Here is a 72,089-nt window from a genome sequence, read left to right as displayed (position 1 = left end):
GGGAAAAGGAGTATTTCAGAGGGAAAGCTGGCTCATTCAGATGCTGCCAAACAGAAGGCACTTTCACCAGTGGCCAGTCTTACCTTGATATATTTAAGTATTTGGTAATTTAATTGGCTTTAAATATCTGATTGCTTGGATATCAAGCAGTCTTTTGCTTATACTTTGACTTCCCATTTATGTCATCCCACATTTCAATTTCTCTAATCCATGTTACTGTTATTTCTCATGGTAAATGAATACATTAGGGTTTTGATTTTATTCTGATTGAAACTATGTTTTAAAGGAGTACATTAGCATTCTGATTTTATATATCTCTCTCGGTTGAACGTGAGCTCTCCCATGAGAGAAGGGTACTTATCTCTACAGGGACAAAGCGGGGTTAAGGTACACTCAAGGTACAGGACCAGACCTGGGACCCAGACAATCCTCACCAGTCTAAGAGTCTTCTGTGGAAACAGCCCAGCTTCAAGGTATGTCTCCTGCTGAGGATTCCTAATGACATTCTGGATCCATTGTAAGGGTTTTAACCAATTCTTCTGGTTAGCAAAACTCCAATGTTGTATGATAACATATATCAATAATAAATATAGTGAAGTTATATAACTATCACATTAGGCTCATGCATTTTAAATTTTATATTTTAACTTTTAAAAATTTGAACTACTTTACCTTATATGGTTATTACATTTAAAATATACATAATCTTTATTCCATACCCCATAATTTCCTACATATTGTGTTGGAGTTTTAGTAGTTGTTAGAAATACAAACATATTATACATGCTACTTTGCCACAAGTATTTATTTTCCTGTTAATTATACAAATACAAGTTTTAAGAGCACTTTTTAAGTACTATTTCATAGTATGCTTGTACCATTAATGTATTTTTGATTCTGTCTAGATAAATATTCAGATGGCTTTCTGGTTTTGCCACCGTTAGTAAAGGTATAATAAGTATCCTTAAATGTAGATGCTTTCACACCATTATTTTTATATTTGTAGGATAGTTTCCCAAAGATGGTGTTACTGTGTTAAAATTTGCATTTTTTAAAAATGTGAAAGCTATATTGGATTATTTTCTAAAATGAAGTTAGTGTTTCACATTTCTGCATGTATAAAAGAGTCCAATCCCCAGATTCCTCACCAACTCTCCATGTTAACTCTTTGTAAACTTTGCTTATATGATGGGCAAAAATGGTATTTTTTTGCCATCTTAATTAGCATTTTACTAAATATTAAAGAGATTACACATCTATTAATATGTTTTTTTGAGATGTGCATTCTCTTCTATAAATTATCTTTTCATATGCTTTTCCGATTAGAATGTCTTTTTCTTATTAATTTGTAGGTGCCCTTTATTTATTAACACTGTAGTTCCTTTTTGGTTCATATATGTTGTAAATCTCTCCCCCCATTCTGTGGTTTCTCTTCTGACTTCATTTTTGGTGTCTTTGGTTATCTATAAATACACACATTTTACTCATACATAGTCAGATATGCTTATCTCTTCCTTTTGGCTTCAGGTTTTCTGCCTTACAGACCTCTCCCAACAGATAACAGAAAATTTTATAAATTTCCTGTAATACTTTATCCTCTTATTTATACGTGTAAATCATTAGCCCACCTCAATTTAAATTATATACTTTGACTTAGGATTCTAAGTTTGTTTTCTTCAAGTAGGTATATTATAGGTAAAAAAACTCAGAACATTACTAATGATATTAAGATTTACATTCTTTGCTGCCTGTCGGTATAGTTTTGAGAGCATAAATATAGCATCTAATCAAGAAATAAACTTATTATGTAAGTAAGTCTATTTAGACTACTGGTCTTCAAATTTGAAGACATGTTGTAAATATTTTATATGATGCACAATGCATTAGGTAAGATGACAAACACCTTAGGTGGTCAAAAGGTGAAGGTGGGTTATATTATTGTCCCTATAGTGATATGTTCCTAGGTTGCTACTTTCCAGAAATCTCAGGATGTTGCCAGGCTTTTTGGCTTTTCTAGGGTGAATCCCAAGAGACTGGGTGGTTATGCTACTCTGAATTTTTGATTATTACCAGTATCAGAAGGTAGAATTAATAGGTTAAAAGGGAATTTTTTCCCAGTGACTTAAGAATGGACCTTAAGCACATATCTCTTTATAAACATAAACAAAACTTATAAACAGCTGCCTAGTTGAATTAATTATACCATTTATAACTAGTCCATTAAACTAGGTAGGGGTGACAGTTACTAATACCTAGTTGAAATCAATGTGATTTTAGTTCTTTTAATTGTGACAAGGTGGGGTGGAAACTAGAGTGGAGAGGAAATCAGGAGGGTAGAATGTGGAAACCTTGAAGTCCCCAAAGCTGCTTCCCCTGAGTGAATACTATGTGCATTAGTCTTACCTGGCACTTCCTTTGTTTTCATGTGAAATATGTCTGTAGACCGGTGATGAATTTTCACCAGCTCTTAGCAAAATGAATATTTACATAGGGCAGTATTAATCTGCAGCGGTCCAGTATTCTGAGATGGTGTCATTTCCCTTACTGTTTTTTGTTAAAATACCACTTATTTTATGAATCTATAGTGATCACTTTTGTTGCTTGATTAGTGCAATTTTGTTTAACTATCCTCACATGACAAAAAGTCTGCTCTGTTTTACTATCTTATTAAATTTGTTTAGGGGTGTGTCTGTGTGTGTGTGTGTGTGTGTGTGTGTGTGTGTGTGTGGTGGTCTATGAAATTCAAAAATTTAGAAACCACTGTTCAGAAAGCATTATAGTCTGAGGTATATTCATCCCAACCATGTTTTGAAGAAGATATTGACTGTAAGGTAGGTGCTTAGCAGTTGTAGCTAGTTTTAAATTTTTACTTTTGTACATATCAGGCTTACAGTTGGCTTTAGTGATCCTAAGAGTATAAATCGAGGCAAGAGTAGCTTTAGGTGCAGGATTCCAGCTTGTAGTTATTCTGCCAAAGGTGGCCTAGACCAGGAACAGGCATAACGTCTTAGTCCCTAGTGTACACTGGAATAGGATCCTGACTGGCAAAGAGCATCTAAGTTGAAATAGAAATCAGAAATCCTGGAATGAAGTACCTGGAAAGTCTCTGGGGCTAGTGAATGAGTTCTCTGTGTGGGTGCGCGCTCTGACTTTGATTGGCTCCATTGCTTTGGTCCAGCTTTGCCAGGGCTGAGGCACAGACTGAGAGGCACTGCAGCAGTGCTGGGCTTCGTGGGAAAGGCTGCAATACTTTGTTAGTAATGTCTCCTCTGGCTCAGCCGGGATGAATTGTGGAGAACTAGCCAGGTATTTGTCATGCCTGTTTCAGTTCTTTCTTCTAAAACAGCTGATGCAACATAAGGAAATATTTTGCAGCATGGTAAATATGAAATAAATGAGAACATGTATAATAAGAGAGTAATTATATGTGGGAAATTGAACGAAACATAAACGTAATGAGTGTAGAAAAAAATCAAAATTTCTTTTTGTTAGCTGAAAGTTTAATAATATAGTTATATATTTCAATTTTTAGAAATTAATAAAAATTTATTTATAGGGTTGTGTGTGTTCAGAAGCAATAGAACTTCTAAACTAAAATATATTTTAAATCTTAATTTTCAAAAATTAGTTCAGTTTTGGTAATGTGTATCAGCTTTTAACCATGCTAGTATAATAAAAACATTAAGAAAATAAATTTTAATTGGCCGTTTGAAAACAGAGAAAAATCCGTTGCTCCTGTGTCACTATTTTTTAAAGAATATACTCAAAGTTCTATTACTGACAAAACTTTGAAATAAATTAACTTCCAAGATAAGTGCTAAAAATATATTTAAGTAATTTAATGAGCTTGTTCTTTAAAATGCTGACTCTCTCTGTCTCTCTCTCTCTCTCTCTCTATATATATATATATGTATTTTTACATATTCAAGTCACACACAGTGACTTGCAAATATATGTATTTTTGGACTCATATCTGCTAATTTGCATTGCTGGCTTACTCTGTCTACCGTTGTTTCCATTATAGTTACACTATAAAATTGGGTGACTCCACTTTCTTCTAACACGTAAAATCTATATAAGCCAATGTACAACAGTGAACAATACTAAAAAATCATTTTATAAATAAAATATACATTGTTACGTATATGTGTGTTAATGTATATATATTTTTCTAAGAGTGGGTGGGTTATAGAGATGAATTTCCAATGGTTCAAGTATTTTCAAATCAAATATTTCTTTAGCTGACTTTGCAAAATGAAAATATCTACTAAGCTCATAAATTGTGACCTTCCCCTATATTACTAGTAAAATGTATTATTTTACTTATCCCTTCATTATGAAATTTTAAATATCTGGTTTTATTCTCTGTAACATTTTTGATACTTCAATATATATTTTTATTTACTACAATCTCATTTATGAGATGATTTATGGATGTTATATGACATTTAAAAATAAAACTGGCAAAACATTTACTTGATGAAAAGTGCCAATTTTTAGAAAAAGGATTTGTAAAATAAATTATGCTAAGCAAATACACAAAATACTGGCTATATTCCCCGTGTTGTACAATACATTCTCATAGCCTATCTTATACCCAGTGGTTTGTACCTCTTACTCCCTTACCTCTGTGTTGCCCTTCCACCCCCTCTTCCCATTGGTAGCCACTAGTTTTTTCTCTATATCTGTGAGTCTGCTTCTTTTTGGTTATACTCACTGTTTGTTGTACTTTTTAGATTCCACGTATAAGTAATATCATACAGTGTTTGTCTTTCTCTGAGTTATTTCACTTTTTCAATCCATGTTACTGTAGATGGGAAGATTTTGTTCTTTTTTATGGCTGAGTAGTATCCTATGGTATGTATATACCATGTCTTCTTTATCCATTCATCTGCTGATGGACACTTAGGTTGCTTCCATGTCTGGGCAATTGTAAATAGTGCTGCTGTGAACATTGGGATGCATGTATCTTTTCAACTTAGTGGTTTTTTAAAAATATACATCCAGGAGTGGAATTGCTGGGTAACATGGCTGTTCTATTTTTTTTTTTTTTTTTTTTTTTTTTTGCGGTATGCGGGCCTCTCACTGTTGTGGCCTCTCCCATCGCGGAGCACATGCTCCGGATGCACAGGCTCAGTGGCCACGGCTAACGGGCCCAGCCGCTCCACGGCATGTGGGATCCTCCCAGACCGGGGCACGAACCCGTGTCCCTTGCATCGGCAGGCGGACTCTCAACCACTGCACCACCAGGGAAGCCCGGCCGTTCTATTTTTAATAAGACATTAATATTATTGTCTAAAAACAAATCAGTCTATTTTAAACATGATAATTTCTTTTTACACCTTTCATGTTTCTATATGATTTTCATTATAATTTTCTTTAGTTAAAATATAATGTTTGGCAATTATCACCGTTTTGCTTTTATAAAATTGTCCTTTTTTTTTTCCCTCCTTTTGTCTTCCTCTTTAAAAGCTACTTTTTCTGGATAAACAATTCTAGGTTGATTTTTTTTTTTTTTACAGTGACATTATTACTTAATGACTTTAGGCTTTTGCTGTTCATATTTAAGAGACACCTCTCAGTCTAGCTCTTATTCCTTTGTAGATAACTTGTGGTATTTCCTGGGATGCATTTGGACATTTTCCTTGTCTTTTTAGTTTCACTTTGCTACTTCTAGGTATGATATTTCTTCACACCTCTTGAATTTGAAGATTTACATCTTTCATAACTTTTAAAAATTCTCCTTTAACATTATTTCTTAACATACTGTTTCTGCCTCATCCTGTCTTTATTTTACTTCTAGAAATGTAGGAAGTTCTTAATCTATCTTTATGTGTCTTAACCTCTTTTTCATATTTCTCTATTCTTTAACTCTGAGATGCAGCCTGGGTACTTACTTCTGCTCTCTCTTCCGATTTGTGAATTCTTTCTTCATCTATGGATAAATTGCTGTTTCAACTGTCTAATTATTACCTTAAATTACTTTACTTTTTTAATTACTAGAAGTTCCCTTTGGTTCTTTTTAAAATAATCTTGGTCATTTTATAGTCTCTTATTCCTTATTCACATATTCAGTCCTGACACAAATGTGTATCTTTATATTTGTTTATTATATACAGTAAGTCCCCTACATAGGAACCTTCAAGTTGTGAACTTTCAAAGATGCAAACGTGCATTCGCATGTCCAATCATGTAAGTTAATTCACGTGGCTGGCATACATTGTCATGTATGTGCATCCTCTACAAGTGGTTGTGCTTTTGTGTACTTTACTGTACAATACTGTATAGAGTACAGTAGCAGAGTATCTTTATTTCAAGCCCAGGATGTCATCTATGACGAGAAAAAAAGAACTACCGCCCAGACATCACTGGATCGTTTTTTCAATAGGGTAGATAGAATTGAATCCATCAAGGAACCAGGGCGTGTGCTATCAACGTCAGGCGTGAGTGAAATTGCAGCTCGCCCTCTGTCTCCTGTTGTTGACTATCCCTCAGCTCTACCATCTCCCACCTCCTTTCCTTCCTCCAGTCAGTAACCCTTCTTTCAGATGCCAGCCCTGGTATGCCAGCTGTTGTACTGTAGTACTGTACTTTTCAAGGTACTCTACTGTAAGATTAAAAATGTTTTCTTTATTTTTTGTGTTTGTTTTTATGTATTATTTGCGTGAAAAATATTATAAACCTATTACAGTACAGTACTATATAGCCAATTGTGTTACTTGGGTACCTAGGCTAACTTTGTTGGACTTACAAAAAAATTGGACTTATGAACGCACTCTTGGAACGGAACTCGTTCATATGTAGGGGACTTACTGTGTGTGTATATGTGTGTGTGTGTGTCTATGTGTATATATATATATATATATATATATACATATATATATATATATTCCATATATGATATTCCCAGTACTTAATGTTCATCCAGATTTGATTCTGCTGTCTACTATTTCTTCTAGATTTCATGCAGAGTTGCCTTGTTCCATTTCTGGTTTTGTGCTTGGTGACTTTTGATTGTGAGTATATGCTCTTTAGAACTTTATTGATGGGAATTATTTGAAAGTACGTATCTCAACAAAGGATGTGTTTTTGGAAGTACTAAGAACTTGGGAACATTTAACACGAATTATTGGGCATTAGGTCTTAGAAAAACAATGGTAGTGGTGAAACCATCTGGGGTTCTATTTTTCTAGAGGTCTCCTCTCAGACCTCTCTCCAGGATGAGACCTAGGTTCTGAGTCCTCTTGCTGTGTCTGGTGCAGTCTTCAAAAGGGAGGCCCCAAATTACCAGATTTTGGCAGATGTCCTAGAAGCGAATGCTTGATTGAATGCTCTCTCACCACTAGGTACATACATCTACTGTTTTATTTTAATCTCTGCGATGCATTTAGAAATTTTTTTTTTTTTTAGAAAATTTTTTTTTAATCCAGAAATTTTAGTTACTTTGAAGTGAGAAGTTTGTTTAGGTTGTTAATTTTCTAAAAATTACATACATTTTTGAAAGTAATGTGTATCCTCTATTGGATACACAATTCTACACTATTAGCTCTTTCTGCTTACTTCTTTTTGTTTTGCCTTATTTAGCGGGTACACATTGCAAGGATCTTCATTCTTTGGGTAAAATATGTCATGATGTCAACAGCTAAGGTGACATATTGAATCTGCAATTGCTGTTTCCCTCTTTTCAAATTAAGTGAAAATTTGGAAGGCCAAATTCTTTATACAGAATGAATGTACCAACTTTATAGAGCATGAAGTAAGATTCAGTTTTATTGCATTCCTTGCATCATGATGGAAGATATGTTGCAATTCATCAGTTATATTAGAAGGACAAATAACTTCTGTCTTCTGAGATGAATAAATGAAATTGCTATTAGAGTTTGCCAGAAGCCACTTAAGAACAAATTGAGAACTTTTAGAACCAGTGGTCTTATGTTATTTTGAATCTTTAAAAATTTAAGCATTCTAACTTACATAATTTATTAATATGGATTTAATTTTATCAAGGCAGGCATAATTTTTAGTTATCACACTATATAATTTTCCTTCTTAAAGGAAATTTAAAACAAATTTCAAAGAATAAAATTCATAGAGGTCAGATTCAGTTGCCAGCAGGACAGTGATAATGATGAAGCTATCACAACTGTAAATATTCAAGAAATAATTAATATAGTTTAGATTTACAACAATGTATGCTTAACCATAAACAATACATTAGGATGCGACTTTAATATTGTACAAGCTGTCTCCACAAAAGGCACACTTAACGAAACGTCTTATCAGTGATTGTTCCAGATAGTATTTCAAACTGGGGTCACAGCAGTGTCAAGGTTAAAACAAAAGTGACTAAAAAACAAACATGGAAACAAAGAATTTACTGAAAAAAGGGCATAATATTGTTGGAAGTAACTTATCCAAAAATTCCCATTAAATGTTCATCTCGTGGACAAAGGTATTTTTAGGACCTCTAAAAACAGCCTTAATATCAAAAGAAAGAATGTTTGAGCTACTTTATGAATTTTGTAAACTTCTATAATTCACATATATAAAAGAAAATTAATATTTTCAGTGTAATAATCTGAAAATTATCTAAATGGCTTTACAGCTCACTTTGAAAGAAAGATGGAATCATCATCAGATTTCTTGCAAAGAAAGACCAGGTTGCTAAAATATATTAAGATCATTTGGGAAGGAAGAATTCCACTTTAGTCTACAAGGATGTATTGTACAAAATGGGGAGTATAAGTAATATTCTGTAATTTTGTACTGTAAATGGAGTATAATCTTTAAAATTGTATAAAAATTAAAAATTTTAAACGATAATAATAAAGAAAAAAGATCATTTGGCATGTCATGTTACTTTCGCTCCTGATCTTTACAGTGGCACTAATCTGGGAATTATAAGAATGTAAAAGTGGGTTTCTAGAAACACTAGTAAATATGCCCAAGGTACAATATGAATATCTTTCTGGAATAATTCATTTTATCAATTATTTATTTTAAAACAGAAGTAAAGTAGAAATCATTAAATTAGATGGGAATATTTGAAAATTGACCAAAAAAGTTGTAAAATGAATGAAAATTCATATCATTATGAAGCAACAAGCTATGAGTAAATAAAGTGATTTTTTGAGCAGTATAATTGAGATTAAATAGATGATGTGTATTATGTGATTAAGAATCTAAGTCCCTTGTGCTTCCTTGGTGGCGCAGTGGTTGAGAGTCTGCCTGCCGATGCAGGGGACACGGGTTCGTGCCCCGGTCCGGGAAGATCCCACATGCCGCGGAGCGGCTGGGCCCGTGAGCCATGGCCACTGAGCCTGCGCGTTCTGAGCCTGTGCTCTGCAACGGGAGAGGCCACAACAGCGAGAGGCCCGCGTACCGCAAAAAAAAAAAAAAAAAGAATCTAAGTCCTGAAAATTTGATAACCTAGAAAAAATACAACAATTTCATGAAAGACACAACCTGCCAAAACTCACACAAGAGAAAATAAACAATCTGTATAGGCTTATATCTATTAAAGAAATTGAGCTAGTAACTAATAATCTTCCAAAGAAGAAAGTACCATACCTGAATGGATTCAACTGGTGAATTCTACCAAACTTGTAAGGAAGAAATCATACTGGTTCTCTACAATCTCCTTCAGAGGATAGAAGCAGAAGGAATGCTTCCTAACTCATTCCATGAGTCTGGCATTATCCAAATACCAAAACCAGGCAAAGCAATCATATGAAAAGAAAACTACATACAAATATCTCAGGAACATATGCAAAAATCCTTAACAAAATATTAGCAAATCAAATCCAAAAATGTGTGAAAAGAATTATACGCCACTACTAAGTGAAACTTATACCAGGTATGCAAGGCTGGTTCAACATTCAGAAATAAATTAATGTAATCCATTATATCGATAGACCATGATCATACCAATAGATGCAGAAAAACCATTTGACAAAATCCACTACCGATTCATGATTAAAAACTCTCAATAAACTAGAAATAGAGGGGAACATCCATAGCTTGATAAAACAATATCTACAGAAAACTAAACTTAACATCATACTTAATAGTGAGAGACTCGAGGTTTTCCACTAAGATTTGGTACAAAATGAATATAGTCAACTGATCTTTGTTTTGACAAAGGAGAAAATGTAATACAATGAAGCAAAGATAGTCTCTTCAACAAATAGTGCTGGAACAACTGGACATCCACATGCAAATAAATGAATCTAGACACAGACCTTATACTCTTCTCAAAAAATTAACTTGAATTAAAGACCTAAGTGTAAAATGCAAACTTATACAATCCTAGAAGGTAACAAAGGAGGAAACCTAGATAGCATTGGGTATGGTGAGTGTTTTTTAGATGTTAACACCAAAGACATGATCCATGAAGAAATAATTGGTAAGCTGGACTTCATTAAAATTATAAACTTCTGCTCTGTGAAAGACAATGTCAAGAGAATTAGAAAACAAACCACAGACTGGGAGAATATATTTACAAAAGATGTATATGATAAAGGACTGTTATCTCACATATACAAAGAACCCATAAAACTCAACAAGAAGAATACAAACAGCCCTATTATAAAATGGGCCAAAGAACTTAACAGACACCTCACCAAAGAAGATATATATATATGGCGAATAAGCATATGAAAAGGCTCCTCATCATATGTGAACAGATAAGTGCAAATCAGAGCAACAATGAGATACCATTACAAACCTATCAGAATAGCCAGAATCTAGAACACTGATGCCACCAAGTGCTAGCCAGGATGTGGAGGAAGAGGCACTCTCATGCATTGCTGGTGGGAATGCTAAATTGTATGGACACTTTGAAGGACAGTTTGGCAGTTTCTTGTGAAACTAACATACTTCTACTGTGGATCCATCAATCACACTTCATGGTATTTACCCAAAGAAGATGAAAACTTAGGTCCACACAAAAACCTGTACACGGATATTTATAGCAACTTTATTCATAATGGCCAAAATTTGGAAGCAACCATGAGGTCCTTCAGCAGGTGAATGGATAAATAAACTGTGATACATCCAGATGGTGGAACATTAGTCAGCACTGAAAAGAAATGAGCTATCAAACCATGAGAAGATATGGAGTTATCTTAAATGTATTTTACTAAGAAAAATAAGTCAATCTGGAAAAGGCTACATACTGTATGATTTCAACTGTATGGCATTCTGGAAAAGGTAAAACTATCTAGAACCCCTCCCCCCCCCCAAAAAAAAATTAGTGGTTGCCAGAGTTGGGAGGCAGAGAGAGATGTACAGGCAGAACACAGAGCATTTTTAATACAGTGAAAGTAATCTGTTTGATATTATAATAATGGACATATGTCATAATGCTTTTTTCCAAATTTATGGAATTCACAACACCAAGAGTGAACCCTCAAGTTAAGCTGTGGACTTTGGTTAATATGTTGTGTTGATGTATGTTCATCTTTGCTAAAAAATGTACCATTCTGGTTAATGTTCACAATGTGGGAGGCTACACATATGTGGCGGCCAGGAGTATATGGGAAATCTCTGTACATTCCTCTTAATTTGGCTATAAACCTAAAACTGCTACACAAAATACAGTCTTTTAAAAAAGTAAAAAATAATAAAATAATCAATCAAAGAACTCAATGAAAAATTAATGTGAAATGGTGAAGGAAGTAATAGAGCCAATATTATATCTGAGAAAGGTATCAGAAAACCCTATTCTAGATTTTGGATATTAAGGAATGTAAATTATTTGAGAAAGGTAAGCAAGAGGATTTATCCAAATCACAGTTAATTCACAACTCATCTGACTCATAAACCATTCATGAGGTAATAAATAACAGCTCTGAGTTTTCTAAATATCTACTAGGACTCTAAAACAATCTTCTCTCAAGGTACAGAAATACCAGGATTTACCCCTGAAACTGGGAAATAGTACTGAAAATCCAAGTTTAGAACATTGAAAGAGCTATTATTTAAAAATTCAGTAACTTGGTTTCTGACCATAATTATTTGGTGAGTGACTGCCGTCAACTTTAGGTCCTAGCTGGTGCCTGTCGTTCTGTTGAAATAATAATGAGGATCTGTTTCTGCCAGATTCCACATCCTTATAATGTTAAAGCACCATCTGTTACTGAGCAAGAAAGACATTAATTACCCATGAAAACCTGAATTCAAATCCGCAGTGTCAGCCTTGGATTTCATCTGTGGTTTATTTCTGACATACCAAAGGACATTACAATAGGTGGTCCCAAAATGTAGATTCAGAGACTAATGGGGAGCCGCTAGGTGTGTTTTCATGGTTTGGAAGACTAACAATAGGTTAACAAAATCTCTTCCTTTAGATTGATTTGACTCAGACCCTCTGAGGCCCATAGGCCAATGATCAGTGTGTTGGACCGCCTCAGCCTCAGATTCTGCTAACATTTATAGAGCGTTTATTTTGCAGGCATTGTGTAAGGCACTTCCATCACACTGTGTCGGGGTGAGAATATAAGCTGAGCCCTTGCATAATAACAATTCAGTCTCCCTCTCGTATTCAAAGCCCATGCCTCTTACTTGATACAGCAGCACAGAGTAGCTACATTAGGGGAGTTTTAAGAATGCAATTGTGAATTGAATATAATCAAGCTCCTGTCAAACAAAGGCATTTGCTATTTGAAGAAATTTAATATTTGAGAGATGATCGACTGGGCATGGTAGACCTCCATTTCTCTATATTAAAATAACACATTTAAGTCTCTAAATTCAATTAGATCTCTAAGAAGGAAAATACATAGACTAAGTTGTCACAAGTCCTACATGTAGGAATACTTCAAAGTTGTTATGCCTTTAGCATTTATAGCAATTTTATATTTTAAAATGTCAATTTCTATAACAATTCTGTCTTTAATAAATCTGCAGTGAAATACTTTCTGCCAGTGAGGACCCAAACAATATGATTTTCTACAAGAATTTAATAAAATGAAAACTGTGTAAACCAATGTTCTCATTTTTTTACCTTAACTAGCAGCACACCTAAAGCCAAATTCAGAGATAAAATTCTAAGAATCAGCAAATCTCTTATGTCTGGTAATATATATTTCTTCTATACCCTTCAGGAAGTTTCTATTTTATTTTTTATCTCCCTTTGTCTTATTTTATATTACTTTTCACATTCATATAATCAATTAGCTTAGAGTTCTGTAGGATATAAGAAGAGTTACCACAGTTGTATCATTGAGCATAGACATATTTATGGGAACAATACACCAGAATATTTGACTTTGAGAATTAATTAGTAATTCCAAGGCATATGCTCACCATAACTATAAGTTATATGCCAATATTTAGTTTTAAATATTTGATGTGGTCAGCCTTCAATCTTGAATGATGTCATTGATATTAATTTTTTATTACTTGGAAAAGTCCTGCCAAGAGATAAATGTATCTGAAACATCTAGGTTTTCAAAAAATATTTTCACGTGGCATGGGTGGCAGTGTGACAAGCCACTCAGAAGGGACCAAGACCTGAAACTATATAAAAGCAGAGACATCTGGCAGATATGTACAAGTAATCAAGTCTCAAGAGGTCAACTAAGGCCAGAAAGAGTTGACTATGATAGGACATTTATCAATAATGGCCACGTTCTTGGGATGTTCCAAAGTCTTTAAATGTGTACTAATGAGGATGGTTGAACTCCATCGTAGCTGTTTCTCTTTATGCTGATTTGTGTGGGGAATCGTGGTATTTATTAGTATTGTTGACAGTAGGAACACGTAAGGTAGAATTTAACCCCTTAATGAAGCAGGATGATGCTAAGTTACCTCATTTTGCTTTTAAGTCTCAAATAGAATTTTCCTTTTCTGCGATATGCTAACGTATTGAAAAGATAAACACCCTAGACAAATTATTTCAAAACTTTTCTCAAATAAATATCCAGCTATTTTCCTTCCAGCGCTCTACCATCTTCCTCCTTATACCTCTCTCCTCCTGCCTTTTTTCTATACTACTTTCTTTCCCCCTTTTTCTCTATGACATTCCCCTCCTCCTTCCTTCTTTATTCTCTTCCTCCTTTACATTTATATACTATAAATAAAATCCCAGCTTTCAAGTTTTTTGTTTATCTTTTTGAGTTTAAGAATCATATACTTTGCTATGGCATATGTCAAATTTAAATTTTCTATCAAAGTAGAGTTGATACTGAGAGACCATCTATATAGTATGTCCGTTGGACTCTGACTTTCGGGAAATTTAAGTTAATTTTTTGATGCTCAGTTCTTTTTCAAAATCAAGGTTATCAACTGAGTTCATCCAGCAGTCCTAACAAACCAGGACAACAAAATATAGTCTCATTGTTTAGAATTAAGAAGCTCAGGGCATTTGAGGCGCTTAGATGAAAAGTATCCATGCTCCAGTAAGGTTTTCATTTGAGGCGCTTAGATGAAAAGTATCCATGCTCCAGTAAGGTTTTCATAGGAATGATGCTTACCTAGATCCAAAAACTTAGTAAAGTAAAAAAATAAAGTTTTTAGGGGGCTTCCCTGGTGGCGCAGTGGTTGAGAGTCCGCCTGCCGATGCAGGGGACACGGGTTCGTGCCCCGGTCCAGGAAGGTCCCACATGCCGCAGAGTGGCTGGGCCCGTGAGCCATGGCCACTGAGCCTGCGCGTCCAGAGCCTGTGCTCCGCAACGGGAGAGGCCACAGAAGTGAGAGGCCCACATACCGCAAAAAAAAATATTTAAAGTTTTTAATATTAATGTTTCTATGTATATTTATCTTTCCAATATAATTTAATGTAAAAACCAGGATTAGGTATAATAATTTGTATAAGTGAAACATGACAAAAATCCTTCCTTATAACCACTTATTATCCTGTATGCTTATTTTCTATAAAATTGGCTAAAATTAGCCTTACAAATGAAAGAACATGTATGTGTTGTTAAAAATCTTTCACTTAATATCTATGTTGCTGAAATATGAATTATTTTCATTGAAATCAAAGTTTAACCTTGATGACCAGTATTCTTCAGAGTGACTGTCCTATACGTTAATCATAATTTATATTTTCCCTTGTGAATTCATCTACAGTTTTCAGATGATTAACTTTAAGACTCATTGAGATAATCTGCACTTCAGCTATCTACTTGCAAATGATATCCTTGGTGTTCACCAGTGTAAAATCAACTCTTCTCTGGTATAATTATCGTGTTTATAAAATATTGTCCAGAATAGTTACACTTCCCTTTATGCATTGTTTTTTTTGCTAAATTCCTAAGGTATCCCCTGTTATTAGACCTCACATTCCTTCTTTCATGCTCACAGAAAACAAGGACCGTGGTACTGATTAGTCTAAGCTTTTTCTGTCCATTTGGGGTGGCTATGGAAAAGTGAAGCCAAATCCAACCCCAGAAAAATAGCAGCTTTGTTGTGCCTGGACCAGGAATCTTGTCACCTGGACCAGTAATATCAGGGTTCTTTAAGGAGTTGCTTGCCTTTTCAAGCAACCTCAGGCAGCCATCAGGTCTCTGCCATTTCTGCCCATCTATTTATAAGTATGCATTTTCTTGAGAAGAAAGCCTTTGAGAAGCATCTTTTTATGAATTTCTCTATCTGTTACGTCAATTCTTAAAACATGTCGATTCTTGGTATATAAAAGTAAAGGACAAAACGCTTAGCACCTAATTTCCTTTTTTTTATTTTTTTTAAGCTGGTACTCTCATGCTGTGAGTGCAGTAAGATTTCTGATATTAGGAAATTAAAAAATGCCACGTGTAGTAGAATAGTGTTCTTTTCAAAAGAGAATTTTGGTACTTTTTATTATCTTTGATAATGATAAGGACCATATTAATATTGCATGTGTGCATACATATACATTAAATAAGACAATCAAATTTTAAATTTAAGTGCTGCAGTACAGAAAATTTCTTAAATACCTAAAATATAAGAGAATATACTTGAAATAAACATAATACAACATGAATATTATAACTATTAGCATTATTGTTGTTAAAACTTTTGTTTTTATTGTTTTTATTGTTGTTAAAACTGTAACAAATTAAGCTTTGTTAAAAATGTTGGGATTTTTAGCTTCGAAATCAGTTTGCTATGTTGAAAAAGACTTAAGGAATGTATTTCATCTTATTATTACCTTTCTGAAGTTTATTTATATAGAAAATAAAAACTAAGTAAATGTCACTAACAAATACATCCCCACTCTGAGCACTATTTTGTCTTATTTAAAGCATCTAGAATTATATGGATAAGCCTGTGTTTCATGTAAATTGGAAGGCATGGGTTTTTTGTTTGTTTGTTTGTTTGGTATATAGTCTTGATTATTTGAATTATCTTCCTTAAAGGATACCAAAATATGTGAAATTCATGAATGGCTTTTGCTCTTTTATTTTAAGTGAATTTTGATTGGATTATAGTTGCTTTACAGTGTTGTGTTAGTGGGCTTTTGCTCTTAATAAAGCTAAGTTACATTTTTCTAATATCCTTCATATCTGTCAAATGACAAAATGGTGAGCCCTCTAACAGCTTCTAAGTGTTCCACCATGCCCATCAATTTTGCAACTTTGGCTTCTAAGATTCTTATTAGCAGTAGATCTGTTATTCCTTTCAGGAGAAGATTTCTTTTTGGTGGTGACACCTTAATGGTTTTTAATAGTCCCACTTGTGCCTACTAACATTTTGATGTGCCATTGATCAAAACAGTTTGAATTACTTGTCTTATTTCCCCAAGACCCTCAATGCTTTATTCTGTGGACTTACCTGAGGCTTTGGTGAGGGACTTACCCTCACCACTGCCATCTTGCCTTCTTAGATTGAGGGGTACCTATTTATTTCCCCTTGTTGACCCTTCCTAATTCAACCAGATTTACTGTTTCTGGCTGCCTCTGCACAGTTCTTTAGACCTTTCAGGACCTCCAGGAGGCACTACCTTGTAAATGAGGTCAGCCACAAACCCAAATGTTGTGGCCCATACTCTCACCCAAAAAAATCTAGAATCTCTCACACCTCAATTTTCCACCAGGAAGGATTAAGACCAAGACACTCAAAGAGCTCAGATCGCAAAATAAGCAGAGCTCCATCTGAGAAAAGCTTACTTGAAATTCTGGAGAGCAGCCAGAGGCAGCAAATCAAAGTGGCTCTTTGGGTACCTTCACGTGCATCTAGGAGTCATCTCTGGAATCTTCGGCAACTGCCTTCCGGTTCCATCTTTTCACCAGAATTGTGAAGTGACAACACTAAAACAAGTTAGTAACGAGTTTGATTTTTTTTATTCAAGGGAGAACAATCCAGGGATTGGGGAGTACAGTGGCTCACAAGGAGTGGCGTACTCCTCCCCAGGAATTTTTGGCAAGAACAGATTTTATAGAGCTTAGAGAGGCAATGCCAGAACTGGGAACAATTGGCCAGGAGGTCAGGGATGTCCTTATAAGGTGATCAGGTCCTATTTTCAAGGGGAAGATAAGTCAAAGATGAGTTGGAGGATTGTGATTGGTTTCTGTTCAGTTTCCTTGACAGGCTGACTTGGGTTTAGATGTGTGATGTGAGCTGGGCCAGTGGGGCAGCCTCCATTTTGTGGGTCCTGATACATGAATTGACTTTACTGTATCTGATACTTGAAATGCTGTTTATGTGCCTTGATTGCAATTGTCTGGGAGGAAAAAAAAAAAACATATATTCTACCCTCTTAGTTTAGTAAACGTGAGACTGAATTAAATTGACAAAAGGCGATTAACTGGAGAAAAAGATTTATTCATATGCATGAAAGAGCAAATAAAAGAAGTAGCTAACTCACTACATGGTTATAGTTGAAAACATATGTACCTAATATAGTAGGGGAAAGGGAAGAAAAGACTTTTAGAAGAGGAACAAATAGGTTTCTTTAGGAAAGGCTAATGTGTTTTTAGGAGAACTAACAGGAGATTTAAAAAAAAAACAACTGTGGTAATATTTGTTTATGGAAGTGCGACTGGTCTTCCTTCCCCCACCCCCAGAGAATATTTATGGTAGGTTTACTCTTGGTCTCTCTCCTGAGAGTAATTTAAGGAGGCCTCATTTTCTAGAAGTAGCTGCTTTTAGTCAGGTAAGGGAAGCTCTGAGAAAGCTTTTTTCTGCATCTGTCGAATTTCAGATGTCTTCGACTAAAATAATGGTCATACCAACTCTGGGATTCTGAGTGGGTCCTACAAGGGTCAGTCTCTAATTCTGTGTCAGATGTTCTTGTAGCAATATCACTAGCTGTACCGATGATTAATAAAATAAAATTTGAAAACATGAATCAAAAAAAAGAAAAAAAAAAGCAAAAGACTAAGCTTTTGCTTAAACAGCAACAATTGTTCTCTTGTGACGTAGTTTACCATGCAACTTTATGTTTCCAATGGATTTGAAAGTGTTCTGTGGCTTTGAGTTCCATCCCATACATAGTGAAGTACAGAAGGAATCTTGAAATGATTTTTAATAAATAGAACATATAGGGGTACAATTAATCTATGACCTCCTGGGAGCTTTGCACAGTATCATAAAAAGAAATAACTTCTGGGACTTTCCTGGTGGTGCAGTGGTTAAGAATGTGCCTGCCAATGCAGAGGACACAGGTTCGATCCCTGGTCCGGGAAGATCCCACATGCCGCGGAGCAGCTAAGCCCGTGCACCGCAACTACTGAGCCTGCGCTCTAGAGCCCGAGAGCCATAACTACTGAAGCCCGCGAGCCTAGACACTGTGCTCCGCAACAAGAGAAGTCACCGCAATGAGAAGCCCATGCACCGCAACGAAGAGTAGCCCCCGCTCACCGCAACTAGAGAAAAGCCCACGCACAGCAAAGAAGACCCAATACAGCCAGAAAAAAAGAAAAGAAAGAAGTTCTTTCACTCAGTTTATAACGGGGCATTTTGTAGCTGTAGAAAAATTCCATATGAGAAGCAAACACTATGGGAGCAATCTTCATTTGTTTAACTGCTACCATATCTATATTTTGTCTCTGCATATCCAATTCTGTTATTTTGGTAGTTCCGGACATATATTAAGAGAGGTTCATTTTTTTTCCCTGAAAATTAAGAAAGCTAAATTTACACATTTTTAGTAAAAATATACTGAACGGAGAAATTTCAATTTTCTATTAGGAATATCACAGTAGATAATATTTAGCAGCCATTCCATCAGGTCAAGAATTAAAGGACATCTGGATTAGTCAGTCTTCTAGATGCCAGTACTATTTTGCTTGTGAAAGCACACATCACCCAAACCGCCACAGTAAGTCCCCTACATGCAAACCTTCAAGTTGCAAACTTTCAAAGATGCAAACATCCATTTGCATGTCCAATCACATAAGCTAGTTCACATGTCTGGCATACATTGTCACGTGCGTGCATCCTCTACAAGTGATTGTGCTTTTGTGTACTTTACTGTACATTACTGCATAGAGTACAGTAGTACAATATCTTTATTTCCAGCCCGGGATGTCCAGAAGCAAGCGTAAAAGCAGCAGTGATGTATCTGGTACTTGCCTGTTCTCTCAATGACAGCCCCTGCTTGACAGCTGTTAAGCTGTACTACTATACTTTTCAAGGTACTGTACTGTAAGATTAAAAGTGTTTACTTTTCTGTGTTTGTTTTTTATGTATTATTTGTGTGAAAAGTATTATAAACCTATTACAGTACAGTACTATATAGCCGATTGTGTTAGCTGGGTACCTCCTTCGTTGGACTTATGAACACATTGGATTTAGGAATGCACTCTCAGAATGGAACTCATTTGTATGTAGGGGACTTACTATTCTCTGAACTTACAGAGCGATTTTAGTTGAGTTCACAGTTTCCTGCCAGAAAATGGTCTTTCAAACACAAACAAATTTTTAAATTCTAGTTCGGAAAAACATATTTCTTTTTTTTTTTTTTTTTTTTTTTTTTTTGCGGTACGCGGGCGTTTCACTGTTGTGGCCTCTCCCGTTGCGGAGCACAGGCTCCGGATGCGCAGGCTCAGTGGCCATGGCTCACAGGCCCCGCCGCTCCACGGCATGTGGGATATTCCCGGACCGGGGCACAAAGCCGTATCCCCTGCATCGGCAGGCAGACTCTCAACCACTGCGCTACCAGAGAAGCCCACATATTTCATTTTTAACAGTTTTAAATCCATTTGAAATACAAAGGTATAGCCTAATATGTAGAAGTTCAACTTGCCATTGTAAAATTAATCCAACCAGTGTTAGAAATTAATGATGGAAATTTCAGTTCTTCCTCTGTGGTTGAGTTTAAAATACATAAGTCTGTATAAGAAAACAACTTCCAGGAATTCCCCAGTGGTCCAGTTGTTAGGATCTCACGCTTTCACTGCTGAGGACCGGGGTTTGATCCCTGGTTGGGGAGCTAAGATCCCATAAGCCTTGTGCTGCGGCCAATAAAAAAGACAACTTCCTCCAAGAACCTTTCTTTCTTTCCTTAACCTCCCTGGGTCTTGGCAATTAAGTCTTTATTTTGTTTCCTCTTGTTTTGTTCTCCATATTTAACAGATACATATTGCCTTGAACTGTTGTTTTGTCTTAGATATATGCAAAAGTACTTACATTCAATTGAATCACTATTTTCTCAAATAATATTAATTGAGCAAAAAATTTTTGTTCTGAAAACACACTTGATGGAATGAATCATTTTAAAATTGAAGCATCATTTCTTAAAGATTATCTTTATTTAATCCTTCAATATCAAATATATTAGGGCATGGTGGCAACAAGACTAATTGCCTAGCCCAGTAACAATGTCATAATAAAAGATAGTTGTAAGCAGTCCTTTCATACTTGTGTATTTCTGTAGCTGCTACTGCTTCACCTCTTACTTAGCTGGTTCTCCAAAGTCTGAAGCTGACTAAGGGATATTTGAAATAAAGCAGCCAAAGCAGGGATAAGCATGACTTGGCATGGCTTCAAGTCCTATCAGCATCTTGGTGGTTAGGATAATAAAATTATTCAGAGAAAGTAAACATGAGTTGAATGCTCTTAAACCACCAGAAATGATTTGTTATTCTATAGCATTGCCTAAAGTATGTTTTCATGAATTACTATTGCTTCGTATGTAAAAGCCATGCCAATTGCTTAGTGCCATTTTCGCTTTTATTTTCTAATCTAGTGTTTCCATCGTTCAGCCAATCCTTTACATGTCTACAGCCCTTTCATTGGTTGAAAATATTTGGACTCCTATAAAAAGGGATCTTTTATTAAATTGTAACAAAATCTACAGAAAGAAAACTACAAGTCATCATCACACGAGTTGTTCAGTTTGTCGATTGTTGCAAACCTTTCGTCTGTAAAAGATGTCAGGGACTTGTGCAGCCCCTCTGGAAGGAAATTCTGACCATGATGGCTTCAGCTTTGGGCGTGCCAATGATTGACTGGAGTTGTTTCTCTAGGGGAGCAAATGTCCACTGAGTAGCTTTTTGTAAAAATGTGGATTTAGAGAAGCACAGTTTATATTAACTTTACAACTCCAGCTAACAGTTGTTAAATATTCAATATTTATTAAGGATTTATGTTGTACACGTATGCATTATGCTATTTAATCTTCACAACAATTCTATAGGTAGGGGCTAATAGTCCCCTCAACGTTTAATGGAGAAATTGCCTGAGATCACACAGATTGTAAGTCAGGAGCTGATAACTGAACACAGGTTTTCCTGACTTGAGTGTTCAAGATCTGACCACTCCACTGTTCAGGGGGACTTCAACCACATCTCATATTGTCTTAGTTTCTGAAAGGGAGGCTGGAATGCAGGTAGTTTCTGAAATGGAGGCTGGAATGCAGGGCCACCATTGGAGACTGTTCTCCAGAACTTTCCTAAAGGAATGATGGAAGCTGAACTGGGCAGAAGGAGAAGTTGAACTGTGATGCAATTGTAACAGTGTCCTCAGACTATCTGCAGAAGTTGTGAAGCTGAGATGGCCCTTCAGGACTGTCCTGAATTGAGGTAAGAGGGCTAGACATCTTACCACACTCGTTGGTAAATGGATGTGTGTTGCCTGGTATGGAGGGTGTGACTTGGGTGAAGCAGCTCGTCTTTTGTCTCAATATCTTGAGTCTTTAGAAGCTAGTACTCTGACGGTGGGTTGGGGGGTGGTTATTGCCTCACTTCTGAAGAGAAGATACTGTGTCCACCACAGGGTCTCTCCAGTATGCTTTTAAAAAATAATTCTTTTTTAAAAAAAATATGTATTCTTTTAAAAAATAAATTTATATATTTATTTATTTTATTTTTGGCTGTGTTGGGTCTTTGTTGTGGTGCATGGGCTTCTCATTGTGGTGGCTTCTCTTGTTGTGGAGCGCGGGCTCTAGGCGTGCAACTTCAGTAGATGCAGAATGTGGGCTCCGTAGTTGTGGCTCTCGGGCTCTAGAGTGCAGGCTCAGTAGTTGAGGCGCGTGGGTTTAGTTGCTCCGCAGCATGTGGGATCTTCCTGGACCAGGGATAGAACCCGTGTCTCCTGCATTGGCAGGCAGATTCTTAACCACTGCGCCACCAGGGAGGTCCCTAAAAAATAATTCTTAACAAAATACTCCAGGATAAGCAATCAATGATGTATATTAAAATGAATTAAACAAATACACTTAGGTGCAAAATTTAGTATCCTAATAATTTTTAATTGAATACTACAAGTTAACTGTATAACTTTTTAACTGCCTAGCTCTGCTTACTTTCATCTTTCCTGTGTATTTCTAGGGTACATTCATAACATTTTCAGAGCTCCTTCCTCTCCGTTTGTCCATCTTTATTGGGTCTCTCTTCAGAGATGTTAACAGCCTCCTTCACACTATCCTCTTAATTTATTATTATTTTCTCTTCTTTTTCCTCAAGAGTGTCTTTGGCCCATCTTCTGGACTAGAATGCTATCTTTCTGTTGCTTTTCTCTGAGTTTTTTTTTTTAATTGGAGGTGCGTTGACTCCCATATGTTCATTGCCCCACCTCTACTGACATTTTCTCCTGTAAATATAGTCTTTGTAAGTGGTTCACAACTTTTTGATAAAAACAGTGAATTTCAACAAGACTGCCCAGTTTTCTTTGTAATGCAGACAGTGATACTTGAAGTGACAGATTTGCTGGCATGTGATCCAGGAATAATTAAGTGTCACTTTCAAGTCTTATTATAGCAGCACTTCAGTTTGGGTTATTATGATCTTCTGAGGCTGTGCTCCTGGGTGTCTGACAGCCTAGTCCAGTAGAGAGCAATCCCAGCCCGGCACAAAGTCGTGAGCTAGAACGCACTCCACTTATTATTTAGTTCATCCTGCTTTCAAACAATATATAATTTACTCAAAGCAGCCCAGATAAGTGGGAATCTTACCTCTACAATTTTCTGGTATTAGTTTCTACATTTTTCAAATGGAAAAATAAGCTGTATGTAAAAGATGATGGTGAAGCTAAATGGAAAGATGTATAAGGGCAAGAGTGTAGTAAATATTACTAGAAGATGTTTAATAAATTGTAGACATTGTTAGTGTTAAAAATTATCATGGGGATAACGGTTGTAATTGTTTAAACAGAATCTGTATTTGAACTTTTAACATTTTCTAATTCTATTTGTGTGCTCTCCAAGATGAGTACAAAATTGACAATTGAGATATTTTTATTTGTTTGACAAACATAAATATTACCAGCATGTAAGTTACACTATTCTAAATAAGTTTTAAATGTTAACTGGTTGAATCATCCTAACAATGTAAAAACTAAGTATTTTATTGTCCCCACTGTTGTTTAGAAATGTGAAAATCTTACGCAACGTCACAGAACATCATGGCAGAGGCCTTGAAACCATTCAGTCAACACCACTAACCAAAACATATGCTGCCTCCAGATCAATTAATCATATTTATGTACCAATTTACATTTTTCAAAATATTTTCACAGAATCCATTAGATAGCTCTTGGCAGCAATCCTGTAATGTATGCTGGTCAGTACTATTGGTCTTACAATGAGGAAAACTGAGTCTCTGATGGTAACTGGACATTCTTATGCCTCTACACAAAGCAGTAGAAGAAGCAGGAACCCCATCTAAGATCTATGGGACAGTAAGGAAGCCCTCCCCAAATACATTAAGAACCAAAATTACTGGTTGTTTAATCAGAGGAACTAATCTCTTAGAAGTTTCAGTGAGAATGTAAAGTACCGAGTTGCTTCCATTATAGAAAATTACTCCATTTAATTGATGGGCCACTTTATTATCATTTTTTTTGTTTACACATGAATAGCTTTAGACTTCAGAAGAGTATTGCACATTTCAAAGGGATAGGAATATCCTTCTTATTAAAGGACTCAGGTTTATAAAACTGTTATGTAAAATTTGTTTGAAAGTGAAATGATAAATTTTATTTTAAAATGACGTTGCAAGAGACTCTAAGAATACTACCCAGAGAAGTGTGTTTAATCCTTCATGAATTAAAGTGTTCTTAACTGTCCAGAAACTGTGGGCTTTGTTCTGAGAAATAGTAAGATGAAGCCAACAGGTGATATATCAATAGATAGTCTGTGGCTACACTTACTTAAGATGCAGCAATCTAATCACACTCTCCCTTAGACGGATGAGTAAAAAAAACTGGGAAGAAGGAAATATGAGGGTATTCATCTCATCTGTCCCTTAAGAAAACTGCACAGTATCTTCTTGAATCTCAAGTACAAAATTAGACAATCACTTTTAATGGAAGTCTTGGCTTTGCTACTATCTATATGACATGACTTCTAAGAGGGCAACAATTCTTTGCTTTCTTTTTATGAATATATTTTTCATATTTAAGGGAAGTAATAATAACTAGTATAAAAATAATTGACCTAAAATCTTACAGAAATGTACTATGTGTACCATGAGATAATAGAACTGAAATCACCCTGAAATGTTAAAAGCCAAACAAATACAGTGCATTATGACTTCATATTTTATATTCACCTCAATTATTCTAATGACGTGAGAAAGGTACAGATGATACAAAGTGGAAAAGACAACAAGAATCATTTAGTTTGTTCTTTTTAAATGCAGTCAGAACATACACTTGGAGAAAAATGCACTTTACAAATACATAATCTCCCTTTGACTTCTCCTTCAGTTCAGCTCTGTTGAGTGTTCTGGAACCTTATATACATGGAGTTAGGTTGCAAAGTTAGTGATCTATTAACAGAGTTCAGAACGGACAGAGTCTGTATTTGGTTGGTTAATTTATAATAAGAGTTGTTTGGCATGGATCAATAGATCACTGTGAAATGTCTACACCAAAGGAAGAATTGAAAATTTAAATAAAGAATCTAATCCTAGTGTTACATTACTAGGAATGATTTGGAAAGTCTCTTTTGCCCAGTAGTTTTATTGATTAAACTTCGTGAGAAACTGAATTAGAAATAAAATCGGTATTCAGGATCCCCTCAATAAATTTTCCTTCTACTTGGTTAAAGTTATAATGGAAAAAAGGAATAATCGTAGGTCAGCTGAAAAATATCTCATGTTTAAATGGGCTACTTTGTTATTGGAATTTTCAAAGTTTCACTCATTTTAAGTTAATTTTCTCAATACAGCATTATATAAAATTATAAAATTAAGTATAAGATTGCAGTGACGCTGATAAATTATAATTCAGGCAGAGAGAGATTTATTTGGCAATGTAAACCTTGATAAGCTAATAGCTATACCTGCTGAGTACAACAGGATATATTTTATCTAATGAATCTGATTACAACTGTCCCTTTTTAAAGATGTGATGACTTCCAAAATTATATTGCCTAAAGGAAAGTTATATTATGCTTTCAGTTCGACTGCTTTTTCTGGCACAGATAAAGATATCTGTGCAGAAACCTAGCAGCAGATTAATACAGTAAACAAAGTCCATAAATAACCAAAGGACTAGGAATTGTTCTTTTGAAAATAGTTACGCCGTAGCTGCGGTGTGCACCCATCCAAACCCTCTGATGTACCTACATGTGAGTATAGGTTAATGCCACTTATGTATATAGGACTAGTTACCCAGAACAGCTTTCTGTAGAGAAAGAGGAACTTTGCTCACGTCTAGATGGACAAAGTTAAATCAAGATAAAGTGCCATCTTGCAGAATGGGATCTTAGTTGTAGAACTAAATTGCTTGTTTGTCTTTAAAGAAAGGTGTATTAATTTTTTTTTTTTTTTTTTTTTTTTTTTTTGCGGTACGGGGGCCTCTCACTGTTGTGGCCTCTCCCGTTGCGGAGCACAGGCTCCGGACGCGCAGGCTCAGCAGCCATGGCTCACGGGCCCAGCCGCTCCGCGGCATGTGGGATCTTCCCGGACCGGGCACGAACCCGTGTCCCCTGCATCGGCAGGCGGACTCTCAACCACTGCGCCACCAGGGAAGCCCAAAATTTTTTATACAGATTACAAAATATAATGTTCCACAACCAAGTATTGCCTTACACTAGATACGGTTCGCGGTGTGATAAGGTCACTGGCAAATTTGGGACATACTTGAAAAAATAGCCTGGCACAGTAACAATTCCACAACTCTGCTAACATTTGGTTGAGAAAAACATCTTCTTACAGTATTACCCCTTACCCGCGGTGTTGCTTTCTGCAGTTTCAGTTACCCGCGGTCAACCAGGATCTGAAATATTACATGGAAAAATCCAGAAATAAACAGTTCATAAGTTTTACATTGCTGTTCAGAGTCGCATTATGATCTCGCGAGGTCTTGCCTGAGACGTAACAACGTCCCCTCCCCCGCATATCCCGACCGACCGTTAGTTACCTAGTAGCCGCCTCAGGGCTTGAGGTAGAGGGGAGCCTCGTTTTAATTAATAAAGACCCCAAAGTGCAAAAGTAGAGTTGCTGGCAGTTTGAACATGCCAAAGCGAAGCCGTAAAGCGCTTCCTTTAAGTGAAAAGGTGAAAGCTCTTGACTTAGGAAAAAAGAAAAGTCATACTCTGACATTGCTAAGATCTACGGTAAAACTGAATCTTCGTGAAACTATGGAGAAAGGAAAGATTGTGCTAATTTTGCTGTCGCACCTCAGACTGACAGTTACAGCCACAGAGCGCAGTAAGTGCTAAGATGGAAAAAGCCTTAAATTTGTACGTAAGATACTTTGAGAGAGGCCGTGTTCACGTAACTTTGATTACAGCTTATTGTTCTAATTGTTCTATTTTATTATTGTTGTCAGTCTCTTGCTGTGCCTGGTTTATGAATTAAACTTTATCACAAGTATGTCTGCAGTGGAAACAAACATAAGTGTCTCAAGGGTTTGGTGCCATTTGCGGTTTCAGGCGTCTGGGGGTCTTGGAATGTATTTCCTGGGGATAAGGGTTGGGGGGCACTTGTTTCTTCACCTTATTTTTGAACTATTTCCTTCTTTCTTCCATGGTGTGTGTGTCCTGGTAGCACTTCTATCAAGGATTCACTAAAAGTTATTGTTTGTTGTTTAGCATGTCAAAAAGTTTTGGCTTTCTCGAGTACGGAATTTTGTTTTGTTTCTCTGTGCTACACCTGTGCTATCTAAACAGCATGACTATTGCTTTATTTCTAGTTATAAATGTTTCATAATCTTAAGGCAGTGGATAAGAAATCAAAGAGCTTTAGTAGAAGTCTGGCATATTACTTTGTTATTTACCAATTGCTCATACACGGTATTTTAAAACCTCCTTTTTGAAATGTATCTACCATGCAAAAATGCTTTTAATCCTTGTAGTCTATAAGTAGTGCCATTATTATCTTATTCTACAAACCTACATGTATATTAACATACTGTGTGTTTAGGTTGTACTTTCAATACAAAAACTAGTTGTGACTTTTTAAAAATCCCAACAATTTATTTATCAAGCTACTGGAGAACCTGTTAAAATGTTTAACATTTATTGGAAATATAAGACTAGTTATATTTTATTTCTCAAGTACCCAGTCTCTGAAGTTAAATTGCTGTGATAGCTGATGTACACATACAAATAGACTTTTGTTTCCCCAAATGGCTTGCTATTGAATTTACAGATACTTTTGTATGGTGCCATGGTGCTAGATTCATGATAACTGCATAAACTTTGTACATCTTTAAAGCTATGGAAGATATCCATACTTTTTACAAAAAAAATCTCTGAACTCTTCAGGAAAGGGGATGGAAAAACAGTAAGATAGATATGAAAGAGCTTTTACTGGCTGAAAAAAAAATATTTTTACTTCAGTAAGAAACACAAATGAGATGTAGCAAATATGTGTCATGCTCAGTTCCAAGTGATGCCACCTGCCAATCCTCCTTTTCCTTGCAAAGGCTTTGCAGTGTTAGCAATCTAATAGAAATGATCTGGGGGCCCTTGGGTCGGCTCCCAGCAAAGTAACAAGTTCTTCTGCAACGTGAGACCTTCTGAATTGCATGTATAACAGTATTCCCCAAAATAGCTTGCCAGTGTGCTGAAAGGAATAATGTGTTTTCCAAAAGTATACAAAGGAATTACTAATAATTGTGGAGAATATCTTCCCGTACCTTTGCCTATTTGTTTGATAAGATTTGGGGAACAACATTTGAAAGAGCATTTTACAAATTACTTTAAGTGCCTGTGTTATTTTGTATATTTTCTCCGTTGGATTTTAAAGTGTTATTCAGGTAGGGGTTATTCTTGGAATGTATGTACTGTGGCTAAAAGAACTCTCTTGATATGCCTCTAGTGTAGGCATTTTTCACCGTATCTTACCTGCTTCCAAACAACCTTTAGTCAAATAGATTTCTTTGTTGGCCAGGAAATGAACAGAGGCAATTCCCTGACTTAAAAGCTTTCAGATGTAACCAGGAGCACAGGTATAGGATGATTGGGAGAAGCTAACATTGCCAGTGTGAGAAGGAATTAGGCGTGTAATGGAGGGATGCAGAGGCTAGCATAGAGACAGAAATTGAAGTTAAGATATTGATGCCCCAGATACTCCCTTATTTTGTTTTGTTTATGACATCAGTACATTCATATTATGTGTATATGTATGCAGTGTGTGTGTACATCTTCGGTATATGTTTGCATAATATGTATGTTTGATTGTAGGTTGCACAATTTCTCTGAACACGTTTTACACTTTAGAAGTGTTTATTTCTGAATAATCTTTTATACCCTTTAAAAGGAAAGCATTCTCACAACAGTGATTATCCATGCATTTTTCTACATCCTAACTATTAAAAATGTGAAAAAGAAGATGGTTGCTATGTGAGGGGATGGATGTTAATTAGCTTGATTGTGGCTATTATTTCACAATGTATACATATATTATTGCCGAAATTCGGCCTCTGTACACCAGTGACAGATTAAATCTCGGGGCCAGAGTTTTGGGTGAAGCAGAACGAAATAGCTTAATTGCTTTGCCAGGGAAAAGGGGCCACAGCGGGTTTAATGCCCTCAAGACTGTGTGTCCCGCCCTGGAGGGGGTAGTGAGGAATCTTACGGTGTTCAAGGAGCAGGGCGTGATCAGCTCGTGGACGTTCTTCTGATTAGTTGGTGGTGAGGTAATCAGGAGTCAACACCATCAACCTGGTGCCAATCAGTCTGGCGTCTACGTGCTTGTGGGCGGCAGTTTATTTCTCCCACCTGGCGGGGGTTTTAGTATCTACCAAACAGCTCACAGGACGCGGCTCAGAACAGTATCTATAGTCCTTGAGGAGGAACTAAAGGTCCTGGACTTTGTTTAATGGCTAAAATATTATTATTTTGTCTTACTTGACTGTTTTCCTCTTTCTGCATTTTCTCACTTCTCTGATTAAATTTATTCTTTGACTAAAGTGTTTCTACAGACAAAAGGCAGGCGGAGGACATGGGTGGGGGGGGGGGTCTATTGTGGGAAGGCCTCCCAGGGGGTCCTGCTCCGTTACGGTGTCACATCATCAAGTTGTATACGTTAAATATGGACAATTTTAAATTGTCAATTATACCTGTATAAATGTGGGGGGAATGTGAATTTCATGAGTATGCTCTAAACTAGAACATTTTTGCTTATTCTAAAAACTTAATTCTTATTTTTTCGTCTCAAGTTTATGAAGATCAGCTGTCCTAGGGATTTCTCTGAAACAAGGTAGCTTTAATTTTATCATCCTCATGACCAGAGAGCTGTATTGATTTTTCTTTTAAGGGACTTCATTTGGAAAACCTGTTACTAAAGAATCTTCTTTGCCTTTCTGCCTGCTGCCATTTTCCCACATTGATTTCTGACTGATATCTTTCCAAGACCTGTTATTATATACAAATGTTTTTTAATGAGCATAGTACTCTCAGTTATTAAATATGTCACATATAAAATTTACCATAATGGTTGCATTAATACGTTTTGCTTACGTTCATGAGAAAATTAAATAAATGGGCAGCACTCTGGTGGAGGGAAGTCTGTCTGAAGGACACACTTGCTTCATACTTTGGTTGCAGACATCTTTGTATATTCTTCCAGGGAAACAATAAACTTTTCAGGCCTAGATGATGAAAGTTTGTTATGAGAAAAGATGTTATGAAATAAACAAAGTTAAACTAGTATTGTTATATTTTTCTCTAACATTTCAAAGCATGCAAAGATGAATTAGAACTGTTCGCTGATGTAGTTCTCCCAAATGTATTTAACGCAAGACCTACTTTTCAAAGACCCTATGGTTTTTAGCACACAGTTTAGGAAATATTGGTCTACATATTTAGAATTGTAATAAGAAGGTACTTAAGTACTTATTTTTCTACTCATTGTATTTATTAAGTAATTACGTATAGTTTTTAAAGTCATGCAAATAAGTATTTGAAATTTTTATTAGTTAATGTCAAAATCCTAATTTGTAAAGGCTACACTGAACAATTAGGATGAGATTTTCTCTATTTTTAATTAATTGAAAATGAGTTATAAAAATATTTGCCAATACAGATATACCTTTCCACATTTTTGTTTCTGTTTACTACATTGGGCACACTTATTTATGGTAACACATATTATTAAGATTTATAAAAATATTTTTATTAAATAGAACAAATTAAATTGCAGTCTAAACCAAACAAGAATGATTAAATAAATGGGTAGCTACACAGTGTATTCTCTCACTGTGGGGTGTTAGTCTTTTTCCTTTCTGGAACCCAGTTAAGAATTGGAAGCAGATCTGATACAAGGAGACGTTGTTGGTAGTCCTCCAAAGAAATCGAAAGATGTATTTCATTTCCTGTTGAGATCACAATCAACTCAAAATTTCATTTTTCATTAGTTCTGGAAGCTTCTGGGTTCTGGCAAAACAGTGGTGTTTCACATTGCAGCCAAGATCTGTATATAGGCCATCGTTTCTGACATTTTTATCTTGGCGTTCTCAGGTGAGGGGTGACTTTCAGAATTTTGCCATGCTGTTGTATTGCTGACAGACATGGTCCTGTGAGTTAGAAACCTTATTTGACAAGTAATCCATGACAGCTTGGAAACATCATTACTATATTTCACATTATTTTGTCCTCATTTGAAGTGTACAGTTACTTAAAATGATTTTATTGAGATGAAACATTAGAAAGAATCTATGTTCTAAAATTTTATAGTTCTAAACATACAGTATAAAGTAATATTTAATGATTCCTGTGCTGAAGTGAGATGGATTTTATATTCTTACAAAGGGACATTTTATGAAGTGTCAATCTGGAAGACTTTTCGTTTTGGAGTCTTAAGTCAGTTTTGGTGTATCGCGTATGCATAGCAAACCTATAAACCATAACTTCAATTTTTTAAGTCATTAAGTGGAGCAGCAACAACATGCGTCTGTCCAATGTGTGTAATCATAAGAGAAGAATTTTGAAAGGGAATATTTTCTTGTTATATCTCTAGTTTATTATTTAAGACACCACTCTATCTTTTAAAATTATTTTTTGATACTTAAGTGTCTATAAACCAGAAAAAAATATATGTAAATAAAATAGATACAGATAACTAACACAGCATTAAAGCAGCTACTCCTCACCTTGGATATGTAAATGAAGAAACAGAAATAGCGAAAGTGATGGTTTATTAGAAGATTTTCATTATTTAAAGTCTTTGACATGTGCAGGATCCTTTTATCATTTCAATAAAGAGATAAAAGTTACTTCATATTATTTTTTATTATTTATTCTTTCAAAATTTCATTTGAATTTGTATGTAAGATATAAAATATGCTTAGTTTCTGAAACTAATTAGTTTTTTTAAGGAAATAAACGACAAGAGAGATTGAAAGATAGAGGTAAAATAGTATGTATACATATATAAAGTACTTCAAACAGTACTTTATAGTCCTATAAAGATATATTCTCATTGTCACAAACTGTAATACTTCTACAATCAGTAAAGCATTTCTGCAAGCAGGTTTTGGTATGAAATCTGAAGTTAAATTTCTCCATAGAGCATTCATTATTTCTGAAATTTTATATTTATTAAAATTTTTATATCTGATTCTTAAATTAACAAATGATTAGTAGTCCAGGGTTAGCTGTCAGGGATTATGTAATTGACAGCATGCTGTGTTTTTTCTTGTTTACCAAATGCTTGCGTGTGTTTGTGTGTGTGTGTGTAACTGCTTTTTATTCGATAGATACCTTAGTATCCCGGATTTGATTTGATGCTGTCTTTCCACAGGAAGAATGGGCTATGGTGTCAGCATATTCTGTGAGATATGGGGAGCAGGAAATCATCCAGGATCACTGTTTTTATTGGGATGTAATAGATTGTGGTAGATTAGAAATGTGAGCCATTAGGATCTAACTAATCCAGATCTGGACACCATGATCACTCTGACAATTTGAAGTACACCCACTGCCCACAGGCATTTTCTGCTCACTGCATCACTTCTCAGGAGGTGGAAAAATAAACCTGAAATATGTCAAAGAATTCAGAGTGCTTCTCATCTGATGAAGACAGGCAAAATTATCTCTATCTCACCACCCATCAAAACAAAACAGAATAAAACAAAAAACACATAAGTATCATCTAATGTATGGCATCATAATGAAATTTAGAATATTTTATCACTTATGAACAAATTAGTGATCTGATTGTTAGAACCTTTGAGATAATTATTCTGGTATAGATTGCCAAATGTATTTGTTATTATATCTACTTTAGGATTATTGCTCAAACTGACAATCGTCTAGGATGTATTCTTCTACACTTCTGAAAAATACCATGTGGTTTTTAATAAGAATATTAAAGTACAATATAAACCAAGTTAAATAACTTTTCTAATGACTTACAAAGCGTGGCATCACATGATTATCATCCTCTTGTCAGCATAAGAGATATAATAGATATCTAACAATAATATAAATTTGAAGAAATTATCGGCTAGGTAGTCTAAAGAAATCAGTAACTCAGTCTGTTTTTACTTTAGCATTTTCTGTTAATGTGTATTATCAAATATATATCAATAGACTCAGACCAAAGTCAGACCAAAACTCTAGATTCAGCTACTAAGAAAAAATATTTATTAATCTCAGTCAAAATTTTGAGAACATTATTAAATACAAGGTTTATGTGTACTTAAAAAGATAGCAATAAGATTATAAATTTACTAAAAATAAGTTTTAAGGAAGTGCCACAAATAATCAGTCATTTGGCCAGTTGTTCCCTGATATTCTTATGTGTAAAATGATGATTGAGGAATGTATAATGGAGTTTAACCAGTTGAATGAGTTTATCCCAATATATGTTGATGACAGTAATTGCTAATTGAAGAGTTCTGTTTTAACCAATTGAGAGTTACCTTATTAATTTTTTATCATCAGTTAAGTGAGGGTATGGAAACTATATCATTGATTTTGATGATACAAACTTGAAAGACTAACTAGGATCATAAGTTTAATAGACTGCCATAACTTAAGTAAGATGAAAAGTAATTATAATAAATAGAACATTTTATATTTAGATAAGCTGACTATTAAAGCACGGAGTGTGGATATAGTTGACGTGATAGAAGTTCATGTATTATAAATAGAGGAATTAGTGGAGTATAAGCTCTATTAACCACTAATAGTTACTCAAAGCATGATTCAGTTTTTGGCTGTACATATAAATATGCTGTCCAAAATATCTGGTTTCACTATATGTCTACACTGCTCAAAGAATACATGGAGAATTGTTGATTTCTAGGTGACAGAATTGAGGGATGTTTTTAAGCACGAAAATAATATAAATGGACAAGCCAGAGTTCCTAGAGGGGGGTGATTAGTAGTTAAAACCATGCCTTATAATTAAAATCATCATATTTTCCCAGATCAACATCTGACATGTTAGCTGACAAGGAATTCCTCAAATTTAAGTATTTATGTAAAAAGTTTTCACTTAGCATAATACCCTCAGGGTCCATCCATGTTGTCCCAAATGGCAAGAGTTCATTCTTTTTTATGGCTGAGTGGTAATCCAGTGTGTGTGTGTGTGTGTGTGTGTGTGTGTGTGTGTGTGTGTACATATCTCACAAGTTTCTTTATTCATTCATCCATCAAGGGACACTTAGGTTGTTTCCTTATCTTGGCCATGTAAATAATCCTACAATGAACATAGGTGTGCATATATCTTTTCAAATTAAGTTCTTGTTTTGTTTTTTTCTAGATAAATATCTAGTAGTGGAATTGCCATCATATGGTAGCTGTAGTTTTAATTTTTTGAGGAACCTCCGTGCTGTTTTCCATAGTGGTTGCACCAATTTACATTTCCACCAACTGTTCATGAGAGTTCCCTTTTCTCTACATCTTCAAGTAACCATTAGTTGTTTGTTGTCCTTTTGATGATAGCCATTCTGACAGGTATAAGGTGATATCTCATGGTGATTTTGATTTGCATTTTCCTGATGATTGGTGATGTTGAGCATCTTTTTATGTGCCTGTTGGCCATATGTATGTCTTTTTTGGAAAAATGTCTATTCAGATCCTCTCCCCAGTTTTTAATCAGTTTTTTTTTTTTTTTTTTTTTTTTTGCGGCACGCGGGCCTCTCACTGTTGTGGCCTCTCCTGTTGCGGAGCACAGGCTCCGGACGCGCAGGCTCAGCGGCCATGGCTCACGGGCCCAGCCGCTCCACGGCATGTGGGATCCTCCCGGACCGGGGCACGAACCTGTGTCCCCTGCATCGGCAGGCAGACTCTCAACCACTGCGCCACCAGGGAAGCCATATTTGGGTTTTTTTGTATTGTATGAGTTGTATGAGTTTTATATATTTTGGACAGTAATCCCTTTTTGGATAGTAACCCCTTTTTGGATATATGCTTTACAAATATCTTCTTCCATTCTGTAGGTTGCCTTTTCATTTGGTTGATGGTTTCCTTTGCTGTACAGAAGCTTTTTGGTTTGATACAGTCCCATTGCTTATTTTTGCTTTTGTTTCTCTTGCCTTTGGAGTCAGATCCAAACAAATATTGCATTATCTCACCTATATTTGGAATCTAAAAAACAAAACAAACAAAAAAAACCCAGACTTAATAGATACAGAGAACAGTTTGGTGGTTGCCAGAGGAGAGGGGTTTTGGAGGATGGGGGAAATGGATGAAGGAAATTAATAAGTACAAACTTCCAATAATAAAATAAGTCATGGGGATATAATGTACAGAAGGGACAATATAGTTAATAGTATAGTATTAACTTTGTATGGTGATGGATGGTCATTGGACTTATTGTGGTGACCATTTTACAGTGTATACAAATATCAAATCACAATGTTGTACAACTGAAACTAATATGATATTGTATGTCAATTATACTGCAACGGAAAACCCTCAGTGATAGACAATAAGTACACTGTGCTAACTTTGTATAGCTTTCTTTCCATTTGTACTTGATTTTGATTTACATTTATCTTTTTGGCAGGTAAGGGGCTATACTTGTGCCTTCCTAGTTAAAACTATTATGGCCTAAAAAGAAAAAAAAAGTCTTAAAAGCCTAATAATTAAATCATATTTATTCACAAAATTTACTGAAAAAATAATATTACATAAAGTTAAGACTTGTGAATGTTTAGCATGGATAAACCAGATGTGGGGAAGTTAAGGTAATTTCTTCAGATTTTGAAAGGAAAAACAAGCAAAAATTAATTGAGACATATTTCTAGTCAATAGAGGAAAGACATAACAAAATTAAAACATGGAATTACTCATTTTGCTAAAGAACTGTACATCAAGGAAAATATTAAATATTTTTAAAGGAATTACCTAAAAGTGATTTATTTGGGGAAGTAGAAAATTAGATTAAAACTCAGATAGCTTCAGAATTTAACAGTTTTTCCTTGAGGCCAGGTAGATATCAATACATAAAAAAAGCCTTGTTTAATTTGGGTTCTGCTAATTGAAAATTATAGTGATTGACATGAGGAGTGGGCTGGAAGGTAAGGTAAAATGATTAACTGAATGGATTAATAGCATAAACAGGATGAGATACTTAATCAACGTGATACAAGTAATTTGCAAACCTCTCCTTAGTAATTTTGGAAAAATTGATCCACATCACTAAAGTCCCTGTTTTATGCCCAGCATTGTCCTAGGTGCTATGAGAGAGATAATGACATATTATACATGGCCCATGTTATCAGAATCTTACAGAATAATTAGGGAGATAAATATCTGAAAGAAAAAAATAGAGGACACACAACAGTGCAGTAGAAAATTAAGTAACCAATTATTGGTCTCATATTAGTATAATAAGAATCTAGGAATTCAAAATATCAGAAACTTTGTTTTCTTGACTTATATTTGCTAACAGTCTGAATGGGGTTCTCTGAACCTTGATAAAAATCTGTAACTTGCCCATTCATGTGTTTCTTTGTTTATCATATTCCCTCGTTGGATGTGACCTCATGGGGAGTTTGCCATGTCCTCAGTCAGTACATGTTATACAATGGCCATTAGTTAAATACGTGTTGAATAAATAAACTTTTTTTCCCCTTATTTTCAAAATTAAGCATCATACCTATCTTTCTAAACTTATTGAACATTTTGAGTACCAATTGCAGTAACTTAGATAAAAATAATTTAAAAGAAATTGTTGTAATACATAAATATATCATATAATTGTTATAAATTATTCCTATCAGCTTATCAAAGAGATGTGGAAAATTCTATCAACAATCTTTTTCAGTCTAACTGCAGACACAGTGTACAGCAGCACATAACAAGCCAGAAATTTTCTTTTCTAATGGTTCCTATTTGTTTGGCTTTGACCTGAAAATAAGTACACTGATTTCACATGATTTAAACTAATGTATAACTTTCCCTAGTACAAATTATCCTTTCCAAAAAGCATTAATTAATGATATTAATACACTGTTCCTAGCTCCAATATTGTTGTTTGCCCTTGGTTGTATACATTATGAATATTAAATATTATTTAGTATTTTTTGATAATAAGAGTTAGAATAGGTGTAATTAGCCATCTTATTCCAGAAATGTTAGTAAATTGTGCTTTTTTTTTTTCCCCTATTCTCGTAACTTACATACACCCCAGGGAAGAGGGAGAGATGCAAGAGGTAACAGATGAGGTCAAGCAGTTTTCATTCTTCATTAAGAAAAAAAATTTACTAACAAGCACAAGTTAGTTACTGGAGACATCTAGTCATAGGTGAAGCAGTACTTTTTAATAATTAACTGGAAGTCAAAAAAAAAAAAAAAACTTTGGGGAAGATTAGACCCCATACCTTGGAGGTGCCTGCATAAAGTAAATTACCATCATTTTATAAACAAATGATTTACATTTCAATGATCCACTAACACGTATAAAACTAGTATCATGTTTGCAGGCAGAATAAAATTAAAAGAATATTTTTTGGTGACAGTTTGAGTTATCTATGAGACATAATTTAAAGTTATTGAATTGTTATAAATTCAGAGTGGCAGAAATATCACTGATATTTGTATATATTTGAAAGTACTCTGACTTCATAACAAGAGCATAGTTTATTACCTTAGTTGCTCTATTTGTGACATGTACTACTCACAAAGAAAGGTTTTTCTCATAAGGACCCAAGTGAGGCAAACGATAATGTTCTAAAGCTAAACAGATCTATACACACCTCATGGATGGTCTCCAGTAGATTTCACAGAAGTACCTGTGCATCACACAATGTTCTGTGGTTTAACCTTCATTCTTATCAGTCCTAGTTTGTTGATTTCAGTATGGATGAGAGACATAAAGTGATTGTAGATTTAGGACAATTACTCAACTGAATAACTTTCAAATGTTTTCGAAGCCAATTAGTAGCAGTGTAAATTTTCATCGTTTGGTAGAAACAAGCAAAAATACCCTTTGCTTGTGGATGACGTGATACATCTTCATAGTAGTTAAGTTTTCCAGAGCATGGTTTAAGAACTATTGGTTTAGTAGACACCTAGTATCTTTCTGAATATTTATTTTTTTTAAGGTTTGTAGGCATTTATGTAAAAGTATTCTGTTTTTAAAAATCTTCAAAAAGTAACATTTATAAAATGTTCAAATAGTCTCAAGTGTTATTTGAATATGCACATTTATTATGATCCTCAGTTTCCACAAGCAGTTCATTATATAAAATAATAGGGGACATCTTAAAACTAATAAATTGTAGCTATTGCAGTATGTGAAACAGAGTGCTGATACTCAATATATTATTAGCCTTTTCTTTATTGCTTTTATTTTTCTTTCTATGTCTCAAACACACAGCATTTTATTTATCTCAGTGAATGGCACAAAAACTGTGTCTTTGGGAAGCTTTTCTTTGGGCTTTTAAAACCTTGTTTTGTTTTATATTTCACCCAAACCGTAACACTATCTCTTCCTCATAGGTAGACCCTTTATTGTATTTATAAATGTGCTTGCAGTGTACTTTTCTTACATGTACTAAGATATTTGTATATCCTTGTAAGTATGTATGTATGTATGTATATATGTGTATGAATGCATATAGATATTATTTTCTGTGTGTGTTTAGCTTATATAAATAGTTTTGAGTTTAAAATTTTATTCTTATTTTTTCCAACTCAGTGTTTAATTGAACATTTGTCCATGCTGTTACCCTCTGGTCTGTAGCTTCTGACTTCTTATAAGTCTTTATGTATGCATTTCCCTAGATGAATTCCTAGGTTGATTCCAACTATTTGATATGATGATTAACACCGTGATTAGTTTAATCATACACTACTTTTCATAGGGGTGTGTGTGTGTGTGTGTGTGTGTGTGAGTTTCTCTGGTATATTTGAGAAATTTCTAGGTGATAGAATGTACACATACTCAGTTGCAGCAAATACTGGAGATTGTGCCCCAGATTTATTGTTCCAGTTTCAACTCCAACCAATAGTGGATAAGGGTCCTTAGTCCCCTTTTTTCTCTAGGATTTAATATTATCTGACTTATTTATTTTTCCAATAATGAGAAATGTCATGTTAACATGACGTTTAACATAGCATGTCATGTTACATTCTTTCATAACTATCGTTAATCTGACTATTATTGAGGTAGAGCATCTTTTTACCATGAACCATTACCAGCTTACACAGTTTTTCCTTCGTGCAGATTTCCTCTTCGTAACCTTGACAGTTTTCCTTTTGGGATTCCAGATCTTTTCCTTGATGAATGAAGAAGTTCCTAGTATATTTTAGATAGTAAATTCGTATCTGTTAACTTTGTCTATGGTGTCATTACTTGACAAAAGAAAATATTTAAGCTTGAAGAAATGAAATCCATCAATTTTTCTCCTTATAATCTGTGACTTAAGAATGGGAGTGGGACTAGTGTTAAGAAGTATTTCCCATTTCATTAAGTCACAAGGATATTGTCTTGTATTTTCTTTGATTAGCTTTACGGGTTTACTTTTTCTTTATTAATATAATCTTTATTATGAAACATCTACTTTTGCCTAAATGTAAAAATTAACATTAAAAAAGAAACATCAGGAAGGTTAAAATGAAAATAATAGTTATCTAAGGAAGAAATAATACTCAATGAAAAATCATAAAGAAATGAAATAACAAAAGAAATACTAAAGCATTTTTAAGAAGAAAGAATTATTGACAGAATATGTAAAATAATTCAAAAAACAGATGTCCTTAGCAGAATAACAGAATATCAGAATATCTAATATCTAATAACAGAATATCTAATTATAAAATATAAATATTGAATATTATCTAATTAAACTTAATTTTTTTAGAAGAATAGTTCATTTAAAATATTATATTAGCTTTAGGTGTATAACATAGTGATTCACAATTTTTATAGTATAATACTTAATTTGAATTAATCTTATTGAGAAAATTTCTTTCACTAAAAACATCAACAAATTGTGCTGTTGGCCAAATTACAAATTCATCAGGAGTTTTATTCTGATAAGAATATATAATTTTACAGATAAATTTTAAAACATTTCTGCTGAAATTATTTTTTAATGAGTTTGAGATATAAATGACAGATAAAATTTTCCTTCTAGTTCACAGAAAGGGGAAGTATGTATATTATTTGATAATGAGATGTTTTGCATGACATTTTGAACTATATCTAATCTTTTCTGAAAAGGATTAAGTTATTTGGGAATAACTTTGACATTTGTACCAAAACATTATGCTATACTCTCTATACTTGGAAGCAATGTTGTTTTCAGGGAAGACACAAGGGATTGACAGATAAAGTGTGTTTTCCCAAAGAAACAAAGTCAGGGGAAAGAATTTGCAGAAAAAGCAATTCAAGGGGTATTTTCCCGTATGTCCAGCTTAACCTATTTTAGGGTAAACCCATTTTACAAAACACTTTAAGGTAGATAACAGTGTAAGATTATAAATTGAGAAAGAATATGACTATTTTTACACAAAATTTAATAAATTATTTCCTTTAACTGACTTTGTCAATTATTCCAGACTCCAAATGGCCATTCCCTCGTCTAATAATATTGAATAAATGACCCAAAATTCCTGATATAATATTACTAATTATGAGGAAGGTCATGATTAGAGTTTGTGTTTTAACCCTCCTGAGGTAAATGCATCCGATAAGTCTCTTCTTTTCTGTTATTTCTTCCATCTGAGTTCTTGTCACTTCTACCCGAGTCCAGCAATGTATCTCCTCTCTTTATATTTCTGAATTGTTTCATGGTCTGTTGTAATAATCATCATACTTGGTCTACTATATAATGTAGCCCAACTGGCCCTATATACCACTATTAAAGGCTACACGTAGCTCCCATACCAGCTGTCCTTCAAATTCTGAGGTTTGAGTCCTTCAGGATAATTTTCCTATTTTTTTAAAACTGAAACTTTTCTAATATTTTATCCATCTTAGTGGCTAATGTCTATCTATCCATCTATCTGTCCTTCAACAAGTAGACTCAAATATACCCTAAGTTACTTTAATAGCCATCCATTTGCATATACATTTTCTGGTCAATACTTTTATTTGGAGGGGTCAGAATTTTAAGATTTATGTTCTGTTACAAACTAACCTAAGCCAATATATTATCTGGCTCTTTTTGATAATTACTGGTATCCTTCAGTGATTAGAGGTGAGGGTCGTAAGTTTTATGTGCTGCTGTATCACTATTAGATATGGTGGCAAGTCTTAGAATTTGGTACACATACCGTCATTTATTTGCCAGTAGTCTTGTGAACATTTTAAAACCTGTTGCTTAATAATGAAATTTCAGTTCTCTGTCCTTTTAGTTGCCCTGACAACATATTGTATGAAAGACTCATTGAGGCAAATGCTATAGTATCTAGAGGCAGGGTTTAGTTAAACTTACTGTGGGCATAGCCATTTACTGAGCAGAATAGTTTAAAATAAATAAGATGCCTCTGTTAATATTTACACTGATGTATATACTAAAATGGTGAATCATAATTACTGATAGATATTACCAATTAGTGAGTGATTTTTGCCCCCTCCAAAAAAATTGACTGTCAGCATTTATTCCTGGTACTAGATGTAAACAAGAATCATTTTCCCATAACTTGTTTCATGTCTTATTTTCACTTATTTTAGTTAGAACACTTCTCTTGCACAGTTGGCTTACATTAATGTGACATTTCCTGCACATGAAAAAAGAAAAAAATACATAAAATCTCTAAGTTGGACAATCTGTTGTTTAAGTCCCATTTGTATATGTGTCTGATATATTGCTTGGCACAATTTTATGAATTTTTTTCCCAAATAATTGCAGTCCTTCACACATTGTATATATACAGTCTTCTTTAAATAAAATTTTGACTTAGCAATTTTTTCAATCTGAAACCAGGTAAACTTTTAATAGTAACTAAAAATGCTCTTTTGTCATAGGGAAAAATTTTATACCCCTAAATTTTATTCTCTTAATGTCCTTGTTTTCTTATCAGCACAGGGCAATGAACTTGTGTGTGGTGACTCACTAGACCTGCTGTGAGGCACCTCCATGGATAATGGAGAGTTTTCTTTTCATTCCTTCAACTCATCATAAAACTGCTGCCACCAGTGAGTCATCACAGGAGGATTTTATTGGCCAATTACTTCCTAACTATGCTTATCTAATTTAGGGTTCATTAAGGATGATAGAAGAGTCTCCCAACTAGAAGTTGTAACTTGATCCAAGATTTTGTAGTTCATATGTATAACTGAAGGAATATTTAGGCTGCGAATGTAACAGGAATTAAAGCTCTCTTCCTTTGAGTAAGCATTCTTGCCCAACATAAATTACAACTTATTAAACAAAATCTTATTGTTAATAAATTAGATTATAAACTCTCAAAGTCTGAGCTATTTAAACAGTCCACAGAGGAAAAAAAAATCATATTTGGTAGACAGGGTTTTCAATTCATGGCATAAATCTTATCAATCAGAGAGTACAAATTAATCAAAAACATTTTAATTTCAACATTCCTACAATGTGTTTATATGCAAAGTGCCTATTTTTTAAGGGATTCTGAATTTTGGAGTATGTTATCTTTGGAAGTGTAAATAAAAGCCAGTGATATTCATGATTATTAAATGAATTCAACTGCACTTTGTCTTGACTTCAGTGATCAAATATCTTCCAGATTTCTGATTGTAATCTAAAAATGAGACTCAGCATGAGTTTCACTGATGTCTAAATTGAAGTCAAACCTGATATTTAGTTTAAACTGACAAACCTTCAATGAGTTCAGCATTGATGAATAAACTGATTTTTTTTTATATGGGCTAATAGATATAATCAGCGCTGCCATTCAGCCAGTACACAGCAGAATAGTTGAGTTGGTTGTTTAGGAAACAATCCTCAGTGCTGTTGGTGTGTTGATTTTGATGGGTTGGTTTCTCTGTGCCGTACAGGTTACTGAATATCACTTTTAGGTATAAGCTTCCTGTGCAGTGTTATTGACAATAGTATCCCTTTCACCACGATTCACTCATCAAATGAATGAAGAAATGGTAGAAACTAGAATCACTGGAGATTTATCAAATTATTATTTAGGGAAAGTAAATAATTTGATTTTTAAATGTTACTTTCTGTTCATAACTTATTCCTTCTAAAATGTATCAGTGTTTATAGTTATCAGTGTTCTGTTTGATTTTCTTTTTTAAAACTACTACCTAGAGTCAAATAGATATCATTTATATAGATAAAGTTTTTATGGAAAATGTATAAAAAAGTTACTCTGATAGTTTGGAAGAGTTTATGGTATTCATAAAATATTCAGCTTCTGGAGAGTAACTAGAGAAAAATTGGGTTCACTGAAGGGTCTCCCCTCAGAGAATGAGGAAGATCCTCATGTCATACATTTTCACCAGTAGGGTACCCTGAGCTACAATCACTCACAGGGTGTCCATGTCCCTTCATCTCCTTGCTCTTGTTGCAGTGTTTAAACATTCTCCTCTTCTCCTCATCTTTCTCATCTCTTCCCTCCTTTTTCCTCCCTTCCTTCCTTTCTTCCTTCCTCCCTCCCTTCCTTCCTTCCTTCCTTCTTTCCTACCTTCCTTCCTTCCCTCCCTTCTTCCCTTCCCTCCTTTCCTTCCTTCCTTCCTTCCTTCCTTCCTTCCTTCCTTCCTTCCTTCCTCATTCTGAGGCATAGTCTTGTATATATGTTGCCTTATCTTCCTACGCCCCTCCTTCCTATTCAACCTCCCAGGTAAAAACAACAACAACAACAACAACAACAACAAAAACCTATTTTGTTGTTTAACTCCGTAAACTCTCCAGATTAGACACTGACCCTAGCATAGCGGTTCACTGCAGGGAACCTCAGAACCCATAGCTGCTTTTCTCTGCAGGGCTAAGGGAATGGCAAGCTTTCTCCAGCTTGTCCAGTGCACCTCCCTTGTCTGTGGAGGAAATGGCTACTTATTTTCAAAGATCAACATCTTTGCAGAGCCTTCGCCGAGTCACAGTCAGTCTTCCTTTATTATAGCAATTTACAAATCTCTTAACTGGACTATAAAATCTTTAAAGGCAGGAAATACTTTACTCATTTCATATATCTTCAAACTGTAGTAATTGTTATATAAATATTTGATGGATGGATGGAGGAAGGAAGAGAGGGAGGGAGGGGGGATGGAAGGACTACAGGAAATGCTTAAACTGCAAGTTGATGTAGTGGTTATGACAATTATCAAACATTTTAACTCATAATTTTTCCTAAAATATATGGTCATTGCACCCAGTTGGTGTTATGTAAGGATTTTTGATAAATTATGACTAAGGGAGCTGTTATGTCATTAACCTTGACTCCAGGAACATAATGACAATTCCTTTTTAAATAAAATGGTTGTCTTTTCAAAAATAAATAAAATTACATATGGTAACAAACCTATTATTCAAATAGACCCAATCATCTGGGCAGCCTCTTATTACCCTATGTTCTCTTCATTCTCATACACTTACTTATTGATAACCCAAAATCTCCTAAATTTATTTCCCTAACAAATTTCTTCTCCAACTTCCAGGCTCAATTATTCAACTGCCTACACAACTTTCTCACTTGGATGCCTGTAATATACGTCTTCAACAGAAGGTATCACCATCGAATCATCCTTTTATGTACTCAACAAGTATTCTCTATATTGCAGATTAGCACCCCTATTCATCCTGTCAACCCAAACAGCAGGGGATTATTCTTAAAGTATATGTAAATATGTGAGAGCACCTCTCCTTTATCAAATCCCTTTGATTCTACTCATACACATTCTAGAATCTTTTCACTTCTACTCTTCTCATCCAAGTCCAAAAATCATCTTTCATTTTACTCTTGCTTTTTAAAATCTTCTTTTCACACTGAAACCCAAAGAATATTTTAAGAAAACAAGCCTAATCATATCACTCCCCTACTCAATACCTTCTCTTTGATTCTAGAATAAAGTGCCAAATCCTTAAATGAACCTGCATACTTATGCAAAGTCCAGCCTTTCAAACCTCTCGTACGCGCTCGGACCATGTTCCTATTGCTTTCTGAGATTCAGCCGCTGTCCCCACTGTTGTTCCCTCCTGTCGCCGCACCTTGGCACAGGCTCTTCCCATTACACAGGTGTTTCTTCCCATCATTCTCTGCTCCTGGATCATTGCTTCTCTTTGGTGAAACTCATCCTAAAAGTTACCTCCTCAGAGTACCTTACTTGATGACCCAAATCTATACACCCTAAGCACATCTGTTCTTTTCACTTAATCATAGTGCTAATTAAATAATTTTATCTTACCATTAATTTAAAAACAGGATATAAGATTCATGAGGACAAGGAGTGCATCTCTTTTGTTGATAGGTGTGCATCAGATACTTTCAAAGCCAGAGATATGTATACCAATGCCAAAATCTTTTGGAGAGGGTAACGATGGCCTTTAGTTGATAAGATAAAGTTGTAGAAAAATAGAGTTTAGTATCATGGTTGTGTGGTCTATGCAGAGATATATGCATTATGTCTCATAATCTTCATAATAATCTATACCTGGTGATTAGTCAATGGTTAGAAATAGCACTGAACTCTAATTTGATCTGTACAATAATTGGGTTGAAGACATAATTTGGGAGCCTGCCTAACCATCCACATGTTGATGAGGGAAGGAACTCTGTGAAGACAGAAGAAATAAATCATCCCCACCTATAGGGTATCGATCCAAGGAAACCCTGAAAAAAGAGAGAATCTAGATGTTACAAACTATTCTTAGGGGAGATTCAGTATAACAGGTTGGCTTTAACTGTTATTTCCTTTTATTTTTTTTTAACATCTTTATTGGAGTATAATTGCTTTACAGTGGTGTGTTAGTTTCTGCTTTATAACAAAGTGAATCAGCTATACATATACATATATCTCCATATCTCCTCCCTCTTGCATCTCCCTCCCACTCTCCCTATCCCACCCCTCTAGGTGGTCACAAAGCACCGAGCTGATCTCCCTGTGCTATGTAGCTGCTTCCCACTAGCTGTTTTACATTTGGTAGTGTATATATGTCCATGTCACTTTCTCACTTCATCCCAGGTTATCCTTCCCCCTCCCTGTGTCCTCAAGTCCATTCTCTATGTCTGAGTCTTTATTCCTGTCCTGCCCCTAAGTTCTTCAGAACCTTTTTTTTTTTTTTTAAGATTCCATATATGTGTGTTAGCATATGGTATTTGTTTTTCTCTTTCTGACTTACTTCACTCTGTATGACAGACTCTAGGTTGGTCCATCCACCTCACTACAAATAACTCAATTTCTAACTGTTATTTCTTAAGCTAAGCTTTCAGTGTTTGCCTATTATCAGATAAGAACTTCCTAGGGAGCACCAGACATTAATTTTGTCATCAGTGGCTCATTATGTATATCGTTATGTGTTAATATTCACTGACCATTTACTCTGTGTTAGGCATTATATTAACCAAAATATTTACATGAATGTCTCATTTATTTCTTTGAACACTATCAAACTAGTACTATTACCCCTCTTTTTTTTGCAGATGAGGAAAGAAAGGTCTAGAAAAGTTAAGAAGGTTTTCCATGATCAGTCAACACAAAATGTAGAGTCAGTATTTACCCCTGATAACCTTGACTGACGTCAGAGCTGTCATCATGCTATATGTGGGGATAGGAGGCAGGCACCTGGGAACCAGGCACTCTTCTTCCCCTCAGATATCCTTAATTTAGGGGGACAAGAGGCAACTAAGGAGGTACATTCTCTTTCTTGAAAGTCAACATTCCAGGGTAAGAGAAAGAGAACCTACAACATGACCAAAATAAAAGCAGATGAACCAAAATTCAACTCACCTACCTATAGTAATTTCTTCACCTCTTATTTAGGGGGATTAATAAAAATAGTGATTTTTTGTTTACTTGGAGTATTTTTTAAAATTGTTTTTTGGCGGTACGCGGGCCTCTCACTGTTGTGGCCTCTCCCATTGCGTAGCACAGGCTCAGGACGTGCAGGCTCAGCGGCCATGGCTCACGGGCCCAGCCACTCCGCGGCACGTGGGATCTTCCCGGACTGGGGCACGAACCCGTGTCCCCTGCATCAGCAGGCGGACTCTCAACCACTCCGCCACCAGGGAAGCCCTACTTGGAGTTTTAATATACTTGTTAGCACAGACTGGTCCCAAAACCTAAGTGAGTGCTGGATTGGGAGGATGGTTTGTCTTTCCTGTCTGCCTTTACCCTAGTTTTTTTTTTTTTTTTTTTAATTTAAGCATGTTAATGAAGTGATTCTCAACCCTGTATACACATTATAAGGACCAGAGGAGCTTTTAATACAAATGCCCAGTTTCCACACTAAATAGATCACCTAGACTCCACAGGGGTGAAGCTCAGGCTTCGATGTTTTAATAGGCTGCCCTAGGGATACCACTGTGCAGTCTGGGCTGGGACTGTCATCTGCCAATTTAAGTTTACTATTTTAGGCTATTATTACCTATTTGAAAGCTCATAGCAAAGTACTCAGCACTTAGTAATCTTTCGGTAGAGGTTAATAATTATTAATATTAGGCTAAGCCCTTTTCTCTTGGTACTTTTTTCTGGCATAAAGATGCAACACCCAGAATCTTTGGTCTTCCTCCCAATTCTTTGGTCTTTCCAATTCAGCACAAAGTGTTCCAGCAGCTTTTACTGATGATAGATAGATAATTAGATAGATAGATATTTTTTGAAAACTCTTACTCTAAAGCTCTTCATTTCATCTTTAAATTTTTTATCACCCTGGTAACATAGCTGATAAACTTTCCACAGACTAGAAATATCATGTATGAACCACTCCCCGCCCCCCCCCACATACACTGCTAATGTTAGGAACTGTTCTATTATTTTAATTAACTTATTCAATTCTCACGCTATGCAATTTTAATCCAGTTTATAGATGTGTGCACTAAGAACCTGAAGAGTTAGGTAATTTACCCAAGATTACAGGGCAGAAGTAGGATTTGAATCCAGGTAGTATCCTGTCCTTAACTATCACGTCAAATAACAGAACTTGTTGAAAAGAAATGTTATCAATAAAATCAAAATTAAGTTACTAAGTTATTAATTATATGAAATTAATAATAAATAATTATTATAGTGATTTTTATTAATTAAAATTCTGTTTAGCAAATTCTATCAAAATCTGCATTATTAATTACTAATGTTATTCCCAATAAAATTTGGATTAAAGTAAGTAATATACCCTTCTTTTTGGTACTACCCTGGCCCTCAAAATTTCAACGTTATATCTAAAAGATATAAAGATTTATTTGGATTTAGAATCTACTTGCTTTCCAGTACTCCAGTTTTACAAACTATTTATATATATATATATATATATATATATATATATATATTTTTTTTTTTTTTTTATTTTATGGGGTAGGTGGGCCTCTCACTGCTGTGGCCTCTCCCGTTGCGGAGCACAGGCTCTGGACGCGCAGGCTCAGCGGCCGTGGCCCACGGGCCTAGCCGCTCCGCAGCATATGAGATCTTCCCGGACTGGGGCACGAACCCGTGTCCCCTGCATCGGCAGGCGGACTCTCAACCACTGCACCACCAGGGAAGCCCAAACTATTTATATTTTTAACATACCTCTCTTTCATTGTATAGCCTTTGAATTGTCAAGAACCTCTGAAAAGAAATGTTTGTGTTTGATTTTAATTAGGTGTCATTTGTTTATTTATTTTTGATTTTTGGTAAAGAGGTGACAAACATTTTACTTGAAGTAGTTTCCAAAACTACTGGTTTGTCTGGGAATTTAAAAGATTGCTCAGTGAGATCAATAATGTCTCCCTTGGGTAATGTAAAAACTGTATCACCAATATGAGAGACCCAGCAAACATAAGAAACAAAAAGAAACAAAAAAATAAAAACTCATGTTCATTGTGACCTGAAGGAAGGACCCTTGCGGAGCAAATTTGGAGAATCCTTGTCCATTTCTGTCTGGACTCATTGCCAAGGGGACGCTGACAGGCTTTTTAAAGGCAGTGAAAGAGCATAGTCGATCTTTCCCTTTAAGTCTGCACATTGACATTCAATTATCTATGCCAGATGGAAATCGATTTTATATCGATGAATTCATATAGGTTTGAAGTATGCTGTTTGCAACAACGGACAGGTTATGACAGAGGCATTTACTTCATTAATCGTAGCGGCTTAATTTCTCAAAGCAGTTTTTCATTTGAAAACTAATACTGAATTTTTTTTTAAAAAGTCTAAATAATGTAGAATCATTGCACATCTTTTATATTTACTGAATGTTTTGTTGAATTTTCTTAAGTATCTTAAAACTCATTTGCATGTTATAAATTTAAGCTTTATATAGTTATGTTTATTAAGTTAAATATTTCCCATGCTTTCTATGAGAGCGTTTCAGTCTTATTGAAAGGAAAATTCAAGCCAAGCAGCAGCTGCTTTTGATAACAGTCATCAATTATTCTCTGGACTTAAGAATTTACAAATGGCATAGGAGTAAGAATTGAGGGAGGAAACTGTCACTACTGCAATAATAAAGCTAAATAAAATAGCATGAATAATGCTGAAGTTATTAAGTCAAGTTGGCACTTTAGACTTTTAGCATCTTATAAAAATACCAAAGTCTTGTGAAGAGATGATTATTAGCGATGTTTTCTTCAGATCAGCAAAGTGAGGGCATTAAATTACTTAACATACTATTTAAGATTCTGTGTAACATTGGTAGGTAAGTTATATTTATCATAGCTAAAGAAGGTCATGAGTACTTGTCAGTGCAGTTCTTGTCTCTTGCCTGGGACTCAGTATGGGATCACTGATAAAGGACAGCAACATTTATAAAACTTTATGAAAAAATTTTAAATTATGGAGATCAGATGAAAGCTTCAGCTAATCATTCACAATCTAGCACAAACCATTTCTTTTAAAGAGAGAAAATAAATACATTTGGTACTTTTTTGGAATGTATTAATTTTTATTGCTCCTGTAACAAATTGCCACATTTTATAGTTTAAAACAATATAAATTTATTATCTTGCTATTTTGGATATCAGAAATTTGACAAGAGTCCTACTGGGTTAATCAATCCACATTGTTGGCTAGACTGTTTCCTTTATGGAAGCTCCAGGAAAGAATCTCTTTCCTAGCCTTTTCCAGCTTCTAGAAGCCACTGACATTCCCTGGCTTTTAGCCCCCTCCTTCCATCCTCAAAGCAGCAAGGTAGCATCTCTCTGACCCTACGCTTGTCGCTGATCTCTTTTTCTGACCACTGACTGAAAAGGTTCCCACTTTTATGGACCCATGTGATTAGATTGGACCAACTTGGATAATCCAGGAAAACCTCCCCTTCTCAAGGTTCTTAACTTAATCACATAACTTAATCACCTTAGCCATGTAAGGTGCAGGGTGTGGACCCTGCCATCATTCTGCCAAACACATGGACTATATGGAAGAATAGCTCCATTGTAGTTGACTATTGGCTTAGCGGTTGTTATGTGTAGTGTGGGTACTTCTTTCTCTAATCACCACTCAATCATATCAGATTTTAGAACCACAGAATGTTGGATTTGGAGGGGAAACATAGAACTCAACTAGTTCAAACATTCCATTTTAAGGGGGAGATGAATGAAATTCACCAGTGAAAGTAATTGATCACAGGAATTGTGGGGTTTTTTTAAGACTTTTTTAGAACAGTTTTAGGTTACAACAAAACTGAGCAGAAGGTGCACAGATTTCCCATATATTCCCCATCATCAATCTTCCCCTTCAGAGTGGTACATTTCGTACAATTGATGAACCTGTACTGACACATCATTATCACCCAAAGTCTATAGTTTACTATAGGGTTTATTCTCAGTGTCATATATTCTGTGGGTTTGAATAAATATATAATTATATATATATATCTCCATAATTATGGTATCAGATAGTTTTACTGCCCAAAAAATCCTCTGTGCTCCTCCCATTCATCACTCCTCTTTGCCAGCTGCTGGCAACCACTGATCTTTTTGTGATCTCCATAATTTGTCTTGTCCAGAAGGTCATGTAGTTGGAATCACACAAATACATAGCCTTTTCAAATTGACTTATTTCACTTAGTGATATACACTTATTTCCTACATGACTTTTCAAGGTTTAATAGCTCATTTCTTTTTAGTGCTGAGTAATATTCCATTGTCTGGATGTACCATACTTTATCTATTCCTACTGTCTTAGTCTATTCAGGCTGCTATAACAGAAAGCCATAGACTTGAGAAATATAAACAGCAGAAATTTATTTCTGGAGGCTAAGTCCAGGAGGCACAGGCAGATTCCATGTCTGGTGAGGATCCATTTCTTCGTTTATAGATGGCAGTCTTTTTGCTGCATTCTCATTTGGCAGAAGGGGCAAGAGACCTCTCTGGGGTTTCTTTTATAAAGGCATTAATTCCATTCATGAGGGCTTTGCTCATGAATCACTTCCCACCAGCCCTACCTCCTAACACCATTGGAGATTAGATTTCAACATTTGAATTGTGAGAAGACACTAATTTTCGGTCTATAGCACCTACTGGAGGACATGTTGGCTGCTTCTAAGTTTGGCAGTTATGAATAAACTGCTGTCAGCATCCGTGTGCAGGTTTGGTGTGGACAGGGCATTGACTCTTTAATGGTGATGACCATGTTTCCCAATTTAATTTCCTATTAAGTTGTTAAAAATTCATCATAATTTAAAAAATAAGTTCCAGTGCAGTTTTATGTGGAAACAAGCCTTATTTATTCTTCTATAGTATATTTATTTTTCCTCAACACATGTCTAAAACCTAGTGATATAGGTGTACCTGTAATATGTTGACTGATAAACTCTTAAGAAAACAAACATTTAATTTTGGTTTTATAAGAAAAGAGAACAGAACTTTGGCTTTTGCCAAAGAAGAGTGATGCAATAAAAATTTGTGTGTGTGTGTGATAGCTAGGATTTCCAGACTTCCCTTTTTAATGTTTCAGAGTTATTTTTTGCAGTCATATCTCACAGAAATCCGTTATTCGGAAGAATAGGCAGCTTCTTTTTCAGTGCAGTGAGCTCACTCTTATTTACATTGTGTGTCATGCTATTGAATGAGAGAAATATCAGAGGAGAAAATGAGCTATGTTGTGATATACCCACACTCAGGAGATGCATCCTGATGTCACATGTTACATTACTTGATAACCCAGGGAGTGCTTGGAACTGTGGTCTAGAAAGGAGGGGGACTTGGGATACACTCATTGGAGAATATTTTGAAATTGTCTAGGAGCCATAAGATAATTTTTTTATCTAAGCTTAGATGTAAACTAAATTTGAGATAAATTCTGATTAGAAATATTATGCTTATTTGAAATGTATATACTAACACTTTATGTTAGCATATTTCTTGAGAGCATATTTATGGCAGGTGTTTTTGTCATCATCTTATAGATAACAGTTTGAGCCCAAGCGAAGTTACTTGCCCAGTCTTTGACCCCTTAACCACCCTCCCATTTTCCTTAACCAATTAGTTTGTACGTATGAAGTAATACCAACATAATAAATTAATATGAAAGAAATAGTGTGAACTCTACATCCCATTTTAGAATTTCCTTATTAGGAGCTTTTTCTCTATAGAAAATTAATATTAAACGAATATTTTTAAATGCAATTTTTTATTTTTAAAGATAACTTTATTGAGATACAATTCATATACCATAAATGCCAGTCATTTGTTTATTTATTTATTGACTGCCTTGGTTCGTTCCTGCGCGTGGGCTTTCTCTAGTTGCGGTGAGCAGGGGCTGCTCTTCATTGCGGTGCGCAGGCTTCTCGTTGCGGTGGCTTCTCTTGTTGCAGACAGAGTACGGGCTCTAGGTGTGCTGACTCAGTAGTTGTGGCATGCAGGTCCTAGAGCCCACGGGCTTCAGTAGTTGTGGCACGTGGTCTCAGTAGTGGTGCACGGGCTTAGTTGCTCCGCGGAATGTGGGATCTTCCTGGACCAGGGATCACACCCTTGTCCCCTGCACTGGCAGGCAGGTTCTTAACCACTGCACCACCAGGGAAGTCCTGCCAGTCTTTTAAAGTGTATAATTCAGTGAGTTTTTGTATATTCACAAAGTTGGGCTGTTATCACCACTCTGCAATTTCAGAACATTTTCACCTCCCCAGGGAGAAACCCATGCTCTTTAGCATTTATTCCCTATTCCTTTTTCCTGCAGCCCTAGCAAGCACTAATCTACTTTCCTTTGTTTCTGGGGATTTGCCTATTCTGGTCACTTCATATATTGGGTTGGCCAAAATTGCCTTCAGTTTTGAAGTAAAAATAAAAGACACATTTTTCATTTTTACCAAGGACTTTACTGAACAATGTATTCACCCTTTTGTTCCACCACCTTCTGCCATTTTTCAGGCAACTTCATAATTCCATCTTCCCAAAACTTTTTACCTTCTCGAGCAAATAACTGTTCCAGGTGCTTTTTACAGTCTTCTAGGGAATTGAAATTTTTTCCATTAAGAGAATTCTGTAAAGATATGAATAAATGGAAATCCGAAGGTGCAGTGTCTGGTGAATATGGCGGATGAATCAGAACCTTGCAGCCAAGCTGTAACAGTTTTTGTCTGGTCATCAAAGAAACATGCAGTCTTGCATTATCCTTATGGAAAATTATACGTTTTTTGTTGACTAATTCCAGACGCTTTTTGTCGAGTGCTGCTTTCAGTTGATCTAATTGGGAACAGTACTCGTTGGAATTAATCTTTTCATTTTCCTGAAGGAGCTTATAATAGAGAACTCCCAATCTGACCATATATACAACATCACCTTCTTTGGATGAAGACTGGCCTTTGGTGTGGTTGGTGGTGTTTCATTTCCCTTGCCCTGTGATCTCTTCCATTCCTCATTATTGTACAGTATCCACGTTTCATCACCCATCAAAATTTGTTTTAAAAACAGAACATTTTGATTACATTTAAGTAGAGAATTGCATGTGGAAATACAGTCAAGAAGGTTTTTTTCTTTGCTTAACTTATGTGGAACCAGAACATCAAAGTGATTAACATAACCAAGCTGCTGCAAATGATTTCCAACTCTTGATTTGGATATTTTGAGTATGTCATCTATCTCCCACGTGGTGTAACGTTGATCTCAATTAATGTCTCCATTTGATCGCTATCAGCTTCAACTGGTCTACCCGACCATGGAGCATCACCCAGCAAGAAATCTCCAGCATGTAACTTCACAAACCACTTTTGACACAGTCACTCAGTCGCAGCACGTTCTCCAAACACTGCACAAATCTTTTTATGCATTTCAGTTGGGTTTTTAACTTTCTTGAAATAATAAAGCATAATATGCCAAAAATGTTGCTTTTTTCTTCCATCTTCAATACTAAAATGGCTACACAAAAATTAACCAGTTTTGATGAGGTTTTTTTTTTAAGTGCATGCCGATATGAAAGCTGTCAAAACGTAATCTAACAAAATTGTTTCGAATGAAGTTAAAGACATCTAAGTGCTACTAGAGCTGTCTTATGGAAAAAAAATGAACCCAGTGAATGGAATCATATCATATTTGGCCTATTAGGACTGGCTTCTTTCACTCAGCATATTTTCAAGGTGCCTGATGTTGTAGCATGTGTCAGAACTTCTATCTTTTTTATTGCCAAATAAAATTCCGTTGTATAGATATACCATATTTTATTCATTTCTCAGTTGATGGAGACTTGAGTTATTTCTCCTTTTTGCCTATTATGAATAATGCTGCTATGAACATTGGTATAGAGGTTTTTGTGTGGACATTATGTTTTCAAATTTCATGGGCTGTACCTAGGAGTGGGATTGCTGGGTCATATGATAACTTTGTATTTAACCTTTTTCAGGAACTGCCAGATTGTTTTCCAAAATGGCAGTTTAAAATGCCAGGAAGCTCACTGTTCTTAGCAAGATTTATCCATTTTTGTTCAATACATGCTTCTCAGAGTGTTTTAAACCTTTGGTTAATTTCTAGAATTCTGAAAGAGTTTAACAATTTGGGTTTGATTGCTTTTATGGAAGAGCAGGTTTTCAGAGTTCCTTACTTTGCCATTCCATAAATGTTTCCTAGGATCTCCTAAAATTGAAACAATGAGCCTAGGGAGAGGGAGAGGTAATTAGAGCCTCTAATGAAACCCAATTTTAAAAAATTCAATTACAGGCAAAATACTTTTTACAGGATTTTTATCTATCTACATTTTTTCGTTAGTCCTCCCTCTATAAAGAGGAGCTGAACTTGGTGAAAGAAAGCTGAGGGGGTGGAATTTAAAAACAGTTTTTTTGTCACAAATACCACACATTCATATTCTGATGATATATTGTACTCTTGGCATTTTTTTCTTTTGAGTAAGAGAAGGTATGATATTAAATGTTTTAAATTGAAACTGAAGAGTGTGTAGTAGGTTCTAGGAGTATCATGCTTACTTCAAGCACTCTAAGAAAAATTGTTGGAGGTGGGGGAAAGGGATTGGGGAAATCCAGAAAGTCATGCTAATTTGAATCCACCTTGGACAAAGGTAAATGGACTAGATAATATTCTGATTCCTCTTAGATGATTACTGGAAATGTGCCCCAAGTTTTATTAAAAGGGAAAGATCATGTAGCCATGTACCATATCATTTAAATTAATATTTTAAACCATATCCATCACAACCTGCTAAAAAATAAACCTATAAGGGAAAATAATCCTTACTTCCCTATTACAGGAGGAGTTGCTTTAAACTTGTGTAGTTTTGAGAAAAACAAACATGAGAAAAGAGACAGTGGATTTCACTGGCAGATCAAAGGCATTATGCTTTATTGAATGAACTAGAATTGATATTTGTAATATTCTTTTGCTTCGCACAAACAGTGAGGCAATTTAATATGCATTTGCATAATTACTTTGAAAGAAATCAATGTTTTCTTTGGTTCTTAGGCTAATGATTTATATGGATTCTTCTCATAAACTTTCTTTTTAAATTTTTTTTTTGATGTGGACCATTTTTAAAGTCTTTATTGAATTTGTCACAATACTGCTTCTCTTTTATGTTTTTGGCTTTTTGGCTATGAGGCATGTGGGAGCTTTGTTCCCCAACCAGGGCTTGAACCCGTATCCCCCTGCATTGGAAGGTGAAGTCTTGACTACTGGACCACCAGGGAAGTCCCTCATAAACTTTCTATGTCTTTCAAAATTATAATAAGGAATATTATTATTGTTTGCTTCTTTATTTTTTGCTCATAAAGTGATCATGCATACTTTCTATATTCAGTCTCTCACTTATGTTCCTTCATTCCTTTAATCTGATCAGACAACTTTTTAAAATCAAAATCACTGAATAAGTGCAGGAAGGGTTGATAAAAGTTGGTGAGGTTCAGATACGGGCATAACAAAATGAAAACTAGAGATTGTGATGAAATCGTGTTTGGCAAAAGAGTACCTTTCAGGTATTCACTTCTGTTAATCAGCTCATTCACTTCACCCACAAAACAGTGTCCTGGAAACTTATCAATTAACGTCTTTCTCATTTAAGAATAAATGTCACTATTTTGTGTATTGGTCCTTCACTTAACAAAAAAAACTTGTGATCCCCAGTTTATATTCTTTTTCCATTTCTTTTAAGAACCTTAATGCTTTTCTAATAAGTTTATATGAGCTTTGACTATCAAGATTATTAACTTTCCTGTCATACTTATTACAGTTGTTTTTCCATTTGTTGGTGACCACTGAATATTGTTTACATACACACAGGACTATTTTTATTGTTTTGTAAGTTCTTCTATTTAAGTTTAGAAATGTATTTCCCTAATTAGAAATTAGGAAATATCCTCCAAATTTCTTCTAGTTTTAAAAAATATGGATAGATTTTTACATAATTAATTACTTTAATTATAATTATGTATGTACTTTATGTTGTATTCAGCAGGAGGCAAAGAACTAAACTATTTTTTTCCAAATGGAATAATAATTCATTATATCTTGACTCTCTCATATTTTCCCCCAATTTGTGATACCACCTTTGTCATATAGTAATTTAAATAAGTACAGTGGCCTGTCTGCAAATTTGTCTGTTTGTTTTGGGGGACAGTATTGTACTAATTTAATTATTTTAGCTTCCACATATGATTAAATATTTAATAGGGGTAATGTTCCATTACTCTTAGGCCTTTTTTAAACCCATTTATCTTTTCAAACAAACTCTAGATTAATATTTTAAATATTGCAAAGTGGAATTCTGTGGCTGCATGGATACATACATGTTTGCAGATTTTGCTATTTTTGATGGAATCATGTTCCCATTTTAGTGTCTAATTTAAGAATGTCTTCATCAATAATCAAAGTAATGCAAAATGAAGGTACAAAACTATATATGTATATGTAGTTTTTGTTCTTTAAGTTACCATGTCCAAAGATGCAAAATGATAATGCAGGTAGAAAACTTAAATTGTCACAGTGTTTTAGGGAAATAACTTATATGAATTAATCAGGTAACGCCAACTCCAATATCCCAGGCATAGTTATTGAAATCATATGATGAAAAAATCTGAATAAATATTTATGCATGAAAGTGTTGTATTTTGAATATAATCTCTATGCTGAAGACACCCAAATTTATATCTCTGGTAAGAACTTGTTCTTTGAATTCCAGATTCATGCATTCAACTGACTACTTGACATCTCCACTTAGGTATCCAACTGAAGGATGTGGAAAATGGACATGACCTTGACTCTCAACCTGTTCCTCTACCAATCTGCTTTGTCTCACTAAATGGCATCTCCTTTCTTGCAACTGCTCAAGCCTAAAAACCTGACATCATCCTTGACCCCTTTTATTCTCTCATACACCACATTCAATCTAATAATAAATTCCACAATTAACTTCTCCTTCCCACCTCCCTCACCACACTCTGGCCCATGTCATTATGCCCTCCCCGATTTTATATCAGAAGCTTCTCAGTTGGCATTCCTGCCTGTGACTTTCCCCTTTCAGTCTATTTCATCCCAGAAACAGAGTGATCTTGTTCAAATGCCACTTATGTCGTGCTGCTCCAGTGACATCTCAGCTCGTTTAGAGTAGTAGCCAAGCCTGAAAAGCCAAAAAATTAGTCCTCCTGGGATAGCTCTGATTTTATCTCTTATTTCCCTCCTCCTCAATCAGTGTGAGCTTCTGCTGCTCCTTAAACATACCAGGCATACTCTTTCTCAGGTCTTGCTTATACATTCCCCTGCAATTGGTCTTTCTCCCTTCCCCAACTCCACCCCATTTCAAGATGATTTTGTTCCCTTACCTCCTGGAGGTATTTACCCAAATTTCTTCTCAGTGAGACCTTCTTTAGCCACTTCAACCCAAATGTGTGACCACCCTCTGACACTCTTACACTTCCCTCCTGTATTTTATTTCCCCTCAGCATCCATTTCTGTCTAATGTAGCACATGTTATTTTATCATGTTTGTTTTTTGTCTCTTCAATTAGTATGTAAGTTCTATGAGGGTAAGGATTTTTGTCAGTTTCTTCTCTGCTATATCCCAGCCCATAAAACAACAGAAAGCCAGGTACATAGAAATAATATGTTATTCATTGAAATAATGCAAAATTACTTACAGTTGTGAAAAATTAAAAAACAATCTTCAACAAACAGTATTCAGTTACCAAGGAAGTGGCTTAAAAAACCATGGGCATTTATGGGGTGGAATATAATGTCGAAAAATTTATAGTGGTAGAAAATAATATGCTATTATATTAAGTGAAAAGACTAAGTATAAAATAATTTATATGATATAAGGTTATCATTGGTTGAAGAAGACAGATTGGATGGAAATGTACTAAAATTCTAACATAAACTGATCTCCACTATTCAGGTAAATTTAATTCTGCTTTATATGTTTTTGTGTTCTTTCCAAAATTTTCCAAATACGAGTTGCATTATTTTTTAATCAGAAAAGTGTAAAAACAACAATAGCAACAACAAAACCCCCCCAGAGTTCTGTACTTATTTTGAAAGGACTGATTAAAAAAAAAAATCTGACTTTGGCTTGGCCTTTGCGTAATCAGGTACCAGCTCAGTTCTATAATTGCTGCACCTCTTCTGTGTGCCAGGCACTGTGGGAAATATAAGATTGAAAAAAGACTCTTTCCTGCCTTCAAGGCCTAAATGAAGAGAGCAAGGACACGTTCCGTCAACTACAAGGGATCTCAATGCAGGCTGTGATGGAGGTTCAAAGAAGTGTCAGACGAGGCAGGGGAAACAGTGATCCCATCTGGCTGAGCTATTGAGAATGAGATCACTCTTATTTAAAAAAAATTTCAGTCAAACAGGGGTGCAACCCAGGTAATTACACATTTTGCCTGACAGCATGTATTTGATGTATCATACTCAATAATCACACTACAGAGCTCTTGAAATGACAAGTAAAATTGGTATTAGTACATAGGCATAACAAATAGATAATATACTACTCTATCTAAAACCATAGGGGCATCCATTAATCCTACAACACCAAGTACCACTGTCAATCAAGCACTATGCTGGGTGCCAAGGATACAGTGCTGGGCAAGACCCAGTGCCTTTCTTCAAGGGGATAACTGAACTGATTTGGAAACACATAGTCACATGGGAATATTAAATAGCAAGTGGTAAGTGGTACAAAGCGGGGGTATCTAGCAGATTTTGCTTATGAAAACCCACTGGAACAACATTTAACCCAGCCTGGGATGGGATTTTCAGTAAAGGAGTCAGGGAAGGCTTTCCAGAGAAGGTGATATTTGAATGGAGAAATAAATACAATTAGGAGTTTAAGAAGGCAAGGGAGAGGTCATAGCAGTGGGTGGGGAATACTGTATACTTTCTGGAAGAAGAAAGATTATGCACAGGCTAGCTGAGACAGAGAGAGAGGGAGCAAGAGAGAGAGGGAGCGAGAGAGAGAACGAGGACCTGCAAACAAATAGAACCACAGTGACTTCAGTATGATTGAAACCAAGAAGACCGGAGGATTGAAAAAAAGGACAAATAGGGAGACATAACTCTGGAGTTTTCTTTTAATATTAGTTATATTGTGATGTTGACAATTTGCAACATAAAATACAATGTGAAAATATGTATTAAAAGTGGTTAAGCGCTTCCCTGGTGGCGCAGTGGTTGAGAGTCCGCCTGCCGATGCAGGGGACGTGGGTTCGTGCCCCGGTCCGGGAAGATCCCACATGCCACAGAGTGGCTAGGCCCGTGAGGCATGGCCCCTGAGCCTGCGCGTCCAGAGCCTGTGCTCTGCAACGGAAGAGGCCACAACAGTGAGAGGCCCGCATACCACACACACAAAAAAAAGTGGTTAAATTTTTATGCAACATATTAAACATCTAATTATCTTTTTTAAAGTAATTGAATTCTAAATGTTTGAATTCTAAATGTTTATCCTGTTGGTATTATACACACTTAGGAAATCCCCAACACTTTTTTCTGCAAGCAGAAGGGCCTTTAAAAATCATGAACATAATACTGTTTCTAATTTTGATTGAGATTTACTTTGTAGAAACTTTTATATATGTGGATGTTGAGTCTAAACTAGACACTGAGTACATGTTAGTTCTTTACCATCCACCCACCAAGAAGGGAAGTGCATAAGAAAAAAAATCCTATTTATTTATAGTTGATTGCATAAGGAAATAGTTCATTTACCTTCTGCTAATATGGAAATAATTATTTGTGAACATTATTAATACAGATTATGTGACATTGTCCTTAACTCAGTGTCTTTATAAACCTTACAGTAGACTCAGTCCTATAAGATGCGTCAAAAACAGGACCTGTTTGGAAAGCTTTTTGGCATTAAAGGAAAGATGTGCATTGCATATCTTTTAGTGCATTCTAAACAAGACGTTTATATTTAGAATTAATCAGACTCTTAGAGAAACATAGTGATTGTTTATTCAACCCAACGCTTCAAATTATCTCTTTCCATGGTCTTTGAAACCAATCTGTCAGATAATCGTCAAGAGTAATTAGTTTATGCTAAACTCCCCATATGAAATTTAAGGATGACAAAACAAATGATTGGCTCCATTACAATTCATTTTGTTATTACTTGATTGCTATTCTAATATATAGTAAGAGGATAATGCTTCCATCATTATATCTATCCCAAGTTGCCTTCAAGTATTTACTTCCCTAAACATAAAAGATAACCTTTAATGCTACTGTCAAGGCCCATGACATTTAACGGTAGAAGAGAAACCAAGCAAGGGAAGACTGCTATTAGCAAAAACAGAAACCAAAACCAGATCTCAGGGAGAATAGCTATGAGGAATAGGTGTGAGCTTCAGGCCAGGTCAAAGCCACAGTCTTGCTTAGAAGGAGCTGGAGTCTAGAAACTGGGCTGGGTTATGATTTCAGGAGACATAAGGCTACTAAAGCCAACAGCCAAAGAGCTATTAATAATAAGTTCTGAAATAGAGTAAAATATGAAGTTAGAGAATATCATTGGATCTTGGACAAGTGAATTCCATGCTGGGCCTGTGTATTTCAATATTAAGTGAGGTAAGGCTTAGTAATTTTCAACTCTCTGTCTCTGTTTCTTTCAGCAGGGAAACTCATTTTTTAAACTAAATATTACAGGTATTTAATACATTATATTTAATATAGTTGAGACGTAAACCCAGGTGAGCCCAGAGTCCTGCCTTCTCCGTAGCCTCTCACCCTACAGTGGTCCCTGAATCCTTACTAACCCAGGAGTCTAAGGAACACAGCTGAGAAACGCAGGGAGAGCTTCCTTCTGGTTCTCACCTTGTGCTCTGGGGTTTAGAGATAGGCCAACACTAGATGAAGGAGGTTCATAGGTTTCCCTGTTTATGTCAGAAGATGAAGTAGTCTGAAAGACAATGTATAAAATCAGAAGGAGTTTGCCTCTGAATTGAGAAAACAAACAAAAACATGAGACTAGGGAAGCATTAACCTTTTGCAATGTCTTTCCAAAAATGTTACATATAATTTATTTCAAAAAAATCTTTATTTCTCCCTTTCATTTAAAATTACATATAATTTACATAGATGTAAAAAGAGATGCAATCAATAGAATTAGGAATGCTCAAACATCACAAATCAACAATATTGTGCCCTTGTTCCATATCATATATTTTGTTATATTCTGCGGGAAAACATTTGTGAAGTTGGACCTGACTCCAAATGATGCTGATACTGCAGTGGTGAAGGCAGGTAGGAAAGAAGAGAAAGCCAAAACAGAGTGGAACTGAAGATATAAAACAGGAGGTGAACTGAAGAAGGGATTGGAAGGAGTCATGCTACTGTCAGGAACCACGCTAGTCTAATCAAACAGTGGGGCTTAGGGAAAAAATACAGACAGTGAGCAATACGCAAAGCAAACTGGAGTGGCAGAATTGCTGTTCTGAGCGATAGGTTAATTGATCATAAAACCAAAGCAGTGTGTGCGCAACAGACTAATCTATTTTAGTTTAACACTGTCTCTTCTACCCAGCAATGATAAATGTGTTGGGATTGTGTCTATTGATACAGTACCAGCAGTGTTCATTCTATTACGTAGAAGGAAATATAGAAAAGAATTTTATATTAACCAGATCTATGACTGTCAGCATGGATAGATCTGACAGACATACACCAAAGGTAAAATAGAAACAGAGCGAAATATCCTACACAATGCCATTTATGTACTTAAATACCTAGAATTCGGAGCCTCTGATGGGTACTGTGATACACTGTTGAAATGTCCCCTCAAGGAAGGACGAATTGCTCCAACTTCTGGGGATGTTGTGAGCAGATAGCCTCCAGCCATTTGTTAATCCCTTTAGGGATTGCCTTAACCACAGAGCACCACCTTGCCCAAGGTCTCACAACCTATGACACACTGAGACTGGTATAGAGTCTCAGCCACTTGGCCAATGCAGGACAACTCTGAGGGGCCAGAGCTCCAGAGCTCCTCTTGAAGTTGGCTGAGGCTGCCATGGCCTGCATCCCAGCTGGACTTCTCCCTCTGTTCAAACCTGCTTCCCTTCTACTCTCTTCCATGGGATACTCCCTAATGAACATCCCATCCATTACATTGTGTCTCAGAGTCTGTTTCCTGGAAAATTCAACCAATGACAGGGTGTATGGAGGAGAGAGAGAGAAAGGGATTGGGAATAGAACAAAGGGAACAAAAAGTAATGTCTATTTGAAGTAAATACAAATAAAGTTTTTATGCACTAATTGATAATGATACTGTGCCACTATATAATGATTATGATTAATCCATTTAAAGTCTCCTAAAAGAAATTGCATAATCTGAGCATAATATTATCATGGAAATTGTATTTTCATTTCAGTTTCCTTATGTAAAGTAAGTGGAAGGCATTATTATTTCCATTAGCTATAAAGAGGAAGCTGAAGTTCAAAGAGGTTAAGTCACACAGTTAGTAAATAACAGAGCTTGACCTAAGACTCTGACTCCATGTTTTGTGCTCTTATCTAAATTGTCCATGAGATAGTCCCATATTGATAAGTAGGGCAGGAGTGCATACAAGTTCAATGAAAATACACAGTTCAGTGGAGTTGTGCCACCATCACTAAAATCTAGTTTACTTTCTCCTTGGATTTGCCTGTTCTGGACATTTCATATAAATGGATTAATACAATATGTGGCCTTTTGTGACTGCCTTTTATCACTCAGCATAGTATTTTCAACGTTCATCCATGCTGTAGCATGAATCAGTACTACATTTATTTTTGTGGCTCAGTAACATTCCATTGTTTGGATATACCACGTTATTTATCCACTTATCAGTTGATGGGCATTTAGGTTGTTTCTACCTTTTCTCTATTATGAATAATGCTACTATGAAATCATGCAGAAGTTTCTGTGTTGTCCCCATGTTTTCAATTCCCTTGGATATATATCTGGGAGTGGAACTGCTGGGTCATAAGCTAACTCTGTATTTAACATTTGAGAAACTGCCAGACTGTTTTCTGAAGTGGCTGCACTGTTTTAACAATCCCATAAGCAATGTATGAAGGTTCTAGTTTCTCCATATCCTCACCAACTCTTATTATTTCTCTCTTTTATGTTTTGGACATCTAGTAGACATGAAGTAGTTTCTCATTGTGTTTTGATTTGCATTTCTCTAATGATTAATGATTTGAGCATCCTTTTATGTGTCTGTTGACTATATGTCTTCTTTGGAGAAATATCTATTCAAATCTTTTATTCAATTTTTAATTGGGCTAGTTTTCTTTTTATTGTTGAATGGTAAGAGTTCTTTGTATGTTCTGTATAGAAGTTCTGTCATATATATGATTTGCAAATATTTTATCTTATCCTGTGGGTTTTCTTTTCACTGTATTAGTGGTGTCCTTTGACACAAAAAAGGTTTTTTTTTTTTTAACTTAACAAAGTCAATTTATCTTTGTAAAAATTTTATTCCTTCTACTTTGTGTGTCATAACTGAGAAATCATTGCCTAACCCAAGATCACGAAAATTTACTCCTGTGTTTTTTTCTAGGGGTTTTATTGTTTTAGCTCTTACAATTAAATCTAAGATTTGAATGATTTTTGTGTGTGTGGTGTGAAGACTTCAAATTCATTCTTTTGCATGTGGATATCCAGTTGTTCCAGCAACATTTCCTGAATGGCTATATTTTTCTTTATAAATTATTCTGGCATCCTTGTCCAAATCAATTGTCCCTAAACGTAGGGATGTATTTCTGAACTCCCAATTCTATTCCATTGATGTGTATGTCTGTTGTTACACTAGTACTATGATGACTTGATTATTGTAGCTTTGTACTGGGTTTTGAAATTGGAAACTGTGAGCTTTCCAACTTTTTTCTTTTTCAAGAAGATTTTGGTTATTTTGGTCCCTTGTATTTTTTCTATGAGGGCTTCAGATAAGGGGGTTATGAATTTGAGATCAGCTTGTAAATTCCTGCCCCTGCCAAAAGCTGGGATATGAAAATGATTGTGTTGACTCTGTACCTCAATTTGTGAAGTATTGCCATCTTAACAGTGTTAGGTCTTCTGACCCATGAACCTGGTGTGTCTATTTATTTATAGCATCTTTAATTTCTTTCAGTTGTTTTATATATTTAGTATATGTCTTGTACTTTAAAAAATTATTAGAAATTTTATTATTTTTATTATTTAAGAGTGTTTTATAAATTTTATTTTCAGATTATTCATTGCTAATGTATAGAAAGTTTTTGATTTTTTCAAAGAGCCGACTTTTGTTTTTTTTGATATTCTCTATTGTTTTTCTATTCTGGATTTCACTTATTTGTAATCTAATCTTTACAGTTCCTGCCTTCTCCTTGATAAAGGAGAAGTTTGCTGTTCTTTTTTGAAGTTTAAAAAGAACAAAATATATAAAGTTTGATAAAGTTTGCTGCTCTTTTTTCTTGAGGTGGAAGGTGAGATTGATTTGAGCTCTTCTTTCTCAATGTGGGCATTTAGAGCTATAAATTTTCTTCTGTGCATGGCTTTACCTGTATTGCATAAGCTTTGGCCTAATGTGTTGTTGTCTTCATTTATCTCAAAGTATTTTCTCATGTGATTTTTTTCTTTGATGCACTAGTTATGTAGAAGTGTGTTGTTTGATTTCTACATATTTGTGTATTTCACAGAGATCTAAATGTTTGGACAAAGTATTAAGTGTGTTCTGGGGATGGTGCTTTTAACAGAGTTCCAAAGATGGTCAGATATCTATACTGTCTGCTTCCAGATTTTGGCTACCACACCAAGGAGGTGGGAGGAAAGAATGGGAATAGTCCCAAGTGAAAATGTCACAGACCTTCTCTCTTATAGAGATTCAGCAGTTTCTCTTGAATAGATGATTTTTCATTTGTTCTGAGGCTTTGTTAATATCAGGATTCTGAAATGGTTCATGGAAGTTGTTTTGGCCATATTTTCATTGTTTTAGAGAGTGAGTGAGTTCACAAAGTTCCTCACTGCCATCCTGGAAGTAAGTTACCCAGAATAACTCTTTTCACAAAGGGTTTTGAGTCATGGTGGTTTTATCCCCATTTTCAACCAAGTGAATCACAGTCCAGAAATGAAACAGTTTATTTAAGATCAATGCTCCTTGTTTACGACATAGAATTTAACCCAAGTCTTTTTCTCCTTTTCTCTAGTACTGTATTCTTTCCACCATATCATAGCTTCTTCACTTTACTACTATTTAGTTAAATCATACATTTCTTAACCTGGAATAAATCTCAGAAATAATCAGGATCTAGCTTCTTATTTTGCAGTTAGAAACAACTGCAGTCCAAAGGGGTAAAGTGCCTTGCAAGAGATTTTATTGCTAGCCACTCTAATATATGCTGTTTGTATTTTATTCCCACTGACCCCAATTGAATGGTGAGTTAATGAAGAAGTTTGTTATAGACGTAAGGAGACAATTATTATCTTCAAATGAATTCTTTATTCTGATTTGAGTCTCAGTACAGCCACACAAATTTCCTTTATCTAAAATGGTGATGCTCTATTTAGCTACATCATAGATTTATTAGTTTTCTACTGCTGTATAAAAAATTTCCACAAGGTTTGCAGCTGAAAGCAATACCCATTTATTACTTCACAGCTCTGTAGTCAGACAAAGAAAAAAATCAACGTGTTGAAAGGATGCATTCTTATGTGTTACTTGGGGTACTCTTTCAAGCTCATTCAGGTTGTTGTCAGAGTTTAGTTCCTTGCAATTGTAGGAATGAGGTCTCTGTTATCTTTCTGGATTTTAGCTTGGACTGCTCCCAGTTCTTGCCCCAAAGCCATCAGTGAAAAATCTTCCTCCCATTGAATCCCTCTTACATTTTAAGTCTCTTTAGGAAGAGCTAAGCCCCTTTTAAGCATGAACTCACCTCTGAATAGGCCAGGATAATATCCTTTTCTAAAATCAGTTGATTTGGGACCATAATTATACCCAAAAATGGTTTCACGGAGGCGTGTAGATTACCCTTTAACTGGATAACTGGGAGAAAATGAATGTGCCCAAGGGTGTGGAAATCTTGGGAACCATCTTAAAATTCTAACATGATAGATATGCATTTCTTTTCTTTTATAACAATTTTATTTGGCTTTCAGAGAACAGTACTTAGGACCATATGCATTCACTGATAATAGTACATCACCTGATACACGCTCTGGAATTCACTATGTCCAGCTGTCGTTAGGTTTAAGACAGAAAGCTTAAGGTTCAGTCTAGGTTTGATATTAGTAGATAGAAGAGAATCTGCATATCAAGGACACATAGGGGAAACAAAGTAAAGCATATATACTATAACATAATATTAAAACACATTATAATATAAATATAATGCATATTATAATATAAATATATATTTTCCCTATTTTAATCAAATTTAGTCAAATTTAAGCCAATAGTTTTTGTTGATTAGTTAAACATCAGTTGATGAGTTAAAAAAAATCAACCCCACCCACAGAATTTATATTTGGAAACAAATTTCCTTCATAAAATTGTAATCAAAAATGATCTACAAAATTGTGCTTGTAGAAGATGTCAGGTAACAATTACGACCCAATCACATTAGCTCTGGACAATTAACTTTTAAGCAGTCCAAGGTAAATTATTATGTTTAATTAAACAATATAGCACAATTGTCAGGTTGACTATAAGAAGACCATTTTCTTTTCAAAGATATTGAAATACATGAATTATTTCCAGGGCAAACTAAAAAGTCCCATTACTGAAAACATTTTTCTTTGTCACTGAAAGAAAATGAAGTTAGAACTTCTCAAATTGCTGAATAGTATTTTCAGTTGAAAAGTATGTTTCTGACACTTACTACACTTTAATCTTTTTCTTCAGAATTCCAAAGATCAATCACAATTTTCCTTTGCTTTCAGCATTTTTTATAATTATTTTTGCCCTATAATATTGCTAAATCTTATGACTATGGTACAAGTAAGGACAAATGTCTTAATTTCATACCTTTCTTTCCAGAAGTTATAAATTCCTACTGCTTCCAAGCAGCGTAAGAGAATGATAGTGGACAAATAATATTATAGAAGCACCCTTCTGAAATTTAATTTCCATTTTTAAAGGTTGCTTTTCCTAATTAGGTATGCATGTGGCCAAGGGTTTTTAAAAGTAAAATGATGTTCCTTAAATAGTATCTGAATATTGGTTGGCCAGCATCAGCTGAAGGAGCTGGGGTTCCTCATGAAATTCTAATGAAAATTAACCTCTTCTCATCTTTATCCTTGTAGGAACTGTAGTCAAATCTTGGTTGATTGAGGAAATTCTGTTCTATCAGTGAGTTAGGTCCATGAACTTATCTAAGTGTTTTAACTCTGAAAATGTGTAATTCAGTAATGACTACTCTTGATCTTATGTAATGAACATCTGCATATTCCAACTTGAGGAATTTTTTCAGGACTCCAGCCACCCTACCTTGCGATCACTTGTAGGGTAGTTTATGACCAGTCCTGAAGTTCACAGGACTCTAGAGTCCCAGAAGTTGTCCAGAGGCAATCTACAACTCAATAATATTGAGGACATGTATTATAGACTATAAAAATATATGGTATCACTTTATTAAGATAACAGAATAAACCGACACATGAACTGAATATATAGTCGGCCTTCCATATATTTGGGTTCCATGTTCGTGGATTCAACCAAGCCCAGATCAAAACTATTTTTTTTTTAATCTGGAAATTTCCAAAAAGCAAGATTGAATATGCTGCATGCCTACAGTTATTTACATAGCATTTACATTGTATTTACAACTATTTACATAGCATTTACATTATATTAGGTATTATGAGTAATCTAAAAATGATGACTCTGCATTACTCATAATACTGAATCTAAGGTCTGAGGATGTGTGTAGGTTATATGCAAATACCATACCATTTTATATAAGCAACTTGAACATCTGACAATTTTGGTATTCTTGTAGGTCCTAGAACCAATACCTTGCAGATACCAAGGGATGACTGTACCCATCTATGCCCTTTTCTCTTTATAGCACTTAAAGAACAGTTATTGTCTCACAGAATCTGGCCAAAGATAGTCCTCTGCTGCCTCCAGACATTCTTTTTCACAATGTCCACCAGTGGGAAACAGCTTACCTTACAAGAAATCCATTCTATTATTAGGTAACTGCTGTTATGAAAACAGTTTCCATTAAATTTACCCAAAATCTAACTTCATCTAACTTATGGCATGGATCTACATGGCTCTTTGGAACCACACATACTTCCAAATCTGTCAAATATTTGCAAAAAATGTATTAAACATTCATCCCCTGTTTTATTTCTAAGTCCCCAAATCAGTGAAATCTGCCCAAGTTTCTTTTAGTAGGAGTAGGTAACCCAAATAAAACTGACTTCTATTTACTGAGAATCTACTGTGGTTAAGTCAGTGTGCTAGGAAGTGCGGTAGATAAAAAGATGAATAAGTAATATAGTGATATTCAAGGAATTTACAATTAATTCAATAAAGTATCCGACTCTGATATTTAAAAAAAAATTTCCAAGAAGGACGGAAAAAATTAGCTGATGACTCCAACCTAGCAGTGTGTATGGTGCCTTTAGGTTCCATTGAAATCTAATGTATATATACATTGTGTGGTTGAAAGAGCTGCCTACAAATTTCTAAACTGCATTCTGTTCATAGAGAATTAGGAGTCTTCTTTCTCCAAACCCAACTTTTCAGCTTTCATAAAAGATGCTGATTCTATTACCATTGTGAATTTCCAATTAATAGCATATTTCTTCTGAAGAGTTCAACCACTCTAATATTAATAATAACCACCTTTGTAATAAAATACCCTCATATACAGACAGAACCACGTAATAATTGTGACTACTTTGGAGAATAGTAGAAGAGCATCATAACTCTTATATTTCAGGTAACAAAATTGAGGAATTTTGAGATTTATTATAAGAGCATGTCATACTCATGTAAGAGATTACATTCATTGTAGCTTCTGTAACTTCACATTTTAAAATTCTGTGCTAATTGTCTCTTTCAGATCAATATGTGCTTTGCAAAGGCTTAGATTAGTACATGTTAAAACAATATTGAGATTGAAATTCAATTTACTCTCCCCAGAAAAATCAGTTATGCAGTTTAGTCATTCTGTCAATTAATTAATTCATTCAGTGCTAAGCACTGTGCTAACAATACAAAAATGAAAGAGATACAGCAAGTTCACTGTTTCATAAGGGAATCAGAAATTATGGGAAATAACCATATTAAAAGCATGTTGGTCAGGACTATAATAGGACTATTAAAGCTGTACCAGTGTCTCAAAAGAAGGATTGATAAGTCTTGACTGGACGGTCAGGGAACAAGTCCCGGAGAAAGAAGCACAAAAGATGCAACATGCAAACAGAGTTTGCCAGGGAAGAAGGATGCTGAGTCATGTGTGGGCAGCAACTGTGAATATTATATCGTTTTCACTGCTGTATTCCCAGGACCTAGCACCATTCTCTGCAGAGAGTAGATTTCAGTAAAAATATTCAGTGAATATATGATTTCCAGGCAATGAAAATGGCAAAGGCAAAGGCATGGGAGTATGAAACAGTTTGACAGATTCTTAAAAGTGACATTAGCTGAGAATGTCTACAATATAGAGAGGATGCTAAGGAGGGAGGCAGAAACTCAGATGCGGGGCGTTTTCCAGGTCACATAGGGTTTCCGGCAGAGATTTTCACCACGTGGTTACTAACTTCCTCAGGCATTTCAACTTGATTGTCTTAACATGGAATGCATGCACAAATTTTAGAAACATATCTCTGTTTTTCCAAGAAAGAAGGAAAGAAAGAAAGGAGGGAGGAAGGGCGGGAGAATATCAAATAAATTGCATTTGTGGTAGGGATTGGCCTAGAAATTGGGAAATAAGATTGAAACCAATAAATGGTTTATGGAAATTTTAGCTTCTCTAGAATTTCAAATACTTTTACCAAAACCACCCATATACATGTGTATCCTAGGTGCAACAAAACAAAACAAAAACCAGTGTGCTTACAGAGAAACTGCAATTTGGAGGCGATATCCTAGTGCTTGCTCTGATTCATCCTGCCCTAGGCATATTGCCACCCCCAGAAATTTGTCATGTATGGAAATTCTGGAGCTTACAATTTTTGAAAAATAGGGCTCAATAAACAAGGATTGATGAGTGTGTTCCTTTTCTTTTTTACATTCATAGTACCAGCATTAATAACCACGTTTGTTTTCAAAGCTTTTGAATGTTGTTGATAAAATACTCAAAGTAAAACCAGAGCTTTAACTCTTAATCCATAGGAAGAATTCAATTCCTCTGCCCTTGGGAGGAGAATTATTTTAAAAAGAAGAAGAACAACAATAAACTTCACAGTAGACTTTAAAAATTATTCTTCCTTAGACTGAGAACAAAGTTTTGCTCCAAATCAAAGATATATAAATAACACAATAGACTCTTTCTTTTAATCATAGAAAACTTTTATTGCTTTTTTGCCTGAATCAAAAGGAAGTTAATATTAGAATGCTACTTGCGGAGATTCTTTTGTCTATACTATGCTTTAAGGCTTAAATAAGAAAGCAAATACAGTCTTATTAACATTCTTCTGTAGAATATCAAAATTAACAGCTTAAATCATCTACAACCCAATTTTCTCCAGAATCTTAGCTATTCCTTCTGAGTTAGGTGTTTACAGAGGCAGATTAATGACAAGGGGTCCCTAAATTTGGTGATACTGTAAGCACCTAACTTCATAAGTACTTTATAAATTAAGGGTTGGTTATTTGCTTTGCCAAAGAATTCTTCTCATTATAGGATATTCGCCAAAGGGTTTCTTTAATTAGCTAGCTCCCTAAGTGCATGTAAAATAGTAGAGA

This window comes from Delphinus delphis, chromosome 21, assembly GCF_949987515.2.
Source record: "Delphinus delphis chromosome 21, mDelDel1.2, whole genome shotgun sequence".
Lineage (NCBI taxonomy): Eukaryota > Metazoa > Chordata > Mammalia > Artiodactyla > Delphinidae > Delphinus > Delphinus delphis.
The sequence above is the reverse complement of the archived record's forward strand: the minus strand, read 5'-3'. Positions refer to the sequence as shown.